A 60,948-nucleotide genomic window follows, 5' to 3' on the forward strand; every position below is an offset into this window, starting at 1 on the left:
ATGCCAACCCAAACAAGTGTGGTCTCAATAGAAATGAATTGCTATCTAATAGATGTGCCAGTTGACTGATGGTTTCAGGAAAGGCAGAAAAAGGAGTATCAGGATTAAAGACCGGGTAATTTAAAAGATGGCGATATGATTAACAAAAGGAGAAGAAACTGGTTTGGTGACAAAGGAGATGAGTTCAGTTTGCACACATGACCTGTTCAAGTTGCCAGTGGAATATCCTGGTGAAGTTTTCAAGGGGATAGGAACGAGGAGCTCAAACCCAAAAGTGAGTTCAGTGCTTAAGAGATGTACAGTCTGGCATTCTCTGCATAGAGATAATAGCTTAATACGAGTGAAACGATTTCCAGTGTAATAGAAGAAAACAAATGTATTTTTAATTTAACTATTTTACATATTCTCTCAAATTCTAAATAATCCTAGCTCCAATCTTCTGAAACTGACTCTTTCTGGGGAAAAAAGAAAATCAATTGCACAAAGGTCAAAGAGTTAAAAAGAGAGAGAGAGAGAAAAGAAAAAACAGTACACCCAGGTAACATTTTCTCCCATGAACTCAGTTTCAGGCTTTCAGACTTCTCAAAGTTTCATGCAATAAATGAAAAGTTAGTAATGTCAAATTTATTTGAAATTCATTCATTCGGAATTTACAGTATTTCCTACAGACTGCTCTGACACTTGCCTTTGAAATTCCCATCAAAAAAATGGTTTTTCTAAGGAAACAGAAATTACCAAAATATTCAACATATTCAGTTAACCTAAATCGTGAAACACCTAGAAAGCACTTATACAGAAAACTTAGGATAATTATAGTTCATTCTTATCTATTCCTTTAGTTTTCAATTACTAGTATTCTTAACAGGAGTGAAATTAATCATATTTTTTGCTAATCTTCCGAATTTATAAAAGTTCATAAAAATTTATTTCAAGAATGCCTTATAACACAGGGCCTAGTTAAACTCTGAACTAAGCAAAAATTAGCCTTTAATGACCCCCCAACCCCTACTTTTCCTTGCATATTTGCCCATCTTTGAATATTTCTGCTCTCTTTGAATATTTTTGCCCATCAAAACCCAGTTTTCATTAAAAAGCTAATATCTTGTATAAAGGGTAGTCGTATTTTAGTCTTTTCTCTAATAATGGTAAATTCCACTGTTAAGTTCCCACCCTTTTTGAAACAAGGCATTTTGGAACAGAAAGTCCTTTCTGTTGCCCAGCAGTCACATCATAAACCACCTATGGGTAACCCTTTAAAGTACTCGAGTCACGCATTTAAACGTGCAATTTATTTTACTCATATAAATAGTTGATTTAGGTAAAAAGTTGTTTGGAATCTTGGATTAATTAACTGAGTTTGACAGGATAATTTGCAAAGAGTTGTCCTGGGTGAAGACGCTTGACAATTCAAGAGAAACCACTTCAAGAATGAAAAAGACTGTGCCCTAGCCAAGGCACCCTCACGGAAGCTCTAGGTGTGGAAATTGAGCGCTGTTACTTCTCCAGCCACTTTCCCCAGCACAAAGGAGTACGGGAGAACCAAATGTTTGGTGGCGTTGGTGACTGAATTACAGTTTGCATGAAAGGCACGTTTTTAATTCGTACGGTTTTTAAGCTCTTCGCACCGTTGTAACCCGCTAGGATCTGGGAAGCCGAGGGGAGGCCGAAGAGGCAGTAAAAGAGAGAGAAAAACACCGCGCAGGAAACGCCGCGAAGGGCGCCGCGCGCTCCCGGTTTGCGCTGCGGGGACGCGGAAGGCCCCGCCCCTCGGCTCCCTTCGCCCCTCCCCTCAGCCCCGCCCCTTCCCGGGCCGCGCACCCGCGCGCCCCGCCCGCGGGCGGAAGCGAGAGCGAGGCTGAACGCTTGACGTCAAGGCGACACCGCCAAACCTCGCCCAGAGTCAGGCGTGTAAGCCAGCCGGAGTGGCGGCGGCGGCGGCGGTAGCGGCAGGACCGCCGTGGCGCCGGTAGCAGCGACCCGGAGGGAGCGCGAGGCGACGCTGGCTGCGGGGACCCGGTGACAGCGCGAGAGGTTCGCAGAGTGCGTGCGTGGCCGCTGAGGGGAGCGGCGGCGGTGGCCGCACGGGGCGGGGGCCGGGCGCCGGCAGAGGGGAGCGGGTGGGGTGCGGCGCGGGCCGGGCGAGGCGCGCGCGCGGCGGTCAGGGGGCCGGGGAGGCGGCGGCGGCGGCGACGGCGGACTCGGAGCGCGGCAGGTGGTGCGAGGGCCCGGGCCCGGCCGGCGAGTACGCTGCCTCCCAGGCCGGCGGGCATGAGCCGCCGCCGCCGCGGGGAACAGCGCGCTTTGCGGAAGGGGTCAAATGTCTGAAATATGGCGGAGGAAGTGAGAGCCCGAGGACCCCCCCCCCCCCACCCTCCTGCTCGCGGCCGCCGCAGCCTCTCCCGCTGCCCGCGGTCCCCCGCCGGCTCCCCGTAAGACTCGTCCCCTCGCCCCAGAGCCCCCTCGCCGGCCGCCTCTGTTCCTCCCGGGTGTGAGTGGAAGTTAGAACGGAAACCAGAAAGTTATCCTTTGCGTAGACCCAGCTTCCCCCAGTCCCGAGGTGGGGCGAGGAGCGTTCGGGGGAAACCACTCCCCGGCGCCCTGCGGGCTCGAGCCTGACAGGGAAAAAGTTTGCCTGAAACGGGGCTGGTTTGCTCCATTTGTTGCGGGAAGTGGCAGGAGGAAGGCAGCGGAGGGAGCCCCACCTAGTCTGGCAGCGGCCACCGCGTAGAGAAAAACTGTTAAAGGGGCCTTTCCCTTCGTCAGCAAGAGAAAATCTCTTTCTCTTACAGAGGGAGAGAAAATCCAGGAAGTTTGTCTTCTCTTTTTCGCCATCTCGATGTGTGTAATCCTAACATTGACTGTCAGCGCCGTGAATCTTATTTAAAACTACCCCCAGTGAATCGGCCCATCCGAATATTTCTTGTGAAAAAAAAGACAAACTGATGGCTTTTGGAGAAAAGATCATCCTTGCTGAGTTTAAGCAGACGATTTTCTTCCCCTTCTCCTGATCCCCCACTCCCTTTTATTAGTTCAGAACAACATTTTTGCCCTGCAGCTCTTGTGTGAGCATAAGCAGTTCTGTGTTGCAAAAACGGGGAATCACATTTTTAACGGGTTAGAAAGTTAACGCTAAATGAAGATTGTGATTTTAATATTTTAAAATTAAATCAGACTGATTGGATTTTTGTTTTGCTAGTAGCATAGCATCTAATATATAAATATCTAAAATATAATTTATCATGCTTATAAAACTTAAAGCTTCCAACTCGTAAATTCATTTTTTAATCCTCTTTTTTTGTAATTAGAATGCTATTTGGACTTGTTCAACAAAACCTTAGCTTAGCAAGAAGTAACATAAAAAGGGTAGACGTTCATTTAACTTAAAGCTGGTATCACTCCTAAAAGCTGATCCTTGAATTGTGTTTGAGTCATAATGGAGTCATGGGACTTTTTAAGGGCCGGAAAGGGCTATTTAGATCATCCAGTCCCACCCTCTGGTTTTACGGAGGAGGAAACTGAGGCCTGGAAAAGATAAGATAACTAGTCAGTGGTCCTGCTGACTTGTAGGACAGTAACCTAACCATAATAGAGAACCTGGAGGAAAATATACGACATTTTTATAGTGAATTACATTTTACAGAGGATAGTCGTCCCATCATACCCCACAAAAGGTGAGTACGTTAGTCAAACAGTGTAGAACCATTTGGGTAGTTTCATTACCGGGTTTTAAGAGAGGAAGTTGATACTCAGAATGGTGAATTAACTTTAAGGACACAGAGCCCTGAATGATAGTCTTATTTGAGCCCATCCATGCTTTTGATCTCTGCACTACAGGAAAGTGGTTTCACTTGCATTTTCTTTTTGTCATTCATAATAAATTGTGAAGCTCCCTTATCTGAAGAAGCCGGAAAGTAAGTCTTTGAAACACGTGTATCCAGTTTGGTTTTAATATGCCAAGTATGGGAATACAACTGAAGAACCCAGTAATAAACAGGCTTAATTTTAAACTGTGGTATGGGTTCATGAAAATGATTGCTCTTTCTGTCCCCTCCCACCCTCCCCCACCCTATGAAAGTCATCTCTCTTCCTTTCTGTGACAAGTATCACTTCCTACCTCCTGTTATCGTTATATGTGTTTTTTGTTATCCCACTAAATTATAAACTCCATGGACAGGATGTGTTCTTTGCACAGAGACAATACCAGTTTGTTAAATGTAAACACCATGAGGGTAGGGACTTGGTCCATTTTATTCTCTACTGTATCTTAGTTACTAGAACCTTGCCTGTGCACACAGTAAGTGTTTAGCACTTAGATTTAGGGATTAATTGTAATAAACATTTAAAGAGATAATATTTGAAGAGAACTTTGTATTCCTTCAAAAAGAAGCATTTCCACATTGGGTTTGGAATCATTTTAACTTTACAAATTGATTTTTATTTTATCCTCAAAACAGTCCTTTACTGTGGAATTTCAGTATTTTCTCTTAGCTGTATAAAGGGGAAGTGAGCCCCCATGGTTAGGAGCCACCATGTAAGGAGGGTCTAGCGGGGTGTAATAGGGAATTCATCATAAAAAACTTTGATCCATGTACAGTTGGATCTTACAAGTGTATCTTCCAGTATAATTCAAGATTGGTAGAAGACCTGTGCAGAGATTGATAACATAGTTAACTAATTATACATGTTGTTTTAAATATAAAGTCTAAGATTTGAATGAGAAACTGTCCATGTTCAATTTTCTTTGACTTCTGTTGTAGGTATTTGAGCAATATTTATTAAGGCAGTGAAATTAAATAGGGAAACTGGATCTCATACAAATAGGATTTGACTGATTTTGCAAAGGTGTCGTTTATTTTTCTTCCAAAAGTGTAAGTAGGCAGTTTTATCATTGAATATCAAGGTCTTACTGCTATGCATGTGTCGTCATTTTCCCAAAGGCTTAAAATAATGTGTTTCTGTGTTATGTATTGCTAAAGAAGGGGTGGGTATTGATCTGTAGTTTTAGATTTGATTGGCACCAGGAAGAGTTTCGTATTTATGAACTGAATATTCAAAAGCTGTCTTTTCTATTATGGCAATAATGTCACATGTTCAGTCTATAGAAAATCTTGATGAAGATTGATCTTAAACTTTGTAAGACCATATAGGGTTTTGACTAAATTTATGCCTTGATTTTTCTTCCCCCTCCTATCATTTTTTTTTTTTAATCTATTTATTTTTGGCTGTGTTGGGTCTTTGTCGCTGTACGCGGGCTTTCTCTAGTTGCGGCGAGCAGGGGCTACTCTTTATTGCGTTGCGCAGGCTGCTCATTGCGGTGGCTTCTTTTGTTGTAGAGCACGGGCTTCAGTAGTTGTGGCTCGTGGGCTCTAGAGCGCAGGCTCAGTAGTTGTGGTGCACGGGCTTAGTTGCTCCTGGGCATGTGGGATCTTCCTGGACCAGGGCTCGAACCCGTGTTCCCTGCCTTGGCAGGCGGATTCTTAACCACTGGCCACCAGGGAAGTCCCCCCCTCCTATCATTTTTGAGACCCTTAGAGTCAGAGATTAGGCTGAAGTTTTTACAATTACCCTTTTCAAATTGGATTTCTTTTAGAAAAAGTTAAACAGATATTTTGGCTGATGCAATGATTCATTGTTAACACTGGACAGATTTTTCAGCACACAGGAGGTCTGTACCATGGCTTACCCTTGTGCTGAAAGCCTGATGTTTTTCAGTGTTAAGATATTTTGCAATGGTACTTAAAGGTACTAATTACCATTTGAGAACTTAAGTCTTTTCATTTATTAGTCCTTTGGAAATGTTATGAACGCAATGGAAACATTAGGTGCAAGGAATAGGATGAATTTATCTATTTGCAGTAACGACTGGCTTGCTGTATAATCTCTTGTACTTTGTTTGAACCTAGTTGATCACTGGATTCTAAGACCAATCCCTTTAGTCATAGAATTTGTATTTTAGAGAAGAAAGGTTATCAGGAACTTTTGTGCTGCCTTTAAAAAATTAAAATCACTTCTTAAAATACACCACTAACAAAAAGAAATACCACTTCTCCATACTTCCTAACACTGGTGTGTTTATTCCCAGTGTTAGTTAAATTAAGGCTACAACATCAACTGATTATTATTTCAGTAGTGATTTATGAAGAATTTTTCTTTGCATCAATAGTGGATCAAAATTTTTAAACAGTTTCCAAGGAACCTTAAAACTTATAAAAGAAAGAAATGAATATTTGGAGAATGCCCTGGTGGTGCAGTGGTTAGGACTTCACACTTTTACCGCAGAGAGCCCGGGGTTCAATCCCTGGTCAGAAAACTAAGATCCCACAAGCCACGTGGCGGCCAAAAAAAAAATATTACAACATAAATTGCAGAATTTCCATTTGGTTTTTACTATACAGAACAATATTCTGGAGTATTACCACACTTAAAATTATATATGAGATGCTCGAGTACTAGAAATGTGTTCACTTTTAAATTAATAATCTTAGTCTAACTATACAGAATAATTATCTAACGTTCTGATTTTGAATTTTATATTGGGCTGGTTCCTAACGCTTAACTTTTGTAGTTATGCTGTTTTGTAGTTGTATGTGCATGCGTATTTATTTATTTATTTATTTATTTCAGTGAGACCTTTTAAATGTAAACTGGATTCTGATCCCATGAGATAACTTGCTAGGTAATCTTTTCCAGTGGTGGGGATAGAACGTTTTTAACTGTTGTACAGGCAGACTAAAGATGTTAAAGGAAGAGAGCATCCATTAAAAGCAGTTATACGTAATTTTGAACACTTTCAATTATTGACTTCTTGGAATCGTCACTTTTGCTACATCACGGAGCTTCTTGCTGAGTGTTTCAGTAGTTGCCTTGAATATTTATTTCAGTAAATATGTATTTTTAATAAAATAGTTTTCTCTCTTCTATTTAAAACTTAGCATTTTGTTAAGTAACTTTATTCTGAAAATATACAGTGAACTAATTGCCCCATTGGTGGGATCACCTTTACCTGTTGCTTTCCTCTTCTTTGCCTTGTGGGAAGGGCACAAAGATGAAAGAAAATCTGTTTGTCCATTTTTTTTTAACCTTTTTTTAAAAAAATTAATTAATTTATTTATTTTTGGCTGTGTTGGGTCTTCGTTTCTGTGCGAGGGCTTTCTCTAGTTGCGGCAAGTGGGGGCCACTCTTCATCGCGGTGCGCGGGCCTCTCACTTTCGCGGCCTCTCTTGTTGCGGAGCACAGGCTCCAGATGCGCAGGCTCAGTAGTTGTGGCTCACGGGCCTAGTTGCTCCGCGGCATGTGGGATCTTCCCAGACCAGGGCTCGAACACGTGTCCCGTGCATTGGCAGGCAGATTCTTAACCACTGCGCCACCAGGGAAGCTCTGTTTGTCCATTTAATAGCAGTTTTTGGCAAAAGCTTCTAGAAAGGAAATCGAAAATGTTATGCAAAATTCTAATTATCTGAGTTTTCTATAATTTATCCTTCTTACTAGAATATATTTTTCAAGTCACTGTACTCTAAAAAAGGGGGTGGGAGTTTCTAAAAGTTCTTAGTTACTGGGAATGAAGACTATAAATATAAACTCTTTTTGTTTAATTAATAGTTTGTAGGTGTCAAAGTGGTGTGCATATCGCATCCAACTGTTACCTACGTGTTGTAAGATTGCAGTGAGACTACATTATGCTAACATAGTTATAGCTGCTGCTTCTCAGATTTATAAGTTATCATTAAGCTCCTCAGTAACTATAGCAAAACTTGGGAATCCCTCAGGAATCTTGAATTCTGTACTGTACAGATAATAACAAGGGATAGTAATGAGGTATATAAACATGTGCATCTGTTATTCTGCTGCTCTTGAAATTGTTGAACTTGAGATTTTGCACTGAAGTGTTTTGAATACAGAAAAGTATAATGAAGAAAATTAGTATTGCTTGTAATCATACCAGTGCAATGAGTTTTTAGGCAAAGTTTGTAAGCTTTCCGAACCTCTTTGCTTCCTCAGCAGGAAAGATGACATATAAAGCTTCTGTTTACCTGTAGCATCGCTAGTGCCAATTGAAGTTGATTAGATTGCTTAATTTTTAAGATTCCTATTAAGGTATGAATGAGAAGTAAGGAAGAATAATTGTGATTGTGAACAAATAAATTGTGTAGCTCAGTGGTTTTTAAAGTATGGTCCAAGGAATCCTGGGGATTGCCTAGACCTTTTGAGGGAGTCTACAAGTACAAAACTGTTTACAATAATACTGAGATGTCCTTTGCCTTTTCACTGTGTTGACATCTGTACCAATGTACAAAAGCAAAGGTGGGTAAAACTTTTGACATCTGAGAACAAATCAGGTGAGAGTACCTCCCTGTATTAGAAGTCATGGTACATATCCTTCAGTGCCATGCACTCACAGTTTAAAAAAAAAAAAAGAAAGTCTAAATGCACTTGATGAAGAAGTAAAAAATTATCAGATCTCAACTTTGTACATATCATTTTAATGTACTGTGACAAAATAGGAAGTATGCTTAAAACACTTTTTCTGCTGTCATACTGAAATATGGTTGCCTCTAAGGAAAGCATTTGTGTGATTTTTGAGTTGCAAGCTGAATTAGCCACTTTTTTCATGAACACCATTTTTACTTGAAAAAATGCTTGACAAACTGAAGAAGTTTTTCAGAATTGGGTATTAGACTGACATTTTCTCAAAAAGCGAACCTGGATCTTTAAAAGGAAAAGATTGACAGTATTTACGGGCAATGATAAAGTTCTAGTTTTCAAGTGAAAATTAGAATTTTGGAAGATTTTTCCGATGATATTAGTGATGTTGATGGACATGGTTTTTAAAATGATGTATAATGAAATATGTCAATATTTGAAGATCTACATGACTCTGTAAGCCAATGTTTTCCAAGTCACCAGTGCATGATATTATAAGATCATGCAAGGATAAGAAACAAAGTTCTAGCTAGACCAATGGGTCATTTTTTTTTTTTTTAATTTTATTTTTGGCTGTGTTGGGTCTCCGTTGCTGCGCACGGGCTTCCTTTAGTTGCAGCGAGTGGGGGCTACTATTCATTGCGGTGTGTGAGCATTGCGATGGCTTCTCTCTTGTTGCAGAGCAGAGGCTCTAGGCGCACGGGCTTCAGTAGTTGTGGCACACGGGCTTAGTTGCTCCGCGGCATGTGGGATCTTCCCGGACCAGGACTCGAACTTGTGTCCCCTGCATTGGCAGGTGGATTCTTAACCACTTCACCACCAAGGAAGCCCCCGAGACCAATGGGTCTTAATATTATAGAGAACATAAAGTTTATTGATAAGGTTACCGATTCCAATATATTTCAGCCAATTGAGTTTTGGTATAGTATCAAAGGAGAATAGCCACAATTTATCTGAAAGGCCATTAAAATATTCCCAAATGTCCGTTTGGTTATTGTTTACTTTTTTGTGTGTATTACTCATTTTTCCATGCTTTGCAATATATTGAACATATTTTTGTTGGAGGAGTAGAGAAGAATAGGAACCATAGATAAATATGAGGCAGTGTTTTCATGTGCTTTATCTTGGAATCTCTTATTAATATATAATCATTTTAAGTTTAATTTCTTTGCAGTTTTTTCAGTTGAGCAGTCCATTCAACTTGCCGCGCTGCGTGGCTTGTGGGATCTTAGTTCCCCAACCAGGGATTGAACCCAGGCCCTGGCAGTGAAAGCACCAAGTTCTAACCGCTGGACCGCCAGGGAATTCCCCCCATTCAACTTTGGAAACTAGTTTCCAACTTTGGAAACTTTGCAGTAGGAAATTAGGTAATTGTTATTTTTTAAGTCAGTTTTTGGTTTTAATACTTGTTTTGTACATCTGATTACTCAACCATAGATAGGTTGCATATATGGTCAAGTTTTGATATAACCCTAAACAGATTTTTAATAGTTAACTTTCACAATCTTAGGAGATGTAGTGGCTTTCATGTAGTAAAGCTATGTACTTTCTCCCACTTCTAGTTTTAATAATGTGTCCTTGACCTGAGAATTTGATGTGTTGTCTAGATACTTTTCCAAAACAAATGAGAATGTTTTTACCTTCTGGGAGAAAGTTGTTTCTTTTTCATGTTTATTTAAGAATAATTGTAGCAATCCTTGTTAAACAACTATTTTCATAAAAGTCATGGCTTAGGACCATTCCAAATTTTAAAGGATTTTTAGGACAACCTGCATTTGGTTCAAGTAACGAGTTTCAGGTTATGAAAGAAGTAAGATACATAAGTTGTAGTTTGTACTGCACCCAGTTTCTTGGAAATTTAGTGCCAGTTATTTCCCTAGAAATAATAAAATGGGTGTGAATAAGGAGAGTATTGAGTCTGAACACCACTGTTTGAAAGAACAGGGTTGGCATCAGAGAAAGAAAGAGATTCCGAGTGGTTTAGAGAAGAAATAAGTGTAAAAAACTAGCTTCAGGATAGCTTCAGGGAGTAAGCACTATAGAATTCCTGCCCCCATGAGCTAATCCCACAGTAGGGGGCGTTCATTTAATAGGAAGCTTTAGTTCTCCCTATATTAAATAATTAACTGGTCAGCTGTTCTGAATTAGGGAACATACTGAGATCATATTTTATGTCCTTGACATCCAAATTAGTCACAAAGTTGCCACTCACTATTGCTTATATAGTTTAAGTTGCTAGCTGAAAAATGTTTGAAATTCCCTGTATTTTAGGTTTTTTATACTTAAGCTTTTTTTTCCTCCAAGAGGCCTGTCATCTTACTTGATCTTCGTTGAACAAAGAGAATATAGGATTTGCAAGCTTTTAAGGGCGGAAGAGCATTTATAAAAGTTTTCTATTGTTTACATGAAAGTGATGATGGTGATAATAGTCAGTGAAGAGGTGGAACGGCAGGAAGTAGAACAGAAAAGAGAGTGAAGATGGTGATTAAGAGGTTCTCTTTCTAATGAGCAGGGCTGCTGTTACTGCTATTCACTTTAGAGTTCTGGTTGAGCAAAAATGATAAAGTCTACTTTGAAAAGCACTTGCGGTGCTTTAGTGATTGATACGTCTTGTCCACCAGTGGGTCCTATGTAGAGGATAAATCAATATTATGTGTCAGAGATGATGGTATTAGAGTAGAAGTTTCATAATTATGCAGTGTGAGTTGAGAGTACTTTTGCTGTTTTTACTCCCAACAGCCCTTATGCACTTTTCTCTGAACCTTCAGGTGCTCGGATTGGACACTTACTTATTTCACTTTTTCTCATAAGTTTTAACTGATTCCATTGAGCATGAGGGCTAACTCTGAGAAATAATGTGCTAGTTTTGCATTTTTTGTTTGGTTTTTTTTTTTTAGAATATGCTTTATTTATTTTTTGATGTGGACCACTTTTAAAGTCTTTATTGAATTTGTTATAATATTGCTTCTGTTTTATGTTTTGGTTTTTTGGCCCCGAGGCATGTGGGATCTTAGCTCCCCCACCAGGGATCGAACCCGCACCCCCTGCATTGGAAGGCAAAGTCTTAACCACTGGACCGCCAGGGAAGTCCTGATGTGCTAGTTTTGAGTAGTTTGATTCTATGCTATTTAAGTAGCATGGTTTAATAGTGGTAACTTTGACCTGGGTGATCTAGGCTTCAGTTCCCTCTGGCACTGGCCATGAAGCCTAGAACAAATTAACTCCTCTCTTAGAACTTACCTTTATGTAGACAAAGTTTGATTAATTGTTGTTAAGGTATTTTTGAGCTCTAAAATCCTGCATTGCTGTGATATCACCCTTGTTTAAAGCCGCAGTCATCTCTTGCCTGGACTGCTACAGGAACTTCCTAACTTGTTGCCATTCCTCAGTCTTCACCCAGAAGACAAAGTCATCTTTTAAAAATGTAAACCAGATCATGTAATACTCTCCAGTCCCAATTTCCTACCCCAGTGGCTTAAAATAAAAACCAGTCTGTCTGTCATGCTCTTTCTTCAGTTGTCTGCAGTTCTGCCTTAGTCTGAACCTTACATCTCAGTTCAGATGTCTCATCTGCAGAGAAGTTTTTCCTGATCACCTTATATAAAGGTTTATTACCTTCACAGTTCTTACCAAATAATTATATTTATTTATTCATCTATCCTCTCTTCCCCTCTAAAATGTTTGTTTCAAGAGGGAAGGAACACCATGTCACTTTTCCAACACAGTCTCAAATGGTAATTGGCACACATAGTAAGTGCTCAAATTTGTTTTATTTTAATTGAAAGAATACATGAAAACTTCAGTGCTTTGTCCTTATCAATTCCCATCATAGGCTACTTCTTACACTAATTTTTTTAAGTGTTACATTTATTTCCAACTATAATCTCTCATTACTTAGGGCATCTGTCTCGAGGAGTCGTTCATCTGACTGCCTATAATTGGAGCTGGTTGATCTCAGTTGCTGTATGTTATGGTTAAATTGAGTAGTTATGCACAAAAGGTTCTTAGCAAAGACATGAAAATTTAATCATCATGAAATGTAAATAGTTCAAAATAATAGTAATACCCAAATGAGTGATATAGATGAGTGCTTATAGAATCAAAGGAAGAAGTGAAAACCTTTAGGCTTTTGTAGTCCAAGAAGACATTAAAAATGAGGTGGGATCTGTACATGATATTAAAAGGGTATGTAAGTTTTAGACTAACAGTGAATCAGAGTAGACAGTTTAGAAATTGAAAAGTGCAGAGTATGTTTAAGGGAGTATTTTACTCTGGTAGATGTTTGTGAAATGGATTATAGGTCCGTAATACCTTACCTATAACCCTTGGTGCCAGGTATTTTGGAATTCAGAACTTCTTGGAAAGATTTATTTTGAATTTTAGTAAGCGTAATCAAGCACTTAATATTTCTTAAGTGAAATGTGAATAGTTACACTTAATGGGATAAATAAAAACTATAAATAGCCGCACATCAGTGCTTGGGTGAAGTTTTGCTGTGTAAAAAATTTATGTTAGGTCAGGTTTTGCCGCTAAATTAAACTTGCAGATTTCAGAGATTTTCTGATTTCAGAATTTCTGTGAGAAATGGGTCTGAAATAGTTGGAAAGGCTTTACTCTTTATTACTTTGTGTCTTTGGGGAGGATATCAGGGTCTGAAAATGTTAGTTTGAGGCAATTAGCTTAGAAACAGTTTCTGCCAAGGAATTCTTTTTGACAGACTCAGGGTGGAAGGCACTACTGAGGGCAATGAGTCTTTACAGGTATGGGAGAACCACCTAATTCCTTAGAGTCCAGTTAAATGTTTGGAAGTAGTGGAGATTCATCAGTGTATATAGGTGCCTGGAAAATAGTAAATGTAAAAAAAAAAGTGTAATGCTTGAGAGCTCATATTTTAGATGCGATTTCTTCTTTAAAGTCTTAAACCCTGCAGTTTGTCTCCCAATTGATAGATTTGTAAGAATTATATAATACATTTAATTGTGAGGTAAGAGCGCAAGAGAAGGTTAGAATAGGAATATTGTAGGACTAATGTAATCTGTTTTCACATCCTTGATGGAATCACTTGGTATTGACAAGGAAAGAAGTAAATATCTGAAGATGCTACTTTGAAACTCAGGATTGATTATAAGAAGTGCCTGCTCACTTTCTGTGTTTTCCCCATGTGCTCTCCTTATTCTTGCAACCTAATTAACACCCAGATTGAGTCCTCATTGTCTTTATCCATTCATTTGGTGTATATTAATGTCCAAGAATGAAGACATGTGTGTGCTATTTTTGTATATTGACTTGTATCTTATAGAATTGCCAAGATAGGCATGTTTCAAAGCTACTTTATAAAAAATAAAAGTGCTTACTGACCTAATAATTATGCAAGTAAGTGGAATAATGTATGGAAAAGCCAAATGTAAGCATTATTTATGGCTTACAAAGTGTAGCGTGCCTTTTATTTTTCTAAGTGGTCTTTATTATACTGGGTACTAAGTGCCTCTTTGAATAAACTGAAGAGGCTAGAGTATAAAAGGAAGAACTGTTACATTAGTCTAAAACAACTTTATAAGACAACTAGCTGCACAAGCCAGTGTGGGCATTAGCTAACATAAACTGCTGCTTAGATTAAGACGTTAAAATTATTAGAGAAAACTATGGGAAGTACCTGTGCTTCCACTGTTTTTTGTTAGTTGGTTAATTTTTCTCCTCTGAACTTGTGGCACATTTACTAGGGGATTTTCCATTAGGAATGTCCTGGTCTTGAAATTTCGTTTAGAATGTCATGCAGATTATAAACCCACAATCTGAAATTATGGCATTCTTATTATGGTTTCAAATGCATTTGGGGACAGTCATATTAAGCTTTGTCTTAATCTTAGGAAGGTAACAGTAAAATGAAATAAAAAAATTTTTGTAGTCATTTGTTCCTTCTCTCATGAAAGACTAATTCTGTTTATTTCTCAATTCAACCTTGTGTTGAAATAGACTGTAAAATTGTTTTAAAAATGTTCCCCCATCCTTGTGGAGGGTGGTGTATTATAAAATCTGAGTATCTATATTAAAAGAAATATTTGTGGCATTCTTCCAGTCATAAAAGTGGGTGTGGTTTGTTCTGGAGTCCTTACCCTTAACTTGAATTCTGATCTGTCTGCTGGTAGTAAAGAGCCTCACTTCTGATTTCTTAAAATGCATGAAAGCACATATTTTCCCTAACTAATGGGGATATCTCTGTGGTTGATGTAATCATCTCATTCTGCAACCTATTCAGCAAACATTATTGAGCACCTTCGGTGTAAGTGTTAAATTCTGGAATCACAAATTCAGGAGACTTGGAGAAAATGTGGCTTCACTAGGAACATAGTAAAACATCTGGTTAACCTTCTTATCCGTATGCAGTGGTGGTGTCTCTTTTTTTCTGTGACATGTGGGAGCTAAGATGTTAAGAGTGGATTATTTAAATGACTGAGGATTATTTAAAATACTGATTTCTGGAGACCTGAGGAACACAGAGACCTTCCTTTTCTGTGCTAAATTAGGGGACACTTATTGGAATCAAAGAAGACAAATAATATGGGCTCTGATAGACCCTGATCTTTCTTTGCTAGGGATATAGGTCTTAGGGTCTTAAGGAGGAAGGGAGGTGTTAAGAGTCTTCCAGAGGTGCTTTTTAAAACTTACACACACACACACACACACACACACACACACACACACTCCCTGTGATAATCAGAGAAACCACTGCTCTCATGTCACTTAATTTCTCCCAGGCTTCTGGGTCTTCAGATTTAAATTTGATCTGACCTTGAGACGTCCCCTCCCACCATTCCCATCAGTGACTTTGTTTTGCCACCTCCTCAAATACCCTATGCATGGCTCCGTAACTTCCTATCATGCCAGGGTGTGACCCACATGGGCCAGGCTACATCTAACAGAAAGAATATCTGATGAAAAATGTCTTATAATATGGACATACAGATGTGTGTGTTTACATTTATCTTTAGAGAGACTCATCAGTCTCTGAAAAGACACAGACCTAAATGAGTCTTGGTGTATAACCTTGCTTTATAGAAAATGAAAATGGTAGGTTTTTCAGCTCCCTTGGTAGCTAGGGTGCAAGTACTTGACATAGGACCAAGAAACAAAGGATTTTTCTAAAACAAATCTGAAAAGAAACTTTGCAGAGCCCTAGTGGCATGAATGCTTTAATGTTAAGCTGTTTATTGTGTTAACTACTTCCAAAATCAAAGTGAGCACATTTAATAGATCAGATTTAGCTCCAAATGTAAAAATGTGCTTTACCCAAGATGCCCTTTTCAGTTTTATCTGTAAAACTTGATGGAGTTTTGGGATATGTTGGGGTCTTACATTAGGTTCCCCTAATAACACTGTTTTATCATCCTCACAAATGGCCTTGACAGCTGAATCTGTTGACTAAGTGTATAAGGCGCCTGTTGAATGTTGTAAAATAGAGCAACATCAACTATGCCAGAACCAAAATTGTTTTTGATACAGTCTTAAGCATTCAGGTGGACCATCCTCAGTGATTCCTTTCAAGGTTTTTGTTGTTGTTGTTGAGGTTTTTGCATATTATTTTGCAGCTAACTAATTCATCTTTGTAAAACTATCAGACAACATGCTAGCTATGTGAAATATTCTACAGCAGAAATTTTCAAATGTTTTTTAGTTACAGTCCTGTTTCTCCTTTCCCTAAACCATAGTAGACATTGATAATTGAGAACTGTACTCTTTCCCTTTGAGTCCAGAATCGTTATTAACACTGCACTCCAGGTAGCCATTAATATTTTGAGTTGCTGTTTGAGCCAAAACCCATTTGCCACCAGTGAATTAACGGACAAGATCTATCCTTATCTCTTCCAGGGCATATCAGCAAACTTTCTGTAAAGGGCCAGTTAATAAATATTTTAGGCTTTGTGGACCATGTATTCTCTGTCACAACCACTCAACTCTGCTGTGTTCGTAGGAGTAACCATAGACAGTATGCAGTTGTATGGCTGTGTTCCAACAAAACATTATTTACAAAAAACAGACATGGTGAAGTTTAGCCTGTGGGCTGGAATTAGCCAACCCCTGCTCTAGGGCAAGAAACTGGTTTTGATTCATTCAACAAATAATTGCCTTCTGTATTCCAGGCACTGTGTTAAGTGTTGGTTATGCAGCAATTAACATTGTACATAGATCTCTGGCCATGAAATATTTAAGCCTTAACTGAGAATTTTTTATGCTTTAGGCATATCCAAAGCAGCTTTTTGAGGAAAAATATGGCCTGGCCCATACATCTGCCTCATTTGTCAGTACAAGTGAGATCTTAGGCAAATACCCTAAGTGCCATGTTCTGTGGTAGTGGTGTTAAGTAAAAGTAATCTCAGTATGCTTTAGATATCAGATGCTGTGGTATCAAAGTTAATGTCCTGTTATTAAAAGGGGGGGGGCTTAAGATGTGTGGATCTAGTATCTGTACTGCCTGCACATAGTAGGTACTTAGTGTTCATATGGCGTTGTGGGATAAAACAAATTACCAGTTGTCTTAACTATCTTCTGCCAGTCTCTTGCAACTTCTTTCCTCTATGCAGCATATTGTTTCTGACCTCTTAATTTTGGTTTTCATTTTGTTATAGGTTTTTCTTGCAAATCAATCCATGCATTTTAAAAGTAGGCCACATATTAATCATATTCAATAAAAATGCTTAACTTTTCTAGATGTATTGTCCAGATTTCTGTTAGAACTCCTTTTATTTAAAAAGTAGCTTTAGTTTTTCTCAATACTGGTATGTTTTTCTTCAAAATATCCAGTACTGTTGATTACAAAATGAGTCAAATCTCTTGACTAATACTCAGAGATCTTCATTATCTTAACTGTAGACTCTCTTGCTATTTTTTTTTCCTGTCCCTTTGTACCTTGAGGTCCACTCAGACCATGCTTTCTATTGTAGTCTAATCATATTCCTATATTTCGCTGCCTTCTGTGCCTTTACTCTCACTTCTCTTTTCCCTGGTATGTTTTCTTTCATGCTGTAACTTTTAGTCATTTGCCATCTTCTTCATAAATCTGTTCCTGACCTTTTTCTGAATTTCCATAGTATTTTTGTTTTTCTCATGATATTTTCCATGATTTTTGTCTCACCTTTCTTACAAAATTGTAAGCTTCTTGAGAGCAAGTATGTTTTGTTCATCTTTGTAACCCTTGTGATCACTTGCATTTAATGCATATTCAGATACTAATACTGTGAAAGCTATACTTTTCTAATTAAGCAAGGGACGGTGTTCCTTCATGACAGATTCCTTGGATTTTTATCCAAATGAGAAAAGTTGTGTCAAAATACATTGTAAATTGTAAAGGCTATACAAATATTGTTTGTTACCATACACACTCAAACTTTGCTCTTATACTAAGTGATGTACACAGTTTGGTTTTTAATGTCCATGTTTTATTTCAGAGAAGAGTATGATCACGTTGTGAAAAAAGATAAGCTTGTAGTACATTTGCAAGATGTTTTCTTTTTTTTTTTTTTTTTTTTATTGATTGCTGGGAAGATTTTTTTATTTATTTATTTGGTTGTGCTGGGTCTTAGTTGAGGCTCGCTGGCTCCTTAGTTGTGGCAGGCGGGCTCCTTAGGTGTGGCATGTGAACTCTTAGTTGCGGCATGCATGTGGTATCTAGTTCCCTGGCCAGGGATCGAACCCCAGGCCCCCCGCACTGGGAGCGTGGAGTCTTAATTGCTGCACCACCAGGGAAGTCCCTGCAAGATGTTTTCTAAGCCTTCACAGTTCCACATCGTTAAAATTATGAAACATGAGAGGAAGCAAATTCCTATCAATATGTATTCCACAAAAGACGACCAGCCACCTTGTTTTTCTCAGGACTGAGGATTTCTTGGGACATAAGACTGAATGCTAAAATCAGGACTGTTGGTCACCCTGATTTCACTTTGATATGGCTATCTTTTTTGCTTATCACTGTGTTAGCACAGTTTAATAAATGCCTGGTAACTAGACAGTTGGCTTAGTGGGAGAGGGGTGGTGGGACACTTGGGCTTTTATTTCTTAAGTTTCTGAATATTATTTATTTTGGATAGACGTTCTTTAATATTCAAATGAAAATACAAAAGTGCATTTGATTAATTAGGAATATATTTGTGTATGACATCATGGTGTCCTTATCAGAAGGTGGTGCTACTAAATTTCTTAATTAAAAATTGTATCATCTGTCAGATGATTAATGCTTTATTTAAATGTACTTTATTAGATATAGCAAAGTCCTAGGCAGCTTGAAATTTTCCTCTTAACGCGGTTTAAGCTTTGATCACAGATTAACAGAGATGGTGTTTGTAAGGAAACATCTAAGGTAGTGTGTGCCTAGTCATTCCTGTGCTGCAGTTAGCTTTTGTACGTGTTTGTGTTACGTAAATCAGAGAACACCATGGCTGAGATCTCTCTAATAGCAGGTATATAACTTAAAGTGGCTACCAAAAATCCTTACAAATTTGGTCTGCAGTTGAGCCATTGTGGGACATAAACTATTCTGAGACATGCACTGTGCCTGGTAGTATTGATGAAAAGGAGCCATTAAAAATATTGATACTTATACCAAAAAGATGTCCTTAATTTGATTAATCTGTTGGCTAAAATAGGCTCTTCTGGGATGGTTTGCTTGGTTGTTATCCTTTCATTATTTTTCTTTTTTTTTTTTTTAAGTTAATTAATTTATTTATTTATGGCTGTGTTGGGTCTTCGTTTCTGTGCGAGGGCTTTCTCTAGTTGCGGCGAGTGGGGGCCACTCTTCATCGCGGTGCGCGGGCCTCTCACTGTCGTGGCCTCTCTTGTTGCGGAGCACAGGCTCCAGACGCGCAGGCTCAGTAGTTGTGGCTCACGGGCCTAGTTGCTCCGCGGCATGTGGGATCTTCCCAGACCAGGGCTCGAACCCGTGTCCCCTGCATTGGCAGGCAAATTCTCAACCAGTGCGCCACCAGGGAAGCCCTCATTATTTTTCTTGTTTTAAGAATGTGAATAGAGTCCTTTTGTTATTTTAGCTTTTTATGGTTCTTTTTGCCACCTTGTGAGACTTGCCAGCTTATATCGTGGACCACATTGTTGTAGAAAAATTACTTGAGCCTTTAAAGCAAATGTATCCAACATTATATTCCTGTATAGAAATGTAAAGGTCAGATTTGGGTGATGAAAAGACTTGAGAACACAAGAAAATGGGAACATTTAGATTGAAGTCGAAAAAGAATGGTGTCCTTTTCACAAGAGAAGGAGGAAATCTGCATTTCTTTGCTTGTAGTAGTTTTTGTTGATTTTTAATAGATACGTTTTATTTTTAGACTAGACCTTAAAAGAATGTTGAGTAAACACTGGCAGTGGTGTCACCATAGCCGTAGTACCTACTTACTCCTAGAGAAATCAGAAATAGGATGTAAGGTGCTTACTTCTGCCCTGTTTACAGAAGGCTTAAGATAAAGCAGAAAAGGACCAAGGACCAAGTCCAAAGACACAGTCTAGCCAAGTGATTTTTATATGTTATGGTTTATTGTACATACAATACAAGCTAGTCACTGAGTATTTTACCCTGAGAAGCTCATTAAGCCTAGAAAGATTTTTGGTTTTGTATAGTGCTCATTTTTTCTGTTCATGTTTCTTTTTCTCGTAAACTGGCAAAAGACTCCATCAAAGTTCATTTGATAAAAGCTTACAACTAAAATTATAAAACCTTAAATTGAGATTTGTAATCGTCTAAATAAATTGTATATTTCAAATTAATACACCAGAAATATTGAGTGAAACAAATTACACATGGTGCATTTATAATCTTCCTAAACAAATTAGTGTCCGTTCTGTACCTGAAGCCTTTTGAACACAGGCATTGAGCATCTTCTTTCTAATCGCTTTAAGAATAAAAGATGCTACTGCCGTGTCCATACTATTGTCAGTTTTTCCTCCACTGTCTTTGAGAACTATTCCAAAAGATAAAAGATACCTACTAAACCAAGTGTGTTCCTCTTAGGTTCCCTATCTGGTTTAATGGTGTCAGTATCCATCTGTTTGATCATGCTGCATCTCATCTTCTTTTCCTCACCCAGTGTTGTCTGTCCCCATGTTCTCTTGATTCTGACTTAGAAATTTCTCAACTATCCTTTCTCTTTATTCCTTCTGCCACTGCCCTGACTTAGGTCACCATCTCTTACCTGTGGTAAACTCCTACTGAATTCCCAGAGTTCAGGAAACTAATACTCTGCTTCTGTATTCTTTCTAAAACACAGATATGTTCATATCATTTCCCAACTTGCAAACTTTGTTTCTCAGTTTCTTATAGAATGCAGGTCAAGGCTCCCCTTCCTCTTGTACCTAACCCCCTTCCCCATGCACTCATGATGTAATGAATTCTCTCATGCTAGTCCTTTTTCCCGGAATGCCCTTACCTCTCAGTGAACCTCCCTATTCCCTTAAAATATCCACTGGTCTGGCTTAAATATCCACTTAGTGAAACCTTGCCTGATATATCCTTACAGGCAGACAGTTCTCTTCTCTGCACCCATAGCATTTTGTTGTGTAAACTTGTCTTGATTGCGAGCTAACACAGTACAAACACTATAAACATTTTAAAGTTCCATACTTACAAAGCATCTTCTGGGATGTAAAAGCCACTGAAATATAGCTGTCATATTTGTTTTTTTCTCAAATTTCTGGAATGCCCTACCTCTTTGTCTTCACAGTTAAAACTAACATCTCTAATCTGTTCATGGATATTCAAGTGTATAATAAATTAACATTTTCCCTTCTTATTTGCATCCTGTATCCCCCTTTTTTCCACATGAGAAATGAGAGCTCTTATGAGGTTATGAGGTAATGGAGTGGAGAGAATGGAATTGATTTCAGGGACATCAGGGTAGAATGTATCAGACTTGGTAATGGGGTGGAGAAGAGAGACAAATGACAACTCAGGGTATACAGTTTTCTGTAGCATAGTATAGTATAGTATGCTTTTGAAGTCTTTTAGGTGCTTCAAGTTTTAAGCACTGTAGACAGCTAGATAGGATAAAAAAAATTTGCAAGTACCATTTACTGACTGCTTATTATGTGTTACTCATTGTGTTAAGCATTTTGCATGGAATAATTTATTTTATTTGAAATTTTTTTTAATTTTAAGAAGTACTGTTTTTTCCCATTTTCAAATGAGGAAATGAGGCACAGAGAGGTTAAAATAACATGACCAAGGTTACTTAGCTAATATGTGTTAGAACCGGCATTCTGATCCAGGAAATCAGATCTAAAGTCTATGCTCTTTTTTTTTTTTTTTAATGTATTTATTTTTGGCTGCGTTGGGTCTTTGTTGCTGCGTGCTGGCTTTCTCTAGTTGCAGCGAGCGGGGGCTACTCTTCATTGCACTGCGCAGGCTTCTCATTGTGGTGGCTTCTCGTTGAGGAGCATGGGCTCTAGGCGCGCGGGCTTCAGTAGTTGTGGCATGTGGGCTCAGTAGTTGTGGCACACGGGCGTAGTTGCTCTGCGGCATGTGGGATCTTCCCAGACCAGGGCTCGAACCCGTGTCCCCTGCGTTGGCAGGTGGATTCTTTTTTTTTTTTTTTTTTAAATGAGGAAGTGAGGACAGTGAGTATAAACTTCATTAGCTGCAAAGTGATTTTGTTTCCTATTTAATGCTATTTCCTCCTCTTCCCATTTCGTATGAAGAATACAGAATGGAAAGGATGCATGAAAGTTTTTATAGCTACTTTATTTATTTATTTTTGTCTGTGTTGGGTCTTCGGTTCGTGCGAGGGCTTTCTCTAGTTGCGGCAAGTGGGGGCCACTCTTCATCGCGGTGCAGGGACCGCTCTTCATCGCGGTGCGCGGGCCTTTCACTATCGCGGCCCCTCCCGTTGCGGGGCACAGGCTCCAGACGCGCAGGCTCAGTAGTTGTGGCTCACGGGCCCAGCTGCTCCGTGGCATGTGGGATCTTCCCAGACCAGGGCTCGAACCCGTGTCCCCTGCATTAGCAGGCAGATTCTCAACCACTGCGCCACCAGGGAAGCCCGGCAGGTGGATTCTTAACCACTGCGCCACCAGGGAAGTCCTGTGCTCTTAACTGTTGTTATATTTTTCTATTTTACCATTTGTTTGTTTGTTTTTTCAATTTAAAATACAGTTAACTGGGCTTCCCTGGTGGCGCAGTGGTTGAGAATCCGCCTGCCAGAATATATTCTCTCAGAGGTGTGATCAAGTACTGAACTTTGAAAGGTAACTACAGTGAAAAGTCCAATAATAAAACTGGAAACATGACTTTAAATTGCATGTCATAGTATATGTTGGAATAAGCTTCATTTACTGGCACTATTAGTCCATGAAAAGGGCAAAGGAAGAATTTTTTTCCTCCATGAGGTGTTATAAATATGGTCAGAATAGAGAAAATGCTGTAAAACAGTTTGACAGTCTACAAATTCTATGCTCAACTAGATTTAGAAATCTAGTTCACAGAGAAGACCTTTCTTGGCAGAATTTAAATTAGTAAGATTGGAAACATTTTTAAAAGAGGGTGTGAGGTAATGTTTGGACCTCTTAATTTTTCCTCCAAAAAATAATTTTTTAATCTGCTCAGAAGTTTTGAACACTGTCATTGTGTCCAAAAGATTAGTCCAGTTTCTTTTAACATTTGAATTAGTTAATTTTATTTAGGAGTGAGAAGAGAGCACAGTAATCCTCTTTAGCTGCTAAAATACTACTTCGGGAGTTGGAGGCGGAAAGGAGGAATCAAGGATCATCTCCTCAGAAAGTGTTCAGTGGGAGAAGTAGTGTCACTTGACTTCAGGAACCAGTAGTTAAGTGTTTTTACTTAGCCCTTTATTTATAATTTAAGATCACAGAATTTCAAACTGGGGGGGATGAAAGGGGGGTCGTAGCTAAACAACTTGAGGATAGGAAAATTGCTAGAGTTACCAATGTTTTGGGAGAATCTTAATTTGTAGCTATTTAGAGAATTTTAATGGAAAGGAATTATGAAATGTCGCTGATCACTTTTTTTAAGTATTGATTCTTATTATCTATTTTTTACATTTATTAATGAGACTGATTTAAAGAATAAGTTAGATTAAAAATAATAATAAAGAATAAGTCAGATTATGGGGTTGAGAGTAGGTGTCTCTGGAACCCAAAAGTTGTTGGTTTTAATACTATTCCTGCTGTAGAGCCTTTTTTTTTTTTTAAATTCCTGGCTGCTTTGGGTCTTCGTTGCTGTGCACGGGCTCTCCCTAGCTGCGGCGAGCGGGGGCCACTCTTTCATTGTGATGCACAGGCCTCTCATCGCGGTGGCCTCTCCTGTTGCGGAGCACGGGCTGTAGGCCCCGGGCTTCAGCTGCTCCGCGTCATGTGGGATCCCCCCGGACCAGGGCTCGAACCCATGTCCCCCCACACTGGCAGGCAGACTCCCAACCACTGCACCACCAGGGAAGCCCAGAGCATTTTCTTTTCTACTGAAATTACAGTTCCTACAGGGCAAATATAAGAAACTAACATCAAAAAAGAAATTTTTTTTATATGCCCAAAGCATCTCATATATTCTTTCTTCTCCTCCCCTCCTCTCTTTTCCTTTTCTTTTTTTCTTTATTTATTTTTTTGGCCAAGTTGCACCGCATGCGGGATCTTCGTTCCCCAACCAGGGATCAAACCCATGCCCCCTGCAGTGGAAGTGTGGAGTCTTAACCACTGGAACTCCAGGGAAGTCCCCTCAATTTTTTTTTTTTTAAGTCTTCTCTTTTTTATTATTATTTATTTATTTATTTTATTATTTGTGGCTGCATCGGGTCTTCGTTGCTACACTCAGGCTTTCTCTAGTTGTGGCTAACGGGGGCTACTCTTTGTTGCAGAGCGCGGGCTTCTCATTGTGGTGGCTTCTCTTGTTGCGGAGCACGGGCTCTAGGCGCGTGGGCTTTGGTAGTGGTGGCTCGCGGGCTCAGTAGTTGTGGCTTGCGGGCTCTGGAGTGCAGGCTCAGCAGTGGTGGTGCATGGGCTTAGTTGCTCTGCAGCATGTGGGATCTTCCTGGACCAGGGCTCAAACCCGTGTCCCCTGCATTAGCAGGCGGATTCTTAACCACTGTGCCACGAGTGAAGTCCCCCTCATTTATTTTTTTTTTTTTTTATTTTTTAAATTTTATTTATTTATTTATTTTTGGCTGCGTTGGGTCTTCGTTTCTGTGCGAGAGCTTTCTCTAGTTGCGGCAAGCGGGGGCCACTCTTCATCGCAGTGTGCGGGCCTCTCACTATCGTGGCCTCTCTTGTTGCGGAGCACGGGCTCCAGACGCGCAGGCTCAGTAATTGTGGCTCACGGGCCCAGTTGCTCCGCGGCATGTGGGATCTTCCCAGACCAGGGCTCGAACCCATGTCCCCTGCATTAGCAGGCAGATTCTCAACCACTGCGCCACCAGGGAAGCCCCCCTCATTTTTTTTTAATGTCAAGAATTCCATTGGAATTCATGACATCTGTCAATAACTGATGAACTTAAATGGCAATTTACCTAAAAAAGTAACTTGTTAGTGGTCTTTTAAAAATCTAAGTAGTTCTTTCCTTTGCTGGAAATGAATTATTAGTCTTTAGATAGTCATTCTTTTATTCAACAAACATTTCTAGACCAAATAGGGAACACCAAAATAAATAAATAATGGCCACTCTGCATCTAGTTGATGATGGTAATGACTAACACTTAAGGCTTTTATAGATAATATATGTTCTTATTTAATCTGCCCATCAACTCTGTGAAATTGGTATTATCATTGTCCCTATTTTACACATAAAAACACAAGCCTAGAAATAAGTGACAGGTCACTTGTAAATTGCATAGGTGGCCAGTTCTAGGTCTTCTTATTTCTAGAATCCATGTTTTACCACCCTGGACTACAAAGGTAGTATAATTTTTACTTTTATGGTATAAGGAAAAACTAAGTTTGGTCCTCAAACTTAGCCAAATGGCTTCTTTATTTATTGATAATGAATTAGCCACACTTGGTTAAGGAACGTCTCTAAAAATATCAGTTGATTATTTGCTTTGCTTAAAATATAGGATTGCTTTGTGTTGTTGAAACATAGGTCCATCATTTTAAAAAAAAGAATCATTGTATTTGCTTTTCAAGATAATCTTGATTTCAAGCATTTTCAAGGTAACCTTGTGGATACAAATTTTGTTACTGGATTAATATAACCAAAGTTTCCTTAATTCCTTTGGTTTGGTGGTGTATTATATTTTGTCCTGGATAGAATTAAAGCAGTCTTTAATTAGAATCTATTATTCGGTGTTTTATGGGTCAGCCTTGTGACATTTGGTCCCCACTCCACATTTTTTGCATATTTTGTATATAGACTTTTCCTTTACAACCACTTTTTACTTTTTATATTTTACTTCCCAGTCTTAATCCCCATAATCAATATGTATAATCCCCTATACAACCAATCTCTTCATTTGGGGTGATAGTTGAAGAGAAGTATATTTCCTGAGGGAGAATCTCATGCCCATGCCCTAATCTTAAATTACTTTGAAAGAAAGCTTAACTGCACAAAGCATCTTGGACTAGCATGCCAGAAGGAAGAAGAAAATGTAGAAGGCGTTTGCATCTTGCCTTGGTTGAATGCCCAGTAGTTGTTGACGGATTTTCCCATAGGACAGCCTATGAGTAGGGAGATTGTCCTTATTGTTTCCAGTCTTTTTATTTAGTTTTATCTATATTATATTTGAAAGGTGATAATTCTAAAATGTCTATATAATATTAAACCTGCATTATGAAGTTAGGAAAAGAATAGTTACATTATCATTAAATTTTATTACAAACATAGAAGTTTACAATTGACCCTTGAACAACACGAGGGTTAGGTGAACCGATCCACATGCAGTTGAAAATTCAAGTATAACTTTACAGTCAGCCCTGAGCATCCAAGGAGTCAACCAACCTCCAATTGTGTAGTATGTATTTATTTTTAAAAATTCATGTATAAGTGGATCCCACATGGTTCAAACCCATGTTGTTCGAGGGTCAACTGTGTATCGTTTTTTATATTAAGAAGAGGGAATATAACATTAGGATACTTCAAAAATTATATCTGTGTATAATTCTTCAAAACTTGATGTAACAATACATTTTGGAATTGAAAGGGACCTTAGAGTTCATCCAGTCCAGAAGTAAAAAACTGGTGTCCAAATCTCCATAACTCAAATAGATTTGTTGGTTTTCACAGTATTCACAGTTTTTAGAATTTGAAAGACTTTAGCTGTATAAGCATTCACTCTATTTGGCTGCAATCCACACCATTCCCTAATATTAACACCTTGCTGCTTGAGGCATTTACATGCCTACCGGGCTGAGTAAGGCACCTCTGCTCAATACTTCACTTTCCCTTATTTTCTCATTTTACAGACAAAGGAACCTGGAAATTGAGAATAAAGTTATTTATCTCAAATTATTTAACTTCTAAAATAGAGCCAAGCCTCTTAAATAACAAGATAATGTTGCTTTCTACAGCTTTTTTTCTCCTCTTAGAAGACAAGATAGTGTATAATTAAGTCCTAAAGTATTTGGTGCAGCCTGTCAGAAAGAGGAATGATCACTGTGGGCTGAGATAGTGCAAGGAATACTTCAAAGATGTTTCCTTGACACTACCCTCCTAAGGACTGCATCCTGAGTATTTGTGAGTCAGGAGCATTCTATTCTATCCTGATCTATGTGTTATTCTTTCTACACAATGGGGGGAATCATGAATATCCTCCTGTCCAGAGCTGGCAAAGGAAATCACCGAGGGGCATTGTGTACATGTTGAATAATGGTACCTCATGAGACCAGCTAATGTTTAGATTCCTCCAGAAATCCCATTTATACCCCTATTAGCAAAAGAAGAAGGGGCATTGAAGCCATGAGCTCTCTCGTGGATCCTAGACAAATCTCTGTGACTCTCCCAAATCCGAATTTAACTTCAGCCACAAATTAGTTGGAACATTACCCCACCAAAAATATTGATTTAAAAATACTGAACAGAACAAAGCCTAATGGTAGAGTGTTTTGTTAAAAATAGGATTTAATATCAATTTGTTGAAATGACTGGGTACTGAGCTATATAATCTCTCCATTCCCACACTATCTCCCTTAACTTGTTTTATACGTTTTTCTCCATAGTGCTTGTCAAATTAACATATTTTATATTGATTTTATTTGTTTCCCCCCCGGGGCAGTAAATTATTGGGGCAGTGTCTTTTATTCACTGCTTTATTCCCTTTGCCTGGAACAGAGCCTAACATACAGAAGGCACTCACATATGAATGTTGAATATTGAATGGTATAATACAGTAATCTTGATTAGAAGGTGTCATGTCTTAGATTTTCTTTTTTAATCCTCAGGTTCTAGCACAATTCTGGGTTCAGAGTAGGTCTTCAGTAAATGTCAACATGAAGTAAATAGCCAAGAGGTTTTTTTAGTACATCTGTTTATCATTTTGTAATGCTTTTTAAAATTCCCCCGATGATATTTAGATTTACTCTTATAGTTTTTAATTGGGGACAGTAATATCTGAACTTGGGTGTGCCCTAGGTCTTGTTAATGAAAAATATGCAATATAGAATGGTAGATAATTGAATCAGTTGTTTGCTTTTTGATATGTACTTTTATATAGTGAATACATTTAGACTAAAACTTTACTGAATTTTTATTTTCTTTGACTCATAAATGTCTTCAGAATTTTCTGCTCAGAATCTTTATAGCATCCATTATTGTTTTGTATTTTTGTAAAAATGCCAGTCATTTCTGATTGATGAAATATTATCTTAGATAAACTTACTGAACTTTATGTAGAATATGATTGTGTCGTCTTTTCTCAACTTTCATTTCAAGCAATTACAAAGCAGCCACTGAAACTTGACTTGAGAAGGAACCCTAGGGGTTTTATTTTCTTGTCATTACATGTCTTTGCTATGATTTTTTCTGAGACTAGAATTAAACACTTGCTTAAACTGATAAAAAGAACCAATGAAAGCAAAGATAAGTCTCTAATGTATCACTTACTTCGATTCATCCAGGAGTTGGTTGTAGTCATACAGATTTTAGGGGACCTATATAAGTAACTAAAATAAGGAATCTTTAAATGCAAATGACATATAATACCAAAAATTACCCCCCAAATTTTTTTATTCAAAGATAAGTAGCAGAAATATTCACACATTTGAAAAATTAGTGTAGAAAATGCTTCCAGTTGTAACCATAGTGGAATTTTCCATGTTTTGATAGTTCTATACAAATTTAATTGATTTTCTTCATCTGGAATGTTAGATGGTTGGAGAAGCTGTGTGAATCATGCTTCATATTTATAACTGGATAAATGTCTACTTGTATATATGCACTTTCTCGCTGATGAAGAAGTATAAATGAGAAATGGCACTATTGATAAATTCATTTTGCACGTATTCTATGTTCTTGCCTGTTTAGCCACCCCCAAAAAAATGGGGATTTGAGATTCCCTCATTAACTAATGAGTTAATATAATTGGTGAGTTCATAGATTAAAGCTTGATTCAAATAATTCTGGAATTTCAGATTAACATATAAACAGGTTATTGTTAATTTATAATTCATTACAGATAACTTCCAAACTGCATTCAGATTTTTTGGATAAATGCCATTACGTACAAGAAATGCCATAAAAGGGAGCATATATAAACCAACAAAATCAAATCCCATCGCCTACAATGGAAATCAAACTAGAATGTTTTACAGTTGACCAATAGCACCATAATTCTTGGCAAAATGTTTAGCCGAGATATCCGCCATTGCTGACATCTTCATCTAACACTTTTTGATGGTGTTGCCCTTAACTTGAAGGTTGTTAAAGTCTCTTTCAGTGTCAGTTTTTCTGTTGATTATAAAATAGTTTTAATTGTTCTTCCCATCTCTTTAAATGGCAGTCCACTGCAATAATACATAATAGTCAAAACTCTGTTAATTTTTTTTACTGAAGTGTAACTCACAATGTTATATTAGTTTCAAGTGATTCAACGTTTATATACATTATGAAAGTTAGGAGATGATCACCATGATGTCTGGTTACCATCTGTCAGTAATTTCTAATATACTTCTAATAATTTCTAAGATACTTTGTATCTTTTTGTGTGTCTTAATCCTTATTTCCTACTTAAGTACAAGAAGACACAACAGATCAGCAGGCTTCTCAGAATACAATCCAAGTACTTAGAACTTAAATCCTTTGCTACCCTATTTATCTTTTCTTTCTAGATTTTTTAGCATGATAATTAATAAAAAAGACAAATACTGCTTCGACATAAGAGAGGAAAATGTTTAAAATGTCAATATTTACGTTGTATAGAGTATTTCTTTTTCTATAAAGCACTTAAAATAATAAGTTTAATTTTGTAATGTTTAATAGTCAACTCTTAGCCCTTTTTGAGAAGAGGCATACTAGTTATTAAGGTTTAAAAATAGAATTGAAAGAATTTTAATTGGTTCTTCTTTTAAGCTTGTCTGTTTTCTTTAAACATACGTCACAATCAGCATGTTATTTATCTGAAAAATACTTTTTTTGCCAACGTCAGTATTTTATAATTATAATTCATTGTGAGTTGATTGACAGGCTAAACTTGGCATTTTTGATTTTCTAATGGCCACTTTGTTTTCGTGGTTTTATTGAGATAAAATTGACGTACAAGCGCTGTATAAGCTTAACGTGTACAGCATAATGAATTGACTTATTAGTTACATCATGAAATGATACCACAGTAAGTTAGTGAACATCTATCATCTCGTATAAATACAAAATTAAAGAAATAGAAAATAATATTTTCCTTGTAATGAGAACTCCTAAGATTTATTACTCTATTAGCAACTTTTGTATAACATAAGCAGTGTTATATTTATCATGTACATTACATCCCTAGTATGCACTTATAACTGGAAGTTTATACCTTTTGACTGCCTTCATCCAATCCCCCCCTTTTTTTAAATACCAATAGTTACCAATATTTTTAAGTTACAATTAAAATGGAGTAATTACAAGACAACTCCACAATTCCTCTTTCACCTTTCAGTTTTTTCATTTGTGTATTTTAAAATTTTACTGTTTATTGGTAATAAAACTGTCAGAAAAAACATAAGCAAAAGAAGAAAGACAATCCACCACCATATATTTACATAAATAAAGTTCAAGAGAATTAAGATTCATTTTACATTACAAGCTCAAGATTTTCTCACTACTCCTAAAGTAGTAATACTGAAATTCTTCCCAGGTCGTCAGAATTACAGTCTGCATAACTTGAAGTACAATAAAGTATACTGACTCATGTAATTAATATTAAGGGTCAGGGAAAACACCAATAGTAAAGGATTTTTGCATAGTAATGTTTTTTAAAGACTTACAGGAGAGTAATTTCCCAGTCTTTCTCCCTAAACTACATTTTAAAATGATTCAAAATACTGATATATAATTAGCTTTTTGTATTGACACGGGAGTTTGCTATAAGGTACATTCAAGTTTCATAGATGTTAAAATGTATTCTAAAAGTGCCTCTTAGATGATACTTAAATAGTAAGTATAGCTAAAGAATTATAATATAGTTCAGTTGATTTTAACATGTTCCAAACTGGTTGTAGTGACAGGAGGACTAAATTAAGGATAGAAACCCACATATGATTGGAAAATAGTTTTAGGCTATGCGTTGTATCTCTTTGCCTAACTAGAGGAAACTTTCTAAATTAGACAAAAGCTGGATAGCAGCCCTCCTCCTGCATTCTTAATGTTATTAAGCTAGTAGGTAAAAGGGGAGAGCAGTGATTCTCAACCGAGGGAACATCAGTTCTACACTGTACTGAGCAGTAGCCCAGACCATTGCTGTTATAATTATTTTAAAAGCTATCTTTTATTGATTATTACTATGTGTACGTGGTCTTGAGAGAAATCACTATATTTCATTCTCGAATTAGTTGAGCAAATACTATATGTCAGTCACTGTTTGAGGTTCGGGGATATTATAAAACAGACAAAAATTGTTGTTTTTGTGGAGTTTATGCTCTTGTGTATCCATCTCACAACTTTACCATGTAGGCATTACTGTCTCCATTTTCCTTGTAAGGAAAGTGAAGCTCTGAAAGGTTTCATGACTTGCCCAAGGTTATACAGAACGAGGATTTAAAACTTAGGTGCTGTGAACCACTATGCTATGCTGTCAGAATTGTCCCTCTTTTGGAGTTCAGTGAAAGAGAACAATTGTTCTCAATGTCTCAAACAGCAGTTATCACAAATCCCTTTGAAATTCTGATATAACTCTACCCATCTTAAAATTGTGCATGAAATTTTTTTTTTTTAATTTTATTTATTTATTTATTTATTTTTGGCTGTGTTGGGTCTTCGTTTCTGTGCGAAGGCTTTCTCTAGTTGCGGCAAGTGGAGGCCACTCTTCATCGCGGTGCGCGGGCCTCTCACTATCGCGGCCTCTCTTGTTGCGGAGCACAGGCTCCAGACGCACAGGCTCAGCAGCTGTGGCTCACGGGTCTAGTCGCTCCGAGGCATGTGGGATCTTCCCAGACCAGGGCTCGAACCCGTGTCCCCTGCATTGGCAGGCAGATTCTCAACCACTGTGCCACCAGGGAAGCCCCTGTGCATGAAATTTTAAAAACAGAAGTAATGGTCATTGCCAGCCAATCAGAGTTGGCATTCATAATGAAATCCACTTTTTATCCCAGGCTTAGAATATGTAAACAGTTTTTCAAAGCTGGTGTAGTAGAAGGCACAGATTTGAAAAACAGGTATTAGTTCAAATCTTGGCTTTCATACTGCTAGACTTTTTTATTTTTTTAAGGAAAATAATATCCGTAGTATTGGTATTTATTAGGATTTAAATAAAAATATTTTGGTTGTTTGTCCATATAAGGAAATATTGGCCAAAAAATTAATGAAAGAGAATGACTGTTCATTTGTGGTTCTTACTTATCAGTGTTCCTTGTTAGAAAGCTGCTTATTGGTAAGTTAGATGTGTTTTGTCACTATGTTTTTAAATTTGAAAGTCTATTGATGACTTTCGTATTTCCTACTTCAAAATTTGAAATGTTTTCAATTTCCTGTGATCTTAGAGATCTGCAGTAAAAATTCTTGGTTGAGTTACTAAAATTAAAACAAATTGATAAGCGTTATTTATAATATCCACAAGCTGGAAACAAACCAAATGTCCATGAGCGGGTGAATGGATAAAGAAAATGTTATCTATATCCATACAGTGGATCTGCTTTTTATCAATAATAAGAGATAGAAGGAACAAATTACTGATAGAAGCAATAATATGGATGAACCTGACTCATTCTAGCAACAAGTAATACTCATTTATGGATAAATGAAGCAACTGGGAAGTAGGACCCCAGGCATTGCATTAAGAAATGCAGTTCCTCATAGGCAGAACACTCTATGACATACATCACAGCAAGACTCTTTTTGACCCAGCTCCCAGAGAAATGGAAATAAGAACACAAATAAACAAATGGGACCTAATGAAACTTAAAAGCTTTTGCACAGCAAAGGAAACCATAAACAAGACCAAAAGACGACAACCATCAGAATGGGAGAAAATATTTGCAAATGAAGCAACTGACAAAGGATTAATCTCCAAGATTTACAAGCAGCTCATGCAGCTCAATAACAAAAAAACGAACAACCCAATCCAAAAATGGGCAGAAGACCTAAATAGACATTTCTCCAAAGAAGATATACAGATTGCCTACAGACACATGAAAGAATGCTCAACATCATTAATCATTAGAGAAATGCAAATCAAAACTACAATGAGATATCATCTCACACCGGTCAGAATGGCCATCATCAAAAAATCTGGAAACAATAAATGCTGGAGAGGGTGTGGAGGAAAGGGAACACTCTTGCACTGTTGGTGGGAATGTAAATTGATACAGCCACTATGGAGAACAGTATGGAGGTTCCTTAAAAAACTACAAATAGAACTACCATACGACCCAGCAATCCCACTACTGGGCATATACCCTGAGAAAACCATAGGTCAAAAAGTGTCATGTACCACAATGGTCATTGCAGCTCTATTTACAATAGCCAGGACCTGGAAGCAACCTAAATGTCCATCGACAGATGAATGGATAAAGAAGATGTGGCACATATATACAATGGAATATTACTCAGCCATAAAAAGAAATGAAATGGAGGTATTTGTAATGAGGTGGATGGAGTTAGAGTCTGTCATACAGAGTGAAGTAAGTCAGAAAGAGGAAAACAAATACAGTATGCTAACACATATATACGGAATCTAAGGAAAAAAAAAAAAAAGGCCATGAAGAACCTAGTGGCAAGACGGGAATAAAGACACAGACCTACTAGAGAATGGACTTGAGGATATGGGGACGGGGTGGGGTGAGATGTGACAGGGTAAGAGAGTGTCATGGACATATATACACTACCAAATGTAAAATAGATAGCTAGTGGGAAGCAGCCGCATAGCACAGGGAGATCAGCTCGGTGCTTTGTGACCACCTAGAGGGGTGGGATGGGGAGGGTGGGAGGGAGGGAGATGCAAGAGGGAAGAGAAATGGGAACATATTGTATATGTATAACTGATTCACTTTGTTATAAAGCAGAAGCTAACACACTATTGTAAGGCAATTATACTTCAATAAAGATGTTTAAAAAATAAATAAATAAATAAATAAATAAATAAATAAATAAATACTACATTAAAAAAAAAAAAAAAAACTACAAATAGAACTACCATACGACCCAGCAATCCCACTACTGGGCATATACCCTGAGAAAACCATAGTTCAAAAAGAGTCATGTACCAAAATGTTCATTGCAGCTCTATTTACAATAGCCAGGACATGGAAGCAACGTAAATGTCCATAGACAGATGAATGGATAAAGAAGATGTGGCACATATATACAATGGAATATTACTCAGCCATAAAAAGAAATGAAATGGAGGTATTTGTAATGAGGTGGATGGAGTTAGAGTCTGTCATACAGAGTGAAGTAAGTCAGAAAGAGAAAAACAAGTACAGTATGCTAACACATATATACGGAATCTAAGGGAAAAAAAAAAAAAAAAGGCCATGAAGAACCTAGTGGCAAGACGGGAATAAAGACACAGACCTACTAGAGAATGGACTTGAGGATATGGGGACGGGGTGGGGTGAGATGTGACAGGGTGAGAGAGTGTCATGGACATATATACACTACCAAATGTAAAATAGATAGCTAGTGGGAAGCAGCCGCATAGCACAGGGAGATCAGCTCAGTGCTTTGTGACCACCTAGAGGGGTGGGATGGGGAGGGTGGGAGGGAGGGAGATGCAAGAGGGAAGAGATATGGGAACATATTGTATATGTATAACTGATTAACATTGTTATAAAGCAGAAGCTAACACACCATTGTAAGGCAATTATACTTCAATAAAGATGTTTAAAAAAAAAAAGAAATGCAGTTCCCATAAATGTTTACTTTTTATAGTCAGTATGCACAAGTTTCCTCACCCATAGGCCCCCATTTCTTAGAAAACAAAGACCTTTTGGTTTAATTTTTCTTTCTAGCTTGTTTACTTTGTGAGGATCTCTGAAAATGCTCAACTATTGCAGATTTTCTAATTTTCCATTTTCAGTTTCCTATTCAGGTCTGAGCCCATTTACAGAAAGAAGGGACATGTCTCCCTTTAAAATTTCCTGAAGTCAATTTTTATTTTGTTTCCTATCAAGTAGTGTTCATTTTGTTTACAATATTAAATGTTGACCAATCTACCCCTGAAATAGTGTATTTCCTAAATAGGTTCTTGTTCTCTCAAGGCCAATTTTTTTTTAACAGGCTGGGCTGTTTGAATCTGGTCTTTACTATCCTGCTGCTTTTAACCTTTTTCCTCTATGATGAAATTAAGTAATTACTAAGTAAGTTGGGATTCTGCAACAAATTTCTGTCAGTCTACCTGAGATTTAGAAAAATCTTTAAACATAACTCCCAACTAAATTCTAGACCAGTCTTTAAATTCAGTTTCTATAGCTCTGACTTCTACTCCAGCAATTTAGAGAGGCTGTTGTATAGTATAATTTTTCCTTTGCTGAGAAACCCCCAAGAAAGGTAGTTCATTTCAGAGGTATGGGTAAGGAGCAGATGGAATAGAAGGGTATTGTGCATAGTATAAAGAGACAATGATTCGGGGAGGGTAGGTTTCCAAAGGTTTGAGCAGGGGAGTAAAGAGAGACAATCTTAGTCATTTTATTTTGAGGCTTCAGAATACCAATTAGAGAAGTTGATTATTGAATGTTATTTTTGTCTCATAATTTTTCTATATTTATAATTCCTCTTAAAGTATTAATTTTGACATTGTAAAAGTTGGCCGTAAGTCCTGTTGTTATGTTGCAGTTGTCAAAGTCACCGTTTTTGTAATTTACCAATGTAAGTGCAAGAGTCAAGATTATATTGGAAGTTTATAAAAGACACAGAAGTTTTCCCTAGAAAAGGTATGGCCTTGGCAAGTAAGAGATCACTAGAGTGAAGAAAACGGTGTTGGGGTAATTAAGTGGGAAGAGGCACATTGGGAAACTGGGTAATGGAAGTGTTTTAAATCTTTTTCTAATATAAATTTTCAAATATTTATTTATTTATTTATTTTGCTGTGTCGGGTCTTAGTTGCGGCACACGGGATCCTTCGTTACAGCGTGCAGGCTTCTCTCTAGTTGTGGCGCACGGTCTCAGTAGTTGCGGCGCACAGGCTCAGTTGCCCCATGGCATGTGGGATCTTAGTTCCCCGACCAGGGATGGAACCCGCATCCCCTGCATTGGAAAGCAGATTCTTAACCGCTGGACCACCAGGGAAGTCCCTGGAAGTGTTTTAAATCTGAATGAGGGCTGTGTTTGTGGTTGTGAGGGTATTGGCATATGCCAAAACTCATTTAACTGTATGCTTAAGATCTGCTTGTTTTACTGGATGTAAATTATTCCTAAATAAAAATGACTTAAGAGTGCTTTAAATTTTTTTTTCCATTGGGGCTTTTTTTTTTTTTTTTTCCGGCTGTGTCAGGTCTTAGTTGAGGCACGTGGGATCTTTGTTGCCGTGCGCAGGCTTCTCTCTAGTTGTGGCGCATGGGCTCCAGAGGGTGGGCTCCAGAGGATGCGGGCTTAGTTGCACTGGGGCATGTGGGATCTTAGTACCCCAACCAGGGATCGAATCTGCATCCCCTGCATTGGAAGGCGGATTCTTAACCACTGGACCACCAGGGAAGTCCCCATTGAGGCATTTTATTTGCATGTTTGTATTACAGCCCTAGAAAAAGAATCCCAGGATTTTCTCTCCTGTGTTTTATCTTGCTTCTTCATGGTCCGTGATGCCATCTGAAGTTGTCAGCTCAGTGAAACCAAACTGATAGGACAGGAGCAGGTTTTTCTGCCATTTTTCTAGGTCTTTGAGTTGCACATCAAATCTAGGGACTGATCACTTCACACTTGTTTGACCTGCCTGTGAGGTTCACAGTAGTTTTCCCAGCCCTGTGATCATTGATTTCAAATTCGCTAATGTGTAACCATGCTTCATTATCACAGAAACTGGATGATGACTTGGGAGCACAGCCTAATAAGAACCTGGCACTTGCCTCTCCTTTCAGCATTCTTGATGCTCTTGAGAGCATCAGCTAGGACTTTCATGTGCACCATGATATCAGCACAGAAAGATGGCAGAAAGTTTAAAATTTTTTTTAACAAATGTGTCCTTACAAACAGATTCTCAGGTTCCCTGATCAGGCAGAAGTTAGGAAGGTGCCACAAAATAAACCCCTTGGTTATTGACCTTGTAATGCTGTCATGAAAGTTTAAGTGACCCGAGGTGAAGTTTGGCCCATCACTCAACTTTGCCTGAATTGGTCACTGTTTTTACTCATCTTTAACCTTTAGTGCTTGGGGCCAGTTTGAATTGCATTGGAGGCTATCAGGCTTATGCGTCCATCCATTCCACACGGAGCACTCCCTTATTCAGTGAATGGAAACAAGACAGTACAGGACAAAACAAAACACGTGAGACAAAATTTTGAGCAAGTAGATGAACAAAAGCAAAGCAAGTAGCTGAAGAATTGTAAACTAATGGCAAAAATATTTATCAAATAATACACTCCAAGCCAAAGCCAAAAGGCCTAATTGCCTTATACAAAAACCTACTTGGTACAAATCCTAGGGTAACAAAGTTAGCAGTGTGAGCTCAAGACACTGATTGGAGCACCCGTCATTGTTGAGATTGACTCATCTGATAGGAAAATCAAAGAACAAACAAGTTGGACACAGGCAGCCCATTCAGTACACTTGTTTGTCTAAGAGCGTCATGTGGAATGATGCCAAATGAGGGTCTTAGGTTGACTGTCAAAGAATGAGAGACACCATTCAATATCTAAACAAAAACACAAAGCTGAAATCATTGATTACTTAAGGAAAAGCTATCCTGGTCTGATACTGCCTCCCCTGAGCAGAGCAGGCCGCTAGTCTTACAGGGTTTTTAGGGAACTTCAGAGTCCAAAGATTCACAGACTTTCAAAGGCAGGAGTGAGTTAATGTCAACAGTAAGAGCAGTGTCACTCAAGTGAGGCAATTGCTGATTGGTTGGCATTTTGCTGCGTGTTCACTGAAGTGAGTCTTTTTTTCTTTTTTTTTTTTAAGTTAATGATAAACAATGACAAAGAAGGCATCAAAAAGTGACACAGCCCAGCTACCTAAAGGATAAAAGATGCAGGGAGATGAGTCTAATTTTATTTGTGTTAAAGTTAGTTGGTTTGCTCTTTGGGATGTTTAGGAAATTCTTGTCCCCAAAGTTACCATATTCCCTCTAGATGGGTTCAGAAACAGAAATTTATTTGAAGGCGTCTTTCATGAGAATCCTAAGTTTATTTTTAAATATTTCTCAAATATTAGTGTAGGTCCATGTGGTTGGCTAATGTGTGCATGGAACTGAATAGAATTATCACCTAAGTAATCCTATTTTTAAAGGATTTTTTACATTAAAAGAAATAAACCTGACTTGAGTTACATGTTTACAAAGGAAGATTTATTTGTCCCAAATTAAATGCACACTACCATGTGGAATATTCTTAAAGCTGGAAGTTGATTCAACTTTTATTTCATATCCTTTTTCCTAAAATCATACCTGGTAAGAACCATGCAGTTCACAAAAGTTATGGAGACAGTGTTCCGGAACTGGAGAAAAGTCTATGGAAATAATAGGTTCAGTAAGTTTCGAAATAAAATGTAGGGACTAGTAAGTGGGAATGTCAGCAGCCGACTTCTTTGGTGGTTTTTATATTTGGTTCCCTGCCCCCCCTCACCCCCCCCCCCCATTTAGGAATGAAGAAAGCACAGGAAATAATCCATGTATTTAAAGGTGGAAGTGAAGGAGAAATTTTTGAAAAGAAGTCCTTGGTATTAGACATGGCGTCCTGAGGAGAAATAAAGAGATGGCATATAGAGATAGGTAAAACAAATGCTGTCTTCTAAGAGTATGGACTGGAAAGAAAGAACATATAAAGAGATTTAACACAAAGAAATATTACGCCAAAGTGAGTCCATTCTTAACTGACTGACTTTCAGAAATAAGGGGCTATCAATAATAGGCTGGTTTGCAGAAGCATATTCACTGAAGCAAGTGGTTATTGGTTGGTTAAATGTGTTTAAACCAGTCCTGGTATTGTGTTACTATGACTAAAGAACTGTCATTTCTTGATTAAGAAGGTTTAAAACCTGTTCTGGTGGCTACTTTTGCACCATGGCCACTGGCCAATTATTTTTCTCTAAGAATGTGGGAGCTTTGTATTCTCATGTTATTCCCCGCCCTGAAACTTTCGGGATCTTCTTTCTTTCTCCTTAGTGTACTGAAATTTTCTAAAGATGAGCCTTGGTATGGATTGTTTCTTTTTGGTTTTGTTTTGATTTCCACCATTTCAGCATACTGAACACTCAGTAGACTTTTTCAGTCTGGGCTTTCATGTTCTTGAGATCTGCTTCTGATTCCTGACCATTTCAGTTTCTTTGTACCACCGCATCCATCCCCCAACCCCACACCCCACACCCCACACCCCACACACACTTCAGGAATAGATATTTGGTCTGCTTTCTCTGCTAACTCACTTACCATTTATGTATCTCAGAGGCCAGCTAGTTTTTTCTATAAATGCCACATAGTAAATATTTTAGGCTTTGTGAACCAGATGGCCTCTGTTGTAATGACTTAGCTCTGCCATTACAAGATAGCAGCCATGGACAATACACAAATGAATGGGTGTGGCTGTATTTCAATAAAACTTTATGTACAAAAACAGGTAGTGAGTTGGATTTGTTTGCAGACCCCTCCCCTATCATGTTCATCTTTACCAGAATGTTAGCTCAGCTGAGGGCAGGAATTTTTTTGTTGTTCATTGGGTATATCCTTGTACTTAGTAGGCACTTAACTACTTGTGACTCAGGGTTGCAGATGGTTCAGAAAAGGGGGATAGCATGTCTATCACTGCCATCTTATAGCTAACAGAATGCCCCTTAATGCTGTTTTTCAGCCTTCCTCCATTTTTTTCTTGATGGAGTAAATATTTTATTGTAGTTGAATTTAGGATAGGGCTAAAAGTCACATCTATAATTCTGCAGGATCCTTCTTCCTCTGATGTTTTATAAAGGGCACTACCAGTAGCATCCTTTAGTAAGTCTGTTTATGAAATGCTCCATATTAATATGGTATAGTAGTCATTTTAAGTACATGCTTGAATGTCTTGTTTATATAAGAAGGACATGAATACAAAGATAGTACTTAAGAATTCTTTTTTTTTTTTTTCTTTAATAAGGTACTAGATTTTACAAGTTTGCACCATGCGTGAGTATAAGCTAGTCGTTCTTGGCTCCGGAGGAGTTGGAAAATCTGCTCTGGTAAGACATTCTCACTGTACCCAAGCTATTTACTCCAAGACACGTTCTTTTTCTGTTGAGTTTTAGGTTTTGCTTATTTGTCTTTATTTATTTGTTAAGGTGAAATCTCATAATGATTTTAGAAGTAATATAATATTTTTCTTGTAATTTAGTCAGCTTTTAGTTGTATCTGGGTAGATCATATTCTCTCTGGAACATGGGTCCCAGACCAGAATACAGTTTGGACTAAGCACAGAAGGGAAAGAACATATAAAGAGATTTAGCACAAAGAAATATTATGCCAAAGTGAGTCCATTCTTAACTGACTGACTTTCAGCGCATATAAATGGGTGTCTGCATTTCAGAGCCAGACAGGAATAAATTTTGGTCCATCTCATTGTGAGTTGGCTTACAATACAAATTTTATGTTACAAAAATTAAATACACCTTATTTTAAAAACTTTTTCAAAGATTACCTTTGACTGTCCCACCATGTTTTGTGTATCAAGGAATAGTAAAGCAAGAAAGAAGACACAACTTGACAGTGGTGGGTGGGGAAGGGGAGAGACTTAGGGGAAATAACTTGGTGAACAGTTCAGAGTTTAGCAGAGCCCCACAGTAAGATAGATTGACCATTACTTCGCCACTTGAAATAAACACCTAGCACAGAATTTGACATGCTTGGATCAAACTGAGAAGTGTGTACAATGGGGCATGAACTGCTTTTTCATTTGTAAATATACCCAAAGTGATGGGGAGGTGTTGTGAGTGTGCACATAGGTGTGTACACAAGATAATTAGCCGCTTTCTAATTAAAATTCAAATTTAAGCCCTTAGGACTGAAACAGGAGCCATTTAACGATTTTTCAATATATGATCTCTAAGTTTAGACTTACCCAATAAGGAGCTTGGTGATTATTAATTTTTTTAAAAAAAGCTTTCTAAGGTAATTTTCCCACCAAATGCGTATGTTCAAATGTAGTTGTGGTTATGTTTTTTTAATCAATGGTATAACTACCTATATGAAATCAATACTTTAAAATGTGCAGATTTGAATGTGTTCTTTTTGGGGGGAGTATAATGGTATGTTAATTTTTTTCAGACTGTACAATTTGTTCAAGGAATTTTTGTTGAAAAATATGATCCTACGATAGAAGATTCTTATAGAAAGGTATGTTACTTTAGAAGGCCTTTTGCTTTTGACTTTACTATAAATATAAATTCTTGTTTTTAGCTTAATAATTATTAAATGTTGTTTACAGAGTAGGATGAAGAAGCAGAGTTAATTTATAAAATTAGTGGGGGACTTCCCTGGTGGTGCAGTGGTTAAGAATCTGCCTGCCAATGTGGGGGACACGGGTTCGAGCCCTGGCCCGGGAAGATCCCACATGCTGCGGAGTAGCTAAGCCCCTGCGCCATAACTGCTGAGCAACCCCCGCTCACCACAACTAGAGAAAGCCCGCACACAGCAACGAAGACCCAATGCAGCCAAAAATAAATAAAAATAAATTTTAAAAATTAGTGGGGAAAGATCACACCTGATTATTTCCTGGCATTGTGTGTTTACCAGCTTATGAGAATCTTAAACAGTCACTCTCGTTCTCTGTCTTATCTCTCTCTCTCAAAGAATTTTAAGTTTATACTGACCCCAGAATTGTAATTTGACACACTAACTTTAGAGCTGGGCCATGCATTTCAAATGGTAGCTCCATGTTTCTCTCCCCTTCCTGCCCCCCAAAGACTGAATACTCTCAGGCTCCCTTCTTTTTAATATAAAGATGTAAGTACAAAAGTCTCCCTAACCTTCCTACTTACAACTCCTTGAGAAAGTTCCACTGCTCATAATAGTAGAAAGGTTTATTTCTGTCAATATGTTCACTTACACAGCATGTGACAATAAAACTAAATGTGCAGAGATTTTTTATTTAGCAGGGAGAGAGTTATCCCCCACCTTGACATAGCGGCCAGCCTGGCCCCTGCTGCTGTGCAGACATTGTGTTTCCGTTCCTCCCTCTGTGTCCACAGTCTGCCAAAGCAAACTGGAAACCCCTTTCTGCACCCCAGCAGTGAGGCAATATTACTCTTCTTTCCACGTATATAACTTTGTTCCCTAGGAAGTGTTAGGTAAAAAGGGTAGCAGGGATATATAATTTATTTGATAGCTCTCCTCTGCTTCCTTGCTCCCAGAAATTTTGTTGTTCCAATATGGTGAAGGGGATGTGGTTATCTAGAGAAATGAAGGTATATCTAAAGTATGGAAGAATTGAGATAGACAGTTAACTTCTGATATTATTGGAACTATTACTGGTTTTAAAAAAATTTTTTTGAGCTATTTTGAAATCATTTCCTCTCCAGATTTAAGTGCTGAGTGATTCCTATTGAGGTTGGATCTTGTGTATCTTGTATCAATAGATAGCCTTGTGTTAAATTGAGAACACATGGTTTTTGCACCTAATGCAGTTTGGGGGTCAGTAGAACTATTTTCTAGCTATTTTTTTCTCCTGTTTTGTTAAAGTAAGTATTGCTTGAAATTAGTTGTAAAGTTGCTATAATCTGTGTCTCTGTTTTAAATATCATATTAGCTGTTGGGTATATTAAAGTAGTCTTGTATACATTTAAAAAAATGAATATCTATTTTAATTTTTCCCCAAGCAAGTTGAAGTAGATGCACAACAGTGTATGCTTGAAATCTTGGATACTGCAGGAACGGTATGTAAAACAGAGTACCAAAGTATATGCACAGCTTGTGCAGTATTGACCTTTAGATGCTAGTATTCTGTAGACAAACATTAGTTAAGCTTATTTAAAAGTACTGCTTACGTTAAATCTTAAAGCTGTCTTCCTTATCCTCTTGAATTCTCCTTTTCTTGTGTGTGTGCTTTGCCATTGCAGTGGGTCATTTACTGAAGAAATAAGTAGAAACTTTGTATGAAAGTTTTCATAGTCCCACTAGTACTTTTAAAACAAGTTAAACTATATTACCATTTATTAAATAATGTGGAAAATAATATTAGAGTATACATTTATTCCTCAGTGGCTGTGTGAAGTATTTTGTATGTTATCTTTCCTCCTTCAGTATATTTACAGACCAACTAGATTTGTTGGTATCTGAAGGTGAAGGGAAAATTTATTCTGGATATGTGGTATTCATTCAACTAATATTTGAGTACCTGATATGTGCCATGGGTTGTGTTCTTACACTCAAAGGCTCACAGTCTAGTGAAGGAGGAAAAGTGTGGGAAAATGGCAAGACACAGGTAACGTGCTGGTGGACTCCATAGAACTGGAGCATTGTGAGCTAGCGGTGGGTCACTTGGTGATTTGATTTGGGCGCCTTACATATTGTGATATATTAAAAAGCTGCCTTTAAGTAGCATTTGGAGACAGGACATTTCTGTTCCACTTGAGTATATTTACTGCACATAAATCTGCTCTGGTGTATTATTTTTAAGTAAAACACTTATTTCTTGAAATACTGATTTTTTTCAAATAGCCACAGACTGTAATTTTAAGAGATGTTACATAACACTACTACATTCTTCTTTGAGCTCTAATTATAGACTTTGAAAATTGTCAAGTTATCTGTCAAAACATTTTTTTTAAACATTATTGTTCTTTAATGATTCTTTCTTTCTACTGTAGGAACAATTTACAGCAATGAGGGATTTGTACATGAAAAACGGACAAGGCTTTGCCTTAGTTTATTCCATCACAGCACAGTCCACATTTAATGATTTACAAGATCTGAGAGAACAGATTCTTCGAGTTAAAGACACTGATGATGTAAGCTGGCTTCGTAATAAATAAATATATTTTGTTTCAAACCCTTATTACAGTGATATCCAGCTTAAAAGTTTGAATTTAAATCCAGTTTAAAGTTAATGTATTTGGGGGGCTTTGTTTGTTTTTCAAAAGCTTTTTCCTTGAAGGGGAAAAACATATATGTAACGTAAAAAGTGAGAAATACCCTCTTCTCCTCTGTGTAAAATAAATTTTATACCCTTCCTGTTTTTAAATCATGCATTTCGTGGAGAAGAAGGAGAGGGTTGGTGGCAAATATTACTAATAGAGCATATGATGTTCTGGCCACATTTCTGGCAGATTTAAGAGCCTTTTTAACAAGAATCAAAACAACATATGAACAGATCTCAAGCAACTATGACAGAAGGAGCATAATGATAATAATAATTTTTAAAGAAAGCCAACAAATGTATTCGATTCTAATGTAAATTTACATGCCCCTTCAGAGTACACCATAATGGAGTTTAATCCCTTTAGGAAACTTCAAATGGATTATTTTAATTCCTCCTCACACTATATATAAATTCATCTTGCATCGAATTGATCTTGCATCAGAATCACCTGTAAAGCTGGTTAAAACAGATTGCCAGGCCCCACTCTCAGAGTTTCTGATTCAGTAGGTCTGGGATAGGGCTTGAGAATTTGCATTTCTAACAGATTTCCAAATGGTGTTGATGCTGCTGGTCTGGGCACTTCACTTTTAAGAACCACCGTACTATGTATAGTTTAATTATAGCAAATATTTCGAGAGCTTGAGGGCACCTATGGGAAATGCTGCCATTTCCTGGACTTTTAAAGCAGGAGAACTTTGGGGGACCCTGACATACTTACAGCAACCTCTGTAAAGCTGTTTACCAGTGTCTCTGTAACTACTATGGTTTTCTATCATTTGCATTATTGTATATTAATAAATACAATACTATATATTTGTTCCTTAAAAAGCCAAAATTCTTGATTTTCTAGTTTGGATTTTTTCCAAAACTTCTTTAGAAAGACAATCTCTAAATGATTAATAGAAGTTTTGCAGCATAAGTATTATTCTTCCCTGTAGTGTCCTTCTCAAATTACAAACATCACATGTATCCAAACACGTGATAAATATGGTCTAGATTTTTAGTAAATTACGATGATTTTACTTTTTGGCTTTTTAATATAGACTGTATGAGAAGCTAAAAATTCTGCTTTGGGGGCTTTCCAGATTTCTCCTTTTTGTGTTATGAAATTGGGAGTGAGTATTTGATAAATACATGTTAGGAAACCAGAAAATTTTAAGTTGATTTATGTGCCTTGGAGAAACATTTTAAAATTGTGGAATATATTGGCTTTTCTTGGTATACCCTTTTGCACTTCCTTTTAAAAAGGTTTTGTGTTTTGCTTACTATAATTAGTTAAAAGTCCACTGTGAGGGACTTCCCTGGAGGTCCATCGGTTAAGACTCTGAGCTCCCACTGCAGGGGGCGCGGGTTCGATCCCTGGCTGGGGAACTACGATCCCGCATGCCGTGCAGTGTGGCCGAAATAAAATAAAAGTCCATTGTGTTACAGTTTTAAGGGGTTTTCACCCTCTTTTATAAGTAGATCATAGCTTGTTTTCTAAAAAAATTTCATGTGAAAAGTTCTTAAATTAACATTGTCAAGACTTTCATATTTAACTGTAAATTTTATTACACATTATTAACTTAGCATTTTTCTCTGGCATAATATAAAAAGTAATCCTTAGGAGAAACATTTTAATTTGAATTTTGATTTGAATTTATATTGTGTATTTGTTTACTTATTTGTTTTTACCCTTTTTAGGTTCCAATGATTCTGGTTGGTAATAAGTGTGACTTGGAAGATGAAAGAGTTGTAGGAAAGGAACAAGGTCAAAATTTAGCAAGACAATGGAACAACTGTGCATTCTTAGAATCCTCTGCAAAATCAAAAATAAATGTTAATGAGGTATGGTGAAATAGAACTCTTGATTTGGAATTTAGCATTCAAAATTAATGGAAAATAATGAGTCTGTATTAACACAACCCCAGGTTAATTTGTACTCAGGGTGCTTTGTTGATCATACAGGCAAAAGTCTTGTGTTAGGTACATGCATGTTAGTAAGCAATAATGCTCTTTGAGCCTCTTTATTAAATACTGGTACAGTGGAATTTACCATAAAATGAAGGAAGACTGGACAGAAAATGATAGGGGTGGGGAAGACAGATTAAGTCTTCAGGTATATGAAGGATGTTATGTAAAAGGCAAAGACAAATTCAAAAAGGCGTGAACGGTTGTTGCCTTGAAGGGACTTAAAATAATGTTGTAGAGTAAGGATACATAGAGTTGAAGAAGACTACAGAATTGTTCTCTTTGGATGGTGGTGAATGTTCTGTCTGAACTCAGATCCCTGCAGCTCCTTCAACTCAGTATTTATTTTAAGGAGAACGATTTTTAGCCCTCCCAAAAAATAAACAGAAAAGAACTTGGCGATTATAAGAATACCTGGCTTTACTCTTATTCCTTAACTGAACAGAATATTTGCTTTCTGGGGAAAAGTTCATGGAAAGTTCAGTTTTTTCATTTTACCCTTTCACTTTTAGTTTTTTGGGAGCTTTTTTTCCCTGTAAATTTTTTTAAAAATTTAATATGTTTGCAGATCTTTTATGACCTAGTGCGGCAAATTAACAGAAAAACTCCAGTGCCTGGGAAGGCCCGCAAAAAGTCGTCATGTCAGCTGCTTTAATATACTAAATGCATTGTAGCTCTGAGCCAGGTATGTTAATTTATCTTTTCCTCTGTTTTGTTTGTTTGTTTGTTTCCTCTAATTTTTAACCTCAACTTTATTAAGGGTTAAGAAAGCAAATACAGAATTTTCTTTTCTAAAAAAGAAATGGTTACTTCCTTTTTAAGATTTGAGTTAATATGATATCCTAGTAATTAAAATAATTATTTCATTTATATATCATCATCAGAAGTAAGGTATTCCACATAAGTGACAATTCTAGATGAGTTTATCCAGTATATACTCATGCCTCAGTGGGTCAGTGGTTTGTGTTGACAATACAGTGGTGATGAAAACCAGTCTTCTCTGCTTTCTTCTTTGTTGCCTTAAACTAACTAAGGTCTAGTTGGAGAATTAGACAAACAATTGCAAAATATGATAAATGCTATTGCAGAATAAGTCCAGCATGGTACTGATAATAAAAAACCCCTGATATATTATGTGCCAGGCACTCTTAACTACTGCCTATATATGTTAATTGCACTCTCACAACAATCCTGTGAGGCAGAATTATTATAATTCCCATATTACAGATGAGTGAACTGAGGCACAGAAAGATTGTTACTTGTTCAAGCCCTGCAGTTAGTGAATAGCAGAGTCAGAATTGAATCTAGTGATCTGAGTACATTGCTCAGAATTTGAACTCTGGTCTGGCTCCCAAGTCCATAATTGGTCACTATTATGGGTGCTATTGGAGCATTTAACCGGGGCACCAGACCAGTCAGATGTGAACTGTGGATTCCGGGAAAGTCTGTCAGAATGAGATACATCTAAGTCGAAATCTGATGGATAAGTAGAAATTGTGTAGGGGATGAAGAGTTCCCAGGAAGAGAGAACCACAAATACAACCCTCAGATGAGACAGCAAAGGAAAACTGAGCATACAACACTGTAACATAGTTTTTGAAAACAGTCATATTAAATGAGTTAATACTTGTAAAGCAGTTAGTTCAGTGCCTGGCACATGGTAAACCCTTACCTATTAGCTGCTGTTTGCCAGGTATTGTTAAACCATATCTTACTGTACTCTTATCCTTGGGAACTTTGAATGTTTGTAGCTCTGCTTCTTCCTGTGTTAAATGGCCCTATACTACCATAGAACTCTGATTCTGTATCTCTCTAGAGTTTTTGTCCCTACTCTCCATTTAAAAGGCTTTCTGTTTAGAGATACAACCTCTCATTTTTTATATCCTCTCATTTCCAACCACGTGCCCATTCTTAGCAGCACACATGTGCCTGAGCTCACACACTCCCATCTGTCCTTTCCAATTTGCTACATTCAACCTGCTAAGATTTAGAAAACTTAGAAAACTCATTCAGACTCCAAACGAGGGCTTAAAGTTCAAAGCATTTGTGGAAATTATTTCATCAGCTACATCTATATTAACAACCTTTCTGGAGCTTGCAACAAATCTGATTCCCAGAAAACCAGTTAAAAAAAAAGGAAACATTTTTTTAGCTCAGGCATGTGTGCAGAAAATCATCCAAAGTTAAATAAATAAATGACAGACCCGTGAATTCTGATTTTACCTTCTTTACATCACTCAAATTTTTTTAAGTTTAATTAGGTATGATTGTAGTGTAATAACAGCCTTTTCTGACATCTGTCTTAGGAGTTGGTAGAATCTGTTTATGTAGAATTAAAAAGTATATAGCTGTCAACTGCAGAGAGCCTTCGTGAAATAAATTCTATTTTGTTCACTTCTCTGCACCAGCTTTTTAGCCACTCTTATGGGAAGAGTAGGGAAGAAAAGTCTTGATTTTCTAATACTAGAAAGCCTGGTTAGATGTGCATTCTGTATTCGTCATGTAATTCTAGGGTTGTAAACACTTACACATCAGCCATTTTGTTAATATTGCTGTCTGTTTTATAATCCTAATTCTAGTAAAGGTGACCTAATGTAAAATTTTAATGTGGTGTTTTTGTTTTTGTTTTTTCCCTTGCTTTTAATCTTTGGAAGGTAATACAGAGAAATTTGCATTAAGGTACACTCAACTTACATTTGACTGACTTTGAAGAAGGCAGCAGAATAGATGAAGTCATTCCAAAAAAAGATGAAAATGTCTACCCATGCTTTGCTATGAATCGTGGTACATGGTCATAATGTAATGACGAGGATAAGAACCTATATTTATTTCTGACACTTTAGCACTGTTGTCTTAATATGTCCTTTGGATCTTTACTGTGCTGTTTACACCCCATGTTTTCAATTAATTTAATTTTCTCATTTTGACAGGTCTGAAGAACTGTTGCCCAATTCAACAGTGCCAGCATTCCAACTTTGTTAAACCTACCAACATCTTAAATGGACTTTCTGTGGTGGTACCCTTTAAGAGGCGGATGAAAGCTACTACATCAGTTTGCACATTCTAATCACTTTCCAGTATCACAAGAGAGATTTTTACTTATATAATAGTCCTAGAGTATGCAGCTGGTAAAACCAGAGGCTACAATCCAGTATTACTGCTAAGAGACATTTTTCATCCACCAATGTTGTACATGTATGAAAATGGTGTACTGTATACTTTAACACGCCCCATACTTTGTATTGGAGAGTACAATAATGTAAATCCTAAAAGCACCACTATTTTAGCATAATAAAAGAAAGTCCAAAGAGCTCCTATATAGACTACTCCAGATAACTTCGCTTCTTTGATACTTGTAGCTTATTGTAATTTTTTTTAAGAAATTCAAGGTCATTATCATTGTATTGTACAAATAAGCGCTTTGATTAACACAGCTATATAGTTTTTTTAATTTTTAAAAACCTGTGGAGACAGTGATCTTGTCTTTAAAATATGATAGTCCTTTCAGTATAATGTCTTAGATTAAAGACGTTGCCTTTAATATCTGTTGGGAAGGAAATGTCCAGACTTTTCAAATCTTTTATTATATGTTTCCTTTTTTGTTTACATAGGGAACAATGTTTATAGTTGTGTGTACAGTGGGGGTCTACAACAAGAAGTGTATATTTTCAAACAATTTTTTAATGATTTAACAATTTTTGTAAATCATTTTCAGGCTTCTGCAGCTGTAGATTCTCACTGTGAATCCCCTGCTTGCTCATGCATAAGTGTATTTGCAATACCAAATATACAGGTTTAGTATTTTTGCCTGTTAGTGATTGTTTCACATGTGTAACGTTTTGGTTGAGATGTTAAATGGTGGACGAGTACTGTGGATGTGAATGTGGGAAGTAATTTTAATCATGTGTAATTGGTCACAAGGCCTAAGTTGCAGTAACTATTGCTGTTTTATTTAACAATGCCTTGTTGCTTTGTATGCATTAACGTTTGGGTGTAAAGATTGTGTGTCTATCCAACAGGGAGCCACAGTATTTAAATTGACCAACCTAATGTTACAACTACTTTTGAGGTGGCCAAATGTAAACTAAAAGCCTTAATTAAAGTGGTGCAATTTTGTATAACTTAGCATCAGTAGTTCAATAAATTTGGATTGCCATGCAAGGGCTTGCATTATAATTACTTGCCACTTGAATGTGTTTTGTGTAATGTTTAAAAGTGCTAGTAAATAAATATGGGTTTAACTTCTTTTTAAACGTAATGGGTGCATTTTGCATAGCGTGGTTTCATAATTTAACATTTGGGCAGACTCATTAATTACAGAAATGATGAGAGAAAGATGTCAGATATTGTTCTTAGTATTGTTTGAATATCCACATAACCATCTTTTGAATTTTTCCTTTGGAAAGAATTTTGTAAATCAAGCAATATTACTTATGAACGTATGCCTTCTGGGCAACGTTCAGTAGCTCTTTGAGGTATAGGAGGAAGAATTGAAAATACTTTGGCAGGTGTTAAACTTAGATTTTTTTAAAACTATAGGGCTCAGTTATACTTGTGGTCATAAAAATCTTTTAATGAAGTGGACTCAAGTACTACTTTCTTTTTATATAATGAGTGTTTGTCTTAGATGTGCTGTAATTCAGTTCTTTTTTGAAATCTGTAAATGAATCTTAACTCAAACTTTATCAAAATATTTTCCAGCCACTGAGCGTTTTAGCAATTAACTAGTGATACCATCTAATTTAGGGATGTCTGCTAATCCCCTAAATACTTGGTGTTTGAATGGGACATTTAAAAGCTTTCATTTTAAAAAGAAAAAAGTCTTATTTGTTACATATTTCACTCACAGAGTTCCATGTATTGAAAGGTTCCATGTTATCTAAAGAAAAAAATGCTCTCTCAGAAACCCCACTTAACTAAGAGACTTGTTTTGGCAGAACTGGTTTTATTTATAGTCACTGGGAGAAAATTGAATCCGCCAAAAGTGGAATTATGGAGCACTAAAATCACTTCAATTTATTATGTCCTGTTGTTACATCCATTTGGCCCTCTTTGAGGGCACCACCATTAATTCAGTTACCTTCATAAATGTTTGTTACCTACCAGCTATGTGCCAGGCTGCGTTCTAGGCTCTTTAAAACAGATAAATATCCAACAGATAAATTTAGTAATTTCTTGTCAGCCATTTATTGTTGGGGGCTTCCTGTACATTATAGGGTTTTTAGCAGCATCTCTGGACTCTACCCACTAGATGTCAGTAATCCCACCCCCGCCCCCAAGTTGAGACAAGCAGAATTGTCTCCACACATTGCCAAGTGTCCTCCAGTTAGATTCAGGGAAAGGGGAGAGGGGTGTTGAAGGGCAGAATTGCCCCAGTTGAGAACTGTTGATCTGGTGGGAAACAACACATTAATTACAGATGAGTGTTAGGGGTACAAAGCAGACAGTTTACTATAGTGAATAAGAATGGGCTCTGGAACCACATTTCCTGGGTTTCTAATCCCAGCTCTGCCACCTCCTAGCATGTGACCCTGGTTAGTTTCCTCAGTTGCTTTATCTGTAAAATGGGAATGATAGTAGCATGTACTTCACAGGAGTTAAAGAGAGTATATAGTACATGGCCAGTGTCATCCTCCAGGTCAATATTTTTGTTGCTTTTTATTTTGTATTCTGCTAACAGAAATGGGGCTGTGGTTTGGCAGAAAGCACCATTGTCTCCCATACAAAATAATAACTGCAGCTTAGAAATGCAAATCATATGTAGATTGACTTTTCTGGTACTTAAATGGACAAAAATATTAAAATAAGTCAGAAAACTAATGAGTCCCCTTTTATGTCCCCAAGGATACTTGGAGAAAAGCAAATTTTTGGAGAAAAACAGTGGTATTTCATGTAATTTTTCTAAAAAGTAAAAACCCTGTTTTAACTTTCATGTTGATTCAGTTCTTTTTCTTAAATATATAATCTTTACCACACGTGGATATTATGAGTAGGAAGTTATAAAACCTCTGTTTATGAAAATAAGTTTGCTTTGCTTTTTTTTAAATCATCGTCTCTAGATGTGGGACAGAAAGCTTAGAATCAAAACTCATTACTGCAACATTTTTTCTTCTGGTTTATCTGTCTGTGTCTTCATTGAATTTAATCCGCATCTATTATTCTGCCGCTCTTTAAATCATGGAAATGTAGAGTTACAGTATTTTATAATTAATACTCTTACGACCTTATCTTAGAAATAATCATAGTGTTTGCAGTCTTTTTTTTTTTTTAATGTTATTTTTTTGGCTGCATTGGGTCTTTGTTGCTGCACGCAGGCTTTCTCTAGTTGCGGTGAGCGGGGGCTACTCTTCATTGCGGTGCGTGGGCTTCTCATCGCGGTGGCTTCTCTTGTGGAGCACGGGCTCTAGGCGCGCGGGCTTGAGTAGTTGCGGCACTCAGGCTCAGTAGTTGTGCGCGGGCTCTAGAGTGCAGGCTCAGTAGTTGTGACGCATGGGCTTAGTTTTAGTTGCTCTGCAGCATGTGGGATCCTCCTGGACCAGGGATCAAACCCTTGTCCCCTGCATTGGCAGGCGGATTCTTATCCACTGCACCACCACCATGGAAGTCCCCGTGTTTGCAGTCTTTATCTCTCAAACTAGCAGTGAGCCTTAACAAACTGTGACTTGTAAGACTCAAAAATTTTTTTAATCTGTTCGATAATTTGTTACAGTGCATCAGTACATCTGGTATTTTATGAATGTATGAGAGAAGTGAAATAGAAAATAGAACTAAACTTCTGTTCCCTTAACTGACCATTGAAAGAACGTATGAGTCCTTTTTATGATATTGATACTTGTCAAAATTCTAAACCTATTAATGGAGCAACTAAGTTTGTAGGCTTGACATTATTTATCTTTGAAAGGTAGAAATAAAATACTTATTGTTGAATAGGTCAGTTTTCTAAATGCTGCAGAAGTAATCCATATGTTGCACATACTTTGAACTTGTTCCCTTAAAACACCCTTTGTGTGGCCTATAGATTACTGACCTTAAAAATTAAAGACTTTTTCCAAAATTAGGGATATCCACCTGATTTTTGTATCTCAAGAATCAACAAACACATTCGGTATTGCATATTTACCATGGTTCAAGCACTGTTCACTATGCTAGCATGGATGCAGCAGGGATGTTCTGCTCATGTGGAGCTTACGTTCTATTGGTGGGAGGGAGGAGTCAACAAATGAACAAAACTCAATTGGTAAAACAGTCAAACTGCCTCAGAACTTTCTATTTGGGACAACTTGAATTTAGAAAAGCATGGTATCATTTTTAATATGTATAAAGATGTTATCATTTGTAGGCAGTTAATTTCTCTATTCTGATTTCTTTGAAAGGGTGTGGAGAGAATTTTTACTGTTTTGTTATATTACAAACCTAGTTTAACCTGATTTTCCTCATACAGTGACTTAAATGAAATAATTATCCATATTCAGCATTTGGGTCAAAATGCAGGTTTTTTCCTGAAGACTAAACAAGGCAGATCATACAAGATTTTAATGTGAATAGAGTATTCACTTATATCAAAAGGGTACAGCAGTTTTTTAAATAGGCAGACATCAAAGCCTTCAGTGTTTTTGTCATCTACCATTATTACCCATTGAACTTTCTATTTATAGTGTGGTAGTTTATGCCCCCTGGGAGCACTAAGTTCAGAACAGGAAACTCTGTTTCTGTCAGACTGTTGAATGTGAAATGTGCTGTGCTTAGAGGAGAGGGGAGTAGCAAAAAGTAAATGAGAGAATAAACCCAGTCCTTGCTGGCAAGGTGCTTAATGTATCAGTGGTGGGGAAGGCCAGTCAGAAAGTATCAAATAAGCAAAAATCTAGTACCTCATATCTAACCACAGAGAGTTCATGCTCCATTATCCACACTAATCCAAGTGACTAGGAGTAAAAATTGTATTTTGCTTGTATGGACTATTTGATTTATGTTTCTGTTCGTTTTACTCAGGTCAGTGTTAATTAGATTCTCTGAGCAAATCAACCAGTGATGGAAAACTACATGGCTGGCAGAAAAAAATGAGTGTCTTTCCATACTGGAAATGGAGCAAGGTCAGATGGGTACAACATAGAGTGGGAGTAATATGACTAATCAACAGATTTTGACAGCTGTGTGAAAGATAGCTCAGGAGGTATAATGGTCGAGCTGGAGGTAACCCAGCCAGTTTGTAGGCTGCTCGGGTTTGTAAGCATGAAGTGATAGCGTTGGAGCTGTGGTGAGAAGGGGAGCCCACAAAGTTTTAAAAAGGAATAACTGGAGAATTGTTTAATGGCTTAGATGTGAGAGCTGAAGGAAAGAGTGAAATACCGGGTTATATGAGCCAAACCAGAGGGATTGAAACCAATGCTGATAAAATACAGAAGCCAACAAGGAATCGTGGTTTTTAGTGCATGAGCGGAACAACTTTTTGGTATGATGAAGTTTATTTTAAGTGAAATGTTTTAAAGGGTATCTTCTGAGGAGAGGTGGATTTTAACAGTTAGACTTTGAAGTCATTGACATACAGGAGGCAACCGAAACCATGAGTGTGAATGAAATTATTTTCATAAGGATTAAGTATAGAGAAAGAAATATAAGAAAGCCTGGCCTCAGTGGGATGGGGAGGAGAAAGGTTGGAGTACAAAGGATTGCTGTTACAAAGACAAGGGCGTAGAAGGCAGCAAATAGCCTTCTATAGTCAGAGAATACAGCATTCTTTTTTTTTTTAATTAATTTATTTATTTTTGGCTGTGTTGGGTCTTCGTTTCTGTGCGAGGGCTTTCTCTAGTTGCAGCAAGCAGGGGCCACTCTTCATCGTGGTGCGCGGGCCTCTCACTGTCGCGGCCTCTCTTGTTGCGGGGCACAGGCTCCAGACGCGCAGGCTCAGCAGTTGTGGCTCACGGGCCCAGTTGCTCCGCGGCATGTGGGATCCTCCCAGACCAGGGCTCAAACCCGTGTTCCCTGCATTGGCAGGCAGATTCTCAACCACTGCGCCACCAGGGAAGCCCCAGTTATAGTTTTGTCCAGGTATATACCCATTAGTGGGATTGCTGGATCATATGGCAACTCTATTTTTAGTTTTTTAAGGAACCTCCATACTGTTTTCCACAGTGGCTGCACCAATTTACATTCCCACCAACAGTGTGGGAGCGTTCCCCTTTCTCCACACCCTTGCCAGCATTTGTTAGTCGCGTAGACTTTTTAATGATAGCCATTCGAATCAGGAATGTTCTTAATAGCATCTAGAATGGTGAATTCTTTCCAGAAGATTTTCAAATTACCCAGATCCATCAGAGGAATCACTATGGCAGCTATATAGCCTTATGAAATATATTTCTTAAATAATAAGACTTGAAAGTCAAAATTACTTCTTGATCCATGGGCTGCAGAATGGATGTTGTGTTAGCGGGCATGAAAACAACATGAATCACCTTGTACCTCTCTGTCAGAGCTCCTGGGTGACCAGGTGCATTGTCAATGAGCAGTACTATTGTGAAAGGAATATATTTTTTTTTTGAGCAGTAGGTCTCAACAGTGGGCTGAAAATACTCAGTGAACCGCGTTGTAAACAGATGTGCTGTCATCCAGGCTTTACTGTTCTATTTATAGAGCACAGAGTAGATGTAGCATAATTCTTAAGGGCCCTAGAATTTTCAGAATGGTAAATGAGCATTGGTTTCAACTTCAAGTCACCAGCTGCATTAGCTCCTAACGAGAGAGTCGGCCTGTCCTTTAAAGCTTTGAAGCCAAGCATTGACTTCTCTCTAGCTATGAAAGTCCTAGATGGCATCTTCCAATAGAAGACTGTTTTGTCTACATTGAAAATGTAGCATTTTTTACAATGCTTGGTGTCAGTCTGTTTATCCCTTGTAAAAATAAAGTACAGTGTGTGTGTGTGGAAAAAAAGTGTTGTTCAGTGTAGCCACCTTCATTAATTATCTTAACTAGATCTTCTAGATAATTTGCTGCAGGTTCTACATTAGCACTTGCTGCTTCACCTTGCACTTTTATGTTATGCAGATGGCATCTTAAATCTCAAGAACCAACCTCTGCCAGCTTCAAACTTTTCTTCTGCAGTTTCTTCACCTCTCTCAGCCTTCTTAGAATTGAAGAGTTAGAGCTTTGCTCTGGATTAGGTTTTGGTTCAAGGGCATGTTGTGGCTGGTTTAATCTTGTATCCAGACCATTGCAACTTTCTCCGTATCAGCAATAAGGCTGTTTAATTTCCTAATCATTTGTGTGTTCGTTAGAGTAGCACTTTTAATTTCCTTAGCACTCACAATTTGGCTGTCTGGTACAAGAGGCTTTGGACATGCCTTCCTCACTAAGCTTAATCATTTCTGGCTTTTGATTTAAAGTGTGAGACATGCAACACATTCTTTCAGTTGAGCACTTAGAGGCCATTGTAGGGTTATTAATTGGCCTAATTTCAATACTGTTGTGTCTCAGGGAATAGGAAGGCCTGAGGAAAGGGCAAGACAGGAATGGCCAATCAGTGGAACAGTCAGAACACAACATTTATTAAGTTCGAGGCCTTATATGGGCATGATTTGTGGCACCCCAAACAATTAAAATAGTAACATCAAAGATCACTGATCACAGATGGCCATAACAAATATAATAATAATGAAAAAGTTTGAAATATTGCAAGAACTACCAAAATGTGACACTGAGACACGAAGTGAGCAAATGCTGTAGGAAAAATGGTTCCAATAAGCTTGCTTGCTGCAGGGTTGCCACAAACCTTCAGTTTGTAAAAAACACAATAATCTGCTAATTGTAATAAAGTGAGGTATGCCTGTATAAAGTCTGTTTCAGAGCCAGTATTGACAAACTTCAAATTCAGCTGTACCACGTCCACAAGGCATCTTTCAAATACATGTCATTGAAATATTTCTCCACCTACATTTCCAGTGATACAAACATGTTTGTTCCTCTTGTCTTTCTTAAATGGCACTTTGGTGTTTTACCCACAAAAATGCATTAGGGTGGTAAATTATTATTTATTAACTGGGTTCTCATATGTTGTTGACTTGTTTCTATTATTTTCTAAAAAGACATTGGTGTCCTAGCTAAGCAGTATGTGTTAGTTCCTAGGGCTACTATAACAAATTACCACAAATTTGGTGACTTAAAGCAACAAACTTTCTGTGACAGTTCTGGAGGCCCAAAGTCCAAAATCAAAGTGTTGGCGAAGCCTCGCTCCCTCTAGCGGTTCCAAGAGAGAAGTCATTCCTTGCTGCCAGCATTCGTGGGCATTAGGCCGCAATCACTCCAAACTGCCTCCATCTTCATATCGCCTTTGTGTCTCATCTGTCTTTTAAGGACATTTATGTTGGCATTTAGGGCATAGCCGGATAATCCAGGATAATCTCAAGATCCTTAATCACACTTGCAAAGATCCTTTTTTCAAATGAAGGTAGCATTCACAGGTTTGGGGATTAGGATGGGAATATATCTTTGGAAGCCATTATCAGCCTACTACACAGCATTTTACTAATTTTGCAGTAACAAAGACCAGCATGGGTCTACTCTAGGATAATCCGAAACATGCCAAATTGAATCAGCAGACCTAAGGGTCTCCCTAGAGAGATCCCACCTAGGAAAGCCCCAGAATTAAGCTACTCTGCAGAGATCCTTCTAAGGGAAACCTAAAGTCAGAGGAGACCTTCATGAATCAATAAGAGGTCCAGTCTGGGCTAGTTCCACAATTCCAGAACCAATATAGTGTCCATGAAATGCTGTTAACCATTATCCCACTGAATTACCTTCCACTTGGGTTAGCACACATCCAGTCTACCCGACATTTTATATTATTCAGTGATGACAGAAACTTACCCCTTCTACTGACTTAGTTTTAGGAGTGATATAAATAGTAAACTTTATTTTCTCTTCTTTTCATTTCTAGACACAAAAAGCGTTTTGCCTCCACCTCACTCCCTCACCTTCAATCAGACATAAATGATTCATATTAGAAGAAAATGAGTGCTTCTGAAACCAGTGTCATGATTCAGATTTTATTCAACCTCTGCACTGAATTGCATGTTTCATTTACTGCCTTTCTTGCTTTCTTTGTTTTTAGAAATGGGAGCAATGGATGGGCACAAGAATTAAATGATAAAAATTCATTTGGTTGGAATAAAGTACATTGAACATTCAAGCAAATAAGGGATTAATTCAACCCAGTGGGATTTGGGGGTTTTATATTTGTTAGTACATCCTGCATTAGGTTTCTGTGAGGTTTCTCAAAAATGACTTTGAACCTTCTCCAGATAGGCCTTATCTGTTCACTATTTCTGGTAACTATTTGAAGTAATGGTAAAAGGAGACAGTAACCATCTGTGGGGTTTACGTGTTTAAGATACAAACTTATAGTTCCCAGAAGTTGATTCAGTCATTCTCTACCAGAACTATTCTGGAAAAAGTTCTCACTTTGTTCATTTATTCCGTTGGGTTTTCTGACTTCACTAAAGCATGACTTGGATTGTGCAAGATTTTAACTGGAGACATAGAGTCTATTTTATTAGACTAAAAGACAGTTATGATTCCTGAAATGCATCTTGGGCTCCTGCAGAAGCTAGACCAGCTGGTAATTACTATGTCAAACACTTAACAGCTAGCTCTTAAGTTGTTCAGAAAGAGATGATATTGGCTACCACCATGCCGTTAATTTCATTCCACCAGTGCTGTCATAGAGGATGGCACTAAAGAAGGAAGAGGCACCCATCACCCCTCCCTTCATCCTTCCACTCTGAACCAGTACAGGATATTCTGATGGTCAGGGCATCCTCTCCTTAGCAGGATGTGGCTAATGCCGGATACAGAGTTAATGATTTTGTTGCCCTGGGCCCCCTGCCAAGGTTCTTGTTCAGGGAGGGTAAAGAGGACAGGTCTCGGGATGTCATCCAAATAAGATAGAAGTAAAATGTCAAACCATGTCAGCCCTGGAAATTGAAGACAATTTACAGTGCCACCTCCCCGCCCCACTGTCTGCCGGAAGAGAGCTATAGCTACCCTAGAGTTCATCTCCCCAAGGCTATTACATCGTAAGGAAGGACTTTTTTCTTGGCTCAGTTGCTTGTGAAACTCACTGAGAGGAGCAGTAGAATTAGTCACAATTGGCTCAACTGCTTTATCTCACTTCGAGGAAGAAAGGTAACAAATTCTAGGAAGCAAAAGATTTTGTGACAGGTCTCCTTGACCTGCACACAAATTCAAAAACACCCCATGAGTTAAACCAAAACATATTCAGTATCTAGCCTTAAACCTAGTTTGACTATAACGTCTCTTTTCCAAAGGAAGGTAATCTGTGGAATAATAATGATTCCAGAGATTGTTATAAAATAATAACATTATTATGTAATCATTTTTATTTTTTTTGTTAATCTGTTATTATTACATAACGATCTATGGAATCATCCCCAAACATAGACTATTTCTCTGCTCTCCTTTCCTGTCATCCTATCAAGGTGAGAGAATCACAAATAAAAGCTTAAGAAACCTGTTACCCATGCTCCCCAAAACCAATTTAAATGGAGAATGATGAAAGAATAAGAAAAACCATCAAGTGATAGCTGAATTCTTGTTCTTTGGCATGATGTTCTGGTGAGAAACTTGGGATTCAAGAACTCATAAACTCTGATAGTTTAGAAGTAATAACAATATTAGTTATTTCTTGGACCCCTACCATGTGCCACCCACTGCTCTAAGCACTTTACAGGTTTTTATTTAGCCTTCAAAACGATGCTATGAAATAGGGGATATTAGTGTCCCCTATTAGTGCTAATGGATGCCTTAAATCAATAGAATAAAACATTATAAACACTAGAAAATGAAGTTATTATAAATAAATACTTGAAAAGCTCAAAAAGTCAATTAGAATTATTCAGGAACTTAGGTAGCTGGATACAAAATAAATATACCAAAAATCAATAGCTTTTTTTTTCTATATTCACAATAAGCACTTAGAAGTTGATATGAGGGTAAATATTGTAACACAAAAATTATAAATGTCTCAAGGAATAAAGCAAACAAGAAAGAGCTATTATAAAGTCATTAAAGAACATAAATCAAGATCTGAACAAACTATATTCTTGAATAGGAAGACAATATCATAAAATATCAATTCCCCCAAATTAACATTTTAATGTAATATGATTCCAATTTGAATTTCAACTGGTGAAGTTTTGAAATTGAACTAAATGATCTTAAAGTTCAAGTGAAAGAAGAAATAACATTAAGGGACTTCCCTGGCCCTCCAGTGGTAAAGAATCCGCCTTCCAATGCAGCAGACCTGGGTTCAATCCCGGGTCAGGGAACTGAGCTCCCACATACCGCGGGACTACTGAGCCCGCACACAACTATAGAAGCCCGCGCGCCTCAACTAAGAGCCTGCCTGCCGTGACTAAGACCCAACACAGCCAAAAATAAATATTTTTTAAAAAGAAATAACATTAGTAGAGTAGAACTGAGTCCAGAAGTAGATTCTAGTATATAACATTAATATGTGACAAAATTGTATTTCAGTAAGAAGGAATTTCTTAGTAAATGCTGGCACAACTAGCTATCCATTTGAAGCAAATGAAAGTGCAACCCCTATATCGCACAAAAAGCAAATTCCAGATATATTAAATTTTTTTAATATAAAGTAAAACAGAAAGAAATCTAAGAGACTGGAAGTGTAGTCTAGAGATAGGGGAGACTTTCTTAGCCAATTTAAGAAACTCAAAAGCTATTTTTAAATTAAAA

General features: G+C 37.6%; 1 protein-coding gene and 1 pseudogene across 6 annotated transcripts; one reads left to right on the forward strand and one right to left on the reverse strand.

Annotated features, from left to right (window-relative positions):
- The first annotated feature begins 1,835 nt into the window (after positions 1 to 1,835).
- Positions 1,836 to 50,429, forward strand: RAP1B (RAP1B, member of RAS oncogene family). Of its 5 annotated transcripts, none has more exons than XR_014233814.1 (9): positions 1,836 to 2,040; positions 40,258 to 40,339; positions 41,421 to 41,489; positions 42,971 to 43,027; positions 43,961 to 44,101; positions 45,916 to 46,059; positions 46,751 to 46,867; positions 48,837 to 48,981; positions 49,113 to 50,429. XR_014233814.1 is itself a non-coding variant. In XM_082352956.1 (8 exons), the coding sequence occupies exons 2-7, from the start codon at positions 40,283 to 40,285 to the stop codon at positions 46,835 to 46,837; spliced, it is 555 nt and encodes a 184-aa protein (XP_082209082.1). In that variant the 5' UTR covers positions 1,839 to 2,040; positions 40,258 to 40,282; the 3' UTR covers positions 46,838 to 46,867; positions 49,113 to 50,429. The 5 variants fall into 5 exon arrangements, 3 of the variants coding, with proteins under 3 accessions (XP_082209082.1, XP_082209083.1, XP_082209084.1); XR_014233815.1 differs by having other exon boundaries at positions 1,836 to 2,031; XM_082352956.1 differs by lacking the exon at positions 48,837 to 48,981 and having other exon boundaries at positions 1,839 to 2,040.
- On the reverse strand, positions 36,044 to 37,184 carry LOC309610285 (small ribosomal subunit protein uS8 pseudogene; annotated as a pseudogene). Its single transcript has one exon. The product of its transcript is annotated as a small ribosomal subunit protein uS8 pseudogene (transcript).
- Positions 50,430 to 60,948: the final 10,519 nt, after the last annotated feature.

This window comes from Balaenoptera borealis (genome assembly GCF_965194805.1).
Source record: "Balaenoptera borealis genome assembly, chromosome: 13".
NCBI lineage: Eukaryota > Metazoa > Chordata > Mammalia > Artiodactyla > Balaenopteridae > Balaenoptera > Balaenoptera borealis.

What these genes read in the sequence shown, in the direction of transcription:
- RAP1B (XM_082352956.1), top strand. Translation starts at nt 40,283, where the DNA reads ATGCGTGAGTATAAGCTAGTCGTTCTTGGCTCCGGAGGAGTTGGAAAA. An exon ending in TCTTGGATACTGCAGGAACG is followed by an intron (nt 43,028 to 43,960) that starts GTATGTAAAACA and finishes TTTCTACTGTAG; the next exon opens with GAACAATTTACAGCAATGAG. An exon ending in CAAAAATAAATGTTAATGAG is followed by an intron (nt 46,060 to 46,750) that starts GTATGGTGAAAT and finishes ATATGTTTGCAG; the next exon opens with ATCTTTTATGACCTAGTGCG.